The sequence below is a fragment of the Schistocerca nitens genome, chromosome 4 (assembly GCF_023898315.1).
Source record: "Schistocerca nitens isolate TAMUIC-IGC-003100 chromosome 4, iqSchNite1.1, whole genome shotgun sequence".
Taxonomy (NCBI): domain Eukaryota; kingdom Metazoa; phylum Arthropoda; class Insecta; order Orthoptera; family Acrididae; genus Schistocerca; species Schistocerca nitens.
Window position 1 is genome coordinate 666,261,568 of NC_064617.1, and position 72,089 is coordinate 666,333,656.

The window sequence follows — 72,089 nt, forward strand, 5'->3', positions numbered from 1 at the left end:
TCCCTTCTATTCCAGTCTCGTTTTGTTCGTGGAAAGAATGATTGTCGGTATGCTTCTGTGTGGGCTCTAATCTCTCTGATTTTATCCTCATGGTCTCTTCACGAGATATACGTAGGAGGGAGCAATATGCTACTTGACACTTCGGTGAAGGTATGTTCTCGAAACTTCAACAAAAGCCCGTACAGAGCTACTGAGCGTTTCTCCTGCAGAGTCTTCCACAGGAGTTTATCTACCATCTCCGTAACGCTTCCGCGATTACTGAATGATCCTGTAACGAAGCGCGCTGCTCTCCGTTGGATCTTCTCTATCTCTTCTATCAACCCTATCTGGTACGGATCCCACACCGCTGAGCAGTATTCAAGCAGTGGACGAACAAGCGTACTGTAACCTACTTCCTTTGTTTTCGGATTGTATTTCCTTAGGATGCTTCCAATGAATCTCAGTCTGGCATCTGTTTTACCAACGATCAACTTTATATGATCATTCCATTTTAAATCACTCCTAATGCGTACTCCCAGATAATTTATGGAAATAACTGCTTCCAATTGCTGACCTGCTATATTGTAGCTAAATGATAAGGGATCTATCTTTCTATGTATTCGCAGCACATTACACTTGTCTACATTGAGATTGAATTGCCATTCCCTGCACCATGCGTCAATTCGCTGCAGATCCTCCTGCATTTCAGTACAATTTTCCAATGTTACAACCTCTCGATATACCACAGCATCATCCGCAGAAAGCCTCAGAGAACTTCCCATGTCATCCACAAGGTAATTTATGTATATTGTGAATAGCAACGGTCCTACGACACTCCCCTGCGGCACACGTGAAATCACTCTTACTTCGGAAGACTTCTCTCCATTGAGAATGACATGCTGCGTTCCGTTATCTAGGAACTCTTCAACTCAATCACACAATTAATCTGATTGTCCTTATGCTCTTACTTTGTTCATGAAACGACTGTGGGGAACTGTATCGAACGTCTTGCGGAAGTCAAGAAACACGGCATCTACCTGTGAACCCGTGCCTATGGCCCTCTGAGTCTCTTGGACGAATAGCGCGAGCTGGGTTTCACACGACCGTCTTTTTCGAAACCAATGCTGATTCCTACGGAGAAGATTACTAGTCTCCAGAAAAGTCATTATACTCGAACATAATACCTGTTCCAAAATTCTACAACTGATCGACGTTAGAGATATAGGTCTATAGTTCTGCACATCTGTTCGACGTCCCTTCTTGAAAACGGGGATGACCTGTGCCCTTTTCCAATCCTTTGGAACGCTACGCTCTTCTGGAGACCTACGGTTCACCGCTGCAAGAATGGGGGCAAGTTCCTTCGCGAACTCTGTGTAAAATGGAACTGGTGTCCCATCAGGTCCAGCTGCCTTTCCTCTTTTGAGCGATTTTGTTTCTGTATCCCTCTGTCGTCTATTTCGATATCTACCATTTTGTCATCTGTGCGACAATCTAGGGAAGGAACTACAGTGCAGTTTTCCTCTGTGAAACAGCTTTGGAAAATGACATTTAGTATTTCGGCCTTTAGTCTGTCATCCTCTGCTTCAGTACCATTTTGGTCACAGAGTGTCTGGTCATTTTGTTTTGATCCACCTACCGCTTAGACATTTCTTAGGATTTTCTGCCAAGTCAGCACACAGAACTTCATTTTCGAATTAATTGAACGCCTCTCGCATAGCCTTCCTCACATTACATTTCGCTTGCGTGATTTTTGTTTGTCTGCAAGGCTTTGGCTATGTTTATGTTCGCTGTGAAGTTCCCTTTGCTTCCGCAGCAGTTTTATAACTCGTTTGTTGTACCACGGTGGCTCTTTTCCATCTCTTACGATCTTGCTTGGCACATACTCATCTAACGCATATGGTAAGATGGTTTGGAACTTTGTCCACTGATCCTCAACACTATCGATTTCATCACTGTTTACATCTGGTTTCAGCCACATTTCTGTCCCCAGTACTATATGGGCGTTGTGACCGTTCATTAATGAGAGCAATTCTGGGACCTATCTATAGACGCTCCTGCAGTTTACTATTAGCACGTTAATATTGTTATTCCCTGTTGCATTTTGCCTACTCGTACCTTGCCGCGTCTCAGGAGGCGTCTTGTCGGGCCTAGGGAGGGAATTCTCTAACCTAAAAACCCACATGTGCACTCCACACGTACTCCGCTACCCTTGTAGCCGCTTCCTGCGTGTAGTGCACGCCTGACCTATTCAGGAGGACCCTACATTTCTTCACCCGATAGCGGAGGTCGAGAAATTTGCACCCGATGTCTCCGCAGAATCGTCTGAGCCTCTGGTTTAAGCCTTCTACTCGGCTCCAAACAAGAGGACCGCGATCGGTTCTGGGAACGATACCACAAATAGTTAGCTCAGATTCCACCCCGCGAGCGAGGCTTTCCCCCTTAACCAGTTTCGCCAACCGCCTGTACGAACTGTGGATGGCCTCTGAACCCAGACGGCAGGAGTCATTGGTGCCGACATGCGCAACAATTTGCAGTCGGGTGCTACCAGTGCTCTCTATCGCCGCTGGCAGGGCCTCCTCCACATCTCGGATGAGACCCCCCGGCAAGCAGACAAACACTGGCCTTCTTCCCCGACCTCTTCGCTATTTCCCTAGGGGGCTCCATCACCCGCCTAACATTGAAGCTCCCAACAACTAATAAACCCCTCCCCCCGCGTGACTGCTCGGACCTTGCTGAAGGAGCGGCATGATAATGCTGTCTCAGCATGATAATTCACCCTGTCATAGCAGTGTCTATGAGGCAGTTGTTTGTCAACAATAACAACCATGAAAAGTACCTTCCTGCACGTAGCCTCGACCGGAACACCACAGAATGCTTTTGGCGTGAGCTGAGAAGTCGACTTTGCACTAGACCAGGGTTGGCCAACCCTTTCGGCAGACGGGCCAAATTTGTGAGAGGGGACTTCCCCGTGGGCCGCAATAGGAATTTTTGTTTTGTGAACCAAGACAAGCAAAAAACAGTAATTTACTTTTTAAAGAAAATAAAACGAATCTGAGGAAAGAATATTTTATAATTTTATGTAATACCGTGTCGTGGGATGTCTGGCTTTATTAAACTGAAATAAGTGAGTCACGGGTGATGTCAACGAAGGTTGCTGCTACAAGCAAAGAGTTTTCCAGAAGAACATCGGTAATTCGTGTTCTCATTTGCGATTTGATATAATTCATCTGATTTAAAAGCTGTTGACAGATGTGTTTCCAAATAAAGAAACCATTTTAAAGAACGTTTGTACAACGGTGGATATTTCTTCTAGTACAAATATGTTTCATACAACTCTTCCAAACCAACCTGATTAAATTTCTCTTTTAACTCATGTCTTCGGAGAACGGCGTATACAAAAAGAGCAGGCAATGTTTCTTTAAATCGTTTTTCGAATCTGTATTTCAAGTCAGATAGCAAAGAAGCGCATTTAATCAGTGCCGCCTGTGTGACATCCGATTGATCTGACAGTGTAAGATAACGTGTGAAGTTTCTTGTTCGTAACTGTTACCAAAACCCAAGTTTCATTTTGAATGAGGAAATAAGATCATGCATGACACTGATCAGCTGATCTATTCTTTGCAGCCGAATATTAACATCATTTAAGTAGCTAGTTATATCGACCAAGAACGCAAAGTCCGAAAGCCATTCTTTATCTTCGAACTTCGGGAGTCCCTTAGACTTGCTTTCAAGGAATGATTATATTTCCTGCTTCAAATCAAACACTCTTTTCAATATTTTCGCAAGGGTTAGCCATCTTACTTCCGTTTATACGAAATGTTATGCTCTGAATCCCAAAACTTCAGAAATTCTTGGAACTGACGGTGATCAATCTTTTCGTCTTACTAAAAGTTCACTGTTTTGACAACTACTTTCATGACAAGGCCCATTTTGAGGGACTTGGCACATAAATTCTCTTTGTGGATAATGCAGTGAAAGTTTAGCATCGTCGTACTGCCATATTTTCCAGCCTCGTCTTAAATCAACTGAACTAAACCCTCGTGTTTCCCAGCCATTGCTGGAGCACCATCCGTTTTTAGCCCCCCCCCCCCCCCCCCGAGGTTGTTAAATTTTAACGAAGAGCGACAAATCTTGTGTCTTCGTGGTATCCTTTAGTGGACACAATGCCGCTAATTCTTCTGTTTTATTAATGTGGGTATCAAGACCTCTGACATAAATCTCCTCTTTAGTGGTATCCGCCATACATGTGTATTCATCTAAGGCTAGAAAATAAAATATAAACTCAGACTCACGATTTTAAGAATTAACTTCAATTTGGTTTCCAATGTCGTCCACACTTCTAGCAGTAGTAGTTTGCCGAGACAGGCTTATTTTTGATAAATCTTTGTTCTTTTCTGAACACACAATTTCAACGACAGTCACTAAGCATTCCTTAAGCATTTCTGCATCTGAATATGGTTTTGACTTTTGGCCAGTATAAGAACTACTGCATAATTTGCTTTCGCATACCATATTGAATCTGAATTCACCCCTGTAAATATAGTCTTTTCGAAATTGTCCTTTGTACTTATTAAACATAACTGTATGTTTAGTCTTGAGTTCTCAACTCCACCGTAACGTTCCTCTCATTAGGTCCTATTTACTTACTAGTTCACTTCTTACTAGTCCAGAATCACTATCAGTAACCTAAAGTAGTTCGATACAGTTCTCAAAAATTCCCTACAAAATCTACTTTATAGTTCCCGAAGTTGTTTAACACCGTAAAGCAAGTTGACTGTTTTCATGGGTTGTGTATCTCTGTGGTGGGATGCGAGTCTGCCACAAGGGTGACTTCCAATTCCCAGTTGTGGTAAATTTTTAAATAAAGGTGCACGTTCCACAGGCGTTTTCATGAAACGGACGTTACATAAAGATTGCAAAACATTTATTTGAAATGTTTTTCTTTTTTTTAAACAGCCTTCTATATAAAGGATCGGTGATTAGGGATTTATATCTGCAATGAAAACTGGATTTTTGTGTGTGATACGTAATTAGAAATAAGAAGAAGCGCATTTTTCATAAAAATGACAAATGTATGTTAATTAGCATAGATTTATATGACGTAGGTATTCGTACTGAACAGAAAAAAATTAAAAATGTAATGACCGAAACTAGATTCGAACCAGCAATGCAGCAGTTACCAGTCTCGAGCGATGTTATTTTTTTAGTCTTTATGTATTTAGTGTATCACGGACAAGCCTGTAGAGCATGCGACTATGTTTAAAAATATATGTCGACTATTTAAGTTTCTATAAAAATACAAGACACGTGAAAATGGAACCCCGGCCCTCCACATGTTAGGCTAGCATCGTACCACAGAACTACAATGCTCGTCGAGTTGTCTGTTTTTCATTTGAGTATTATACGCACTTGATAAAATTCTTGGTCTGCTCTCTCGAGAATTTTTGAGAGTAGTATTCAACTGCTTTAGGAAACTGATACTTTAGTTCTAAGCATCACATATCATGAATATAAAAAATTACATATTCTTCACTTAACCTAGCAGCCTTGCTTTAATATTTCGACCCCTATATCGACTTCTGTTGTTAAGATTGTTTGTAGAAACTATTCTACATTTTAAGTCGATAACATTGTTAATAGCTGTAAATAAGCGTGAAGTACAAAGAGTGTCCCATTTCTATCTTTGTAAAGCGGAATCCTTATGTGTCACCAGTAAAAAGACCTTTTTACATTTATGTATTTATTTATTTTTTACTACTAAAATTAAAAGAAGTTGCTGAGGCAGAAACCATTGCTAATGTCGATTGGTGTGCCTACTCACCACAGATGAACATACAAAATTACAACAAGCATACTAAAATTAAAGACAAGCATCGCAGATTAATTTTAAATTAGTAAAAGGTAGCTTTACTTAGCCTGAAGTGATGACAGATCTGTCGCCATCGAATGTGCACCACTTACACACGTGATAGGCGGAAACTTTACCGCCCATAGTGTTGTTTGCAGTAAAATTAAATAAGGGATATTCAAGCTATGCCTCGTACTCGTGTTGCTAGCGGAGCGCAAAAATAGTATCCGGTTGCGCAATCCGTACTACTGCTGATTGATGGTTGCATATCACTAAGACGAACTATTTTTCCATCAAGATGGCAAGCGGGCTTCTCAAAATAAATCCAGCATAGTTCTAGTTTTCGAACTGGAATATTAACGAAAAACTAACGAAACTTGTCTCAGTGAACTGAGATATTCCTGTTATAATTGGATATGATACGAATGACGCTTGATGGAATGCTCTTCTGGGAGGTTTTTTTTTTTTTTTTTGGTCATCAGTCTACTGTCTGGTTTCCTGTGCCAACCTCTTCATCTCAGAGTAGCACTTGCAACCTATGTCCTCAATTATTTGCTTGACGTATTCCAGTCTCTGCCTTCCTCTACAGTCTTTGCCCTCTACAGCTCCCTCTAGTACCATGGAAGTCATTCCCTCATGTTTTAGCAGATGTCCTATCATCCTGTCCCTTCTCCTTATCAGTGTTTTCCACATATTCCTTTCCTCTCCAATTCTGCGTAGAACTTCCTCATTCCTTACCTTATCAGTCCACCTAATTTTCAACATTCTCCTGGGAGGTTACGTGAAATAAAAGTTAAACTATTCTTTCATAGGAAACAGCTCTGAGGGTCAAAATCAAGCGCCAGGAGAGCGGCACGCGGCCACCGGACCGCAGGTTGGCGACCCCTGCTCTAGACGATACTATACAACGCCACTACCTTCCATTTTTTCGGCTTTTTTCTTTCTTTTCTGGGACATCGGATTTTCTGACTGGTTTGGTGCAGTCCGCCGCAAATTCCTCTTCATCTCAGAGTAGCACTGGCAACCTGCACCGAAATTATTTGCTGGATGTATTCCAATTTCTGTCTTCCCCTACAATTTTACCCTCTACAGCTCCCTCTAGTACCGTGGAAGTTATTCCCTCATGTTCAATAAAATTCTTCAGGGTATCAGACCGCATCGTCATAATTTAAAATGCGCCAACGTTTCGGCCAGCGTTGCAGCTAGCCTTCATCAGGGCCTTACGTTAACTGCTAAATGAACACACTTGGTTCCTTAAATAGCTGCACGAGAAAACCGTGTCGTTACTTGATTGGCTGTAAAAGGAGGAGGAGGAGGGGTGAAAGGTATGCTTTATTGGTGTTTCCTTTATTATCTGTCATTGGTTGAAATAGCTGTTTTCTATTGGTCTTTATATTAATCCACCCCATTGGAGGAGACGGACGAATAGCGAACAGGTGATAGCTGTGACGTCACACTGTTTCCATGCTGTCCAGAAACCGGCTGCGGCATGCCATTGCTTTGTGTGCTCGCGACCACTACTGCGGCTCTCCGCGTGTCTGCATGGGCCGCCACGGCTCTGCCGCCGCTCCGTAGCCCTGCTATTGCAGGCAGCCAAGACCTCGGAAGCTTGTACCCGTCCTCTCTATTCATGTTTGCGGGTCTTTTGGCTATTTCTATCGCCTCTCTAATCTTTCTTTTGAAAGTGAGAGGCTGTTTCGCCAGGACGCGGGTTTCTTGAAAAAATATTGGTTTCCCGCACTCGTCTCGGTGTTCCGCCACTGCTGACGTAGTGTGTTGTTTCAGGCGGGTATATCTTTTATGTTCCGAGAGCCTTGTGGTAATCGGACGTCCCGTCTCACCTATGTAGACTAATCCACACGCACAACCAATTTCATACACGCCAGCTGTGTGTAGTTTGTCAACTGCATCCTTGGTAGAACCGAGCATGTCTGATATCTTGTTTCTGCTTCGGAAAATTGGTTTGATGTCAGTTTTTCGTAGAATTTTGCCAATACGTTCGGTGACCCCTTGTACATATGGTAACACAGCAATGCTCTGTGCCTCCTTCTCTTCCCTATTAGTCTTCTCCCTTGTCGACATGGTGCTGTCTATCATCTGCTTCCCATAGCCATTAGTTCCGAAGATGGACCTGAGGCGTTCAAGTTCTGTCTTCAGATGTTCTTCGTCGCTTATCCTGTACGCTCTCTTCGTTAGCGTGTGCAGGGCGGACTTCTTCTGCGTGGGGTGATGGTGGGAGGAGGCGTGAAGGTACCTGTCCGTATTGATTGGTTTCCTGTACACTTTGTGGCCAAGTTTACCATCAGGTTTTCGATAAACTTCCACGTCGAGAAAAGGCAGCACCCCATTCTTCTCTGTTTCCATTGTAAACTGAATTTTCCTATGGTGTTGGTTAAGGTGCTTGTGGAAGTTCTGTAACTCCTCTTCTCCGTGGGGCCAGATGACGAAAGTATCATCGACATAGCGAAGCCAACAATTTGGACGTAATGGTGCGGACTGGAGGGCTGTTTCCTCAAATGCCTCCATGAAAATTTCTGCTGCGATAGGCGATAGGGGTGAGCCCATAGCTACACCATCAGTTTGTTCATAAAATTGACCTCTCCACTTGAAATAGGTGGTCGTCAGACAGTGGCGCACAAGCTCACATATATCAGGTGCCACGCGTTCTTCTAGGATGTTCACAGTATCTTACACTAGGACATTCGTGAATAGGGATTTGACGTCGAAACTAACCATCAGATCTTGGTCCGTAACACGCATTTCCTTTAGGAGAGACACGAAGTGAGTGGAATCCTTAACGTAGGACTCGGTTTGATGCACTTGGTGTCGGAGCCTAGGTGCCAGTTCTTTCGCTAGGTAGTAGGTCGGCGAATTTATACTGTTTACTATGGGCCTTAAGGGGAAGATATTCTCGCAGAACCTATCTACAAGAAATTTCAGGGAGATCCGACGGCCAAGGTAATCAAAACGACGCAGGCACTGCTCAAGCACTCTAGAATCAACTTCGACAAGGCCAGAAGATTCATCCCGCAAGTGACACCGGCACCACGGATATATGGTATACCGAAGGTACACAAAACCGACTTCCCCTTAAGCCCCAGAGTAAACAGTATAAATTCGCCGACCTACTACCTAGCGAAAGAACTGGCACCTAGGCTCCGTCACCTAGTGCGTCAAACCGAGTCCTACGTTAAGGATTCCACTCACTTCGTGTCTCTCCTAAAAGAAATGCGTGTTACGGACCAAGATCTGATGGTTAGTTTCGACGTCAAATCCCTATTCACGAATGTCCCAGTGTCAGATACTGTGAACATCCTAGAAGAACGCGTGGCACCTGATATATGTGAGCTTGTGCGCCACTGTCTGACGACCACCTATTTCAAGTGGAGAGGTCAATTTTATGAACAAACTGATGGTGTAGCTATGGGCTCACCCCTATCGCCTATCGCAGCAGAAATTTTCATGGAGGCATTTGAGGAAACAGCCCTCCAGTCCGCACCATTACGTCCAAATTGTTGGCTTCGCTATGTCGATGATACTTTCGTCATCTGGCCCCACGGAGAAGAGGAGTTACAGAACTTCCACAAGCACCTTAACCAACACCATAGGAAAATTCAGTTTACAATGGAAACAGAGAAGAATGGGGTGCTGCCTTTTCTCGACGTGGAAGTTTATCGAAAACCTGATGGTAAACTTGGCAACAAAGTGTACAGGAAACCAACCAATACGGACAGGTACCTTCACGCCTCCTCCCACCATCACCCCACGCAGAAGAAGTCCGCCCTGCACACGCTGACGAAGAGAGCGTACAGGATAAGCGACGAAGAACATCTGAAGACAGAACTTGAACGCCTCAGGTCCATCTTCGGAACTAATGGCTATGGGAAGCAGATGATAGACAGCACCATGCCGACAAGGGAGCAGACTAATAGGGAAGAGGAGAAGGAGGCACAGAGCATTGCTGTGTTACCATATGTACAAGGGGTCACCGAACGTATTGGCAAAATTCTACGAAAAGCCGACATCAAACCAATTTTCCGAAGCAGAAACAAAATATCAGACATGCTCGGTTCTACCAAGGATGCAGTTGACAAACTACACACTGCTGGCGTGTATGAAATTGGTTGTGCGTGTGGATTAGTCTACATTGGTGAGACGGGACGTCCGATTAGCACACGGCTCTCGGAACATGAAAGATATATCCGCCTGAAACAACACACTACGTCAGCAGTGGCGGAACACCGAGACGAGTGCGGGAAACCAATATTTTTTCAAGAAACCCGCGTCCTGGCGAAACAGCCTCTCACTTTCAAAAGAAAGATTAGAGAGGCGATAGAAATAGCCAAAAGACCCGCAAACATGAATAGAGAGGACGGGTACAAGCTTCCGAGGTCTTGGCTGCCTGCAATAGCAGGGCTACGGAGCGGCGGCAGAGCCGTGGCGGCCCATGCAGACACGCGGAGAGCCGCAGTAGTGGTCGCGAGCACACAAAGCAATGGCATGCCGCAGCCGGTTTCTGGACAGCATGGAAACAGTGTGACGTCACAGCTATCACCTGTTCGCTATTCGTCCGTCTCCTCCAATGGGGTGGATTAATATAAAGACCAATAGAAAACAGCTATTTCAACCAATGACAGATAATAAAGGAAACACCAATAAAGCATACCTTTCACCCCTCCTCCTCCTCCTTTTACAGCCAATCAAGTAACGACACGGTTTTCTCGTGCAGCTATTTAAGGAACCAAGTGTGTTCATTTAGCAGTTAACGTAAGGCCCTGATGAAGGCTAGCTGCAACGCTGGCCGAAACGTTGGCGCATTTTAAATTATGACGATGCGGTCTGATACCCTGAAGAATTTTATTGAAGAAGACAACGGCCGCGGAAGCCTACGCTTACACTTATTCCCTCATGTCTTAATAGATGTACTATCATTCCGACCCTACTATTTGTCAGTGTTTCCTACATATTCTTTTCCTCTGCAACTCAGAACCTCCTCCCTTCGTAACTGATCAGTCCAACTAATTTTCAACATTCGCCTATTTCACCACATCTCAAATGCTTCGATTCTCCTATGTTCCGATTTCCCCAAGATCCATGTTCCACTGCCATACATTGCTGTGCTCCAGACGTGCATTATCAGTAACTTCTTCCTCAAATTAAGGCATATGTTGGTACTAGTAGACTTCTCTTGGCCTTTTTGCTAGTACCAGTTATCCTTGCTCCTTCCGCCATTTGTTATTTTACTGCCTAGGTGAAACAATTCCGTAACATTACTAATTCCACACCGTCAATCCTGATCTTATGCTTCTCACTGTTCTCATTTCTTCTACTTCTCATTACTTTCGTCTTTCTTCGATTTATTCTCGGTACGTATTCTGTATTTATTAGTCTATTTATTGCATTCAGCAGATCATGTGATTCTTCTTCACTTTCACTGAGGATAGCAACCTCACTAGAGAATCCTATTTCTGATATCCTTTCACCTTCAATTTTAATACCACTCCTCAATCTTTCTTTTACAACCATCATTGAATCTTCGTTGTACAGATTGAATAGTGGGGAGCAAAGACTACATCTTTGTCTTACGCCGTTTTTAATCCGAGCTCTTCGTTGTCGGGCGTCCACACTTATTATTCCCTCTTGGCTCTTGTACATAATGTATATTATCCGTCTCTCCATACTGCTTACCCCTATTTTTCTCAGTTTTCCGAGCATCTTGTACCATTTTACATTGTCGAATGCATTTTTGAGATCGACAAATCGTAAGAACATGTCTTGATTTGCCTTTAGTCTTGCTTCCATTATCAACGTCAGAATTGGCTCTCTGGTGCTTTTACCTTTTCCAAAGCCAAACTGATCGTCATCTTGCACATCCTCAATTTTGTTTTCCATTCTTCTGTATATTATTGTTGTCAGCAACTTGGATGCACGACATCTTAAGCTGATTGTGCGGTAATTCTCGCACTTGTCAGCTCTTTCAGTCTTCCAAATTGTGTGGAGGATATTTTTTCTGAAAATCAGATGGTATGTCGCTAGACTCGTACAATCTACATACACAATCATGTGAATAGCCATTTAGTTGCAACTTCTCCCAAAGAATTTAGAAATTCTGAGGGAATGTTATCTGCCGGCCGAAGTGGCCGATCGGTTCTAGGCGCTACAGTCGGGAACCGCGCGACCGCTACGGTCGCAGGTTCGAGTCCTGCCTCGGGCATGGATGTGTGTGATGTCCTTAGTTAGGTTTAAGTAATTCTAAGTTCTAGGGGACTGATGACCTCAGATGTTAAGTCCCATAGTGCTCAGAGCCATTTGAACCATTTGAATGTTATCTATTCCTTCTGCCATTTGTGATATTAAGTCCTCCGAAGCCCTCTTAAATACTGATTCTAAAACTGGATACCTTATCAGTTCTAAATCGACTACTGTTTCTTCTTCTATCACATTAGACAAATCTTCCCACTCGTAGAGGCCTTCAATGTACTCATTTAACTGTCCGCTCTCTCATCTGCATTTGTTAGTGGAATTTCCGTTGCACTTTTGATGTTACCATCCTTGATATTTATGTCACCGAGGGTACTAATGACTTGCCTGTATGCTGAATGAGTCCTATCGACAATGATTTCCTTTTCTATTTCTTCGCATTTCCCATTCACCCATTTCGTCTTAGCCTCTCTGAACTTCCTATTCATTTCATTCGACTTGTATTTCCGTATACCTGAATTTCCCTGAACATTTTTTTACATCCTACTTTCATCGATCAACTGAAGTATTTCTTCTGTTATCCATGGTTTATTCGCAGTTATCTTCTTTGTACCTATGTGTTTGTTTCAAACATTCATGATTGCGCCTTTTAGATATGCCCATTCCTCTCCAGCTGTACTGCTACTGAACTATTCCTTATTCCTGTATCAACAGCCTTAGAGAATTTTAAGCATTCCTCGTCATCCATTAGTACGTCTGTATCCCACTTCTTTTAGTACTGATTCTTCCTGTTTAATCTCTTGAATTTCAGCCTGCTCTTCATCACTACTACATTGTAATATGACTCTATATCCACTCCTGAGTTCGCCATAGTATCTAGTATCTGATTTCGGAATCTCAGTCTGACAATTATGTAATCTAAGTGAAATCTTACCATATCACTCAATCTTTTCCAAGTATAACCCTTATTCTTGTGCTTCTTGAAGAGAGTATTCGCTATTACTAGCTGAAATTTATTACAGTACTCAAATAGTTTTTCTCCTCTGTTATTCCTTGTCCCAAGCCCATAACCTCCTGTAACCTTTTCTTCTGTTTCTTCCCCTACAAAGGTATTGGAGTCCCCCATGACTATTAGATTCTCATCTCCCTTTATGTACTGTATTACCTTACATCATCCTCATATACTCTTCATCTTCAGCTTGCGACGTCGGTATGTATACCTGAACTATCGTTGTCGGTGTTGTCACTTCTGATAAAAGCAACCCTATCACTGACCTGTTCACTGTAACGCACTCTCAGCGCCACCTTCCTGTTCATAAGATTCCTGCTCGCGTTATAGCATTTTCTGCTGCTATACTCATCTACCAGAAATCCTTTTCTTCTTTCCATTATACTTCACTGACCCATACTATATTTAGATTCAGCCTTTGCATTACCCTTTTCAGATTTTCGAGATTTCCGACCACATTCAAAGTCCTGACACTTCACTCCCCGACTCATAGAATGTTATCCTTTCGTTGGCCATTCAATCTTCTTCTCATGGTAACTCCTCCCGTAGTAGTCCCCTCCCAGACGTCCGAATGGGGGAATATTTCGGAATCTTTTGCGAATGGAGAAATCATCATGACATTCTTCAGCTTCAGGACCTAGTCCTGTGGATAGATGTTATATGAAAAGACCGTTGGCAGAGTGAGGGTGACTATTTGTGCCGGTAGTCTCTGGCCTCAATGCTGATTATTAATCTAAATGTAAGCGGTGACTGGTGTCAAACCCAGGATCCAGGACGGTTTGATTATTAATCAAAGACGCTGCCCCTAATCCACGGGTCGGCTATTGAGGAAGAATGGGCTGCCATTCCTCCACATTCCTCCACATTCGTACACCTCATTGAAAGTACCACCAACAGAGTTCAAGCCTTCATAATATCCACTAACAGGTATCTCAATGCTTCTGATCAGATAGTGTACTCTATCCTATCAGTCCTTTGCATCTTACCATCACGTCATAAAATGTACTATTTACGATACGAGAACAAGAATTCTGTCAGAATGATTAAAGTGTAAGCTATTTACAAGAGGAAACCTTATTGGAGAGACACTATATTTCTGTATTACCGATCATAACGCTTGGACAGCTATTGTCCAAATATTACAACATCCCTTTTCTCCTAGAGAGAAACACTCAGTGTATGCAAAAGACCATATAGTCAGTGCAACCACAGCTGCGAATATATCTTGGAAGTTAGAAAACAACTTTAGCTGTATGAAAATCCGTTTTACTGGACTCACTAAGAAAAGGATTTTCACATAGCTGAAACGGTTTTCGAATTTTCAAGACACTCAACGTATCGTGGTCGAAAGGCTTCTCAAGGATTGACGTACCTAGTAACCAACAGGCGCTCTACCAGATACCTGTCTATTTGCGATTTTTGGCTGCAAGGAAATTTACTTGTACGCTTTTGCATTAACCATAATTTTCGTCAACCGAAAATGATCGTTTGATCGAAAGCAGTATCGAAAAACGCACATATGCTTGCAGCAGCCCTCTAATGGATATTACTGTCATTTTTCGACGTCATCTTGTCAAGTGCCCCGTCCCCTAATTGTACAATGTATCCTGCACCGTTCACGGTATAGTGGTTCTCGCAGTAGTATATATGTGGAAGTATTTCCTTCGTACATAGCAGTATGTCCGTGTAGTGTCAGTGCAGGCGACGTGACGTCAGGCGCCGCCGGCGACACGTTCGGGGGAGACTGCCACGAGCTCAACTTAATAACATCGGCGGCCTATTAAGGCATCCCCTCCTCATCGAGCGCCTCTCGTAATTTAATAATGGGCGCCCCCGTTCACTCGTCGATTCCCTTTCTTCCTAATGCGCCTCGAGGAGAGCGCTCGACGCTCCTTGCTCTCCGTTGGCTACTGAACTCTAACGGCAGAAGCAAAACTTTTAGCGCAGTGGCTCAAGCACACTCAACCCTTTGAATGGCAGCAATCCACAGGTGTCTCAAGTTTGTATTGACCATGTCTGTTAGCTTCCGACTGAAAGAATACAGTGAGCCATGCTGATGGAATAGTGTGTATCTGCCTGTCGATTATGCTGAAAGAGCGAAGTAAACTAGGTACACGTAACAAAATTGCCGAAAGGAGCTGTTGTTAATGGATGTTCCCATAACCACATCGTAAATGAGGTGGCTCGATTTGTCAGTGTATCGGCGTAGACTGTTTAGAGCATCTGCGAGTAGTGGCAACGTGGCTTAATAGTAGCACTCTTAAAAAAAAAAATATCTTAACTTCCAGGATCCGAAGACAGTTGTCACAACTCATCACTGACGACTGGTTTCCAAACGGACAGGAACTGCTGTTTTCTATGAATGCAGGTCCAATTCAACCAGTCTCCGAGAGAATACTGCGTAGGAAGTAATGGAAAGTCAAGTACTGGTAGGCAGAAAACTATTTACTGTATGGGTATCCAACTTTATAGTACAAATGTGCGGTGCTGGATTTACGTTATTGGTAATGTTAGCCTCATGACTTTCCGTTAGTCACCGGTACTGATACGGTGACTTAGGGGCGATACTCCATGTTAGTTTCATGGTGCTGTGTGAGCCATGGGAACAAGCGAAAGGGGATAGTTGCTCAAGGTAAATCCGGTGGCCGCTTGCAGTAAGGGTTCGCTGGCTTACAGGTAATATCGGTGGCTGAGCCATGCCTTATGAGGTGCTGTGACGACGCTGTCACCATGTGCCATTTACACTCCGTGTCGACTCACACTTTATTAGATTTCATCATTGTGTGAATTACAGTTGCAGACAGACAACATGGCACTGGTCAAGGTGAAATACGAAATTACACTCCTGGAAATTGAAATAAGAACACCGTGAATTCATTGTCCCAGGAAGGGGAAACTTTATTGACACATTCCTGGGGTCAGATACATCACATGATCACACTGACAGAACCACAGGCACATAGACACAAGCAACAGAGCATGCACAATGTCGGCACTAGTACAGTGTATATCCACCTTTCGCAGCAATGCAGGCTGCTATTCTCCCATGGAGACGATCGTAGAGATGCTGGATGTAGTCCTGTGGAACGGCTTGCCATGCCATTTCCACCTGGCGCCTCAGTTGGACCAGCGTTCGTGCTGGACGTGCAGACCGCGTGAGACGACGCTTCATCCAGTCCCAAACATGCTCAATGGGGGACAGATCCGGAGATCTTGCTGGCCAGGGTAGTTGACTTACACCTTATAGAGCACGTTGGGTGGCACGGGATACATGCGGACGTGCATTGTCCTGTTGGAACAGCAAGTTCCCTTGCCGGTCTAGGAATGGTAGAACGATGGGTTCGATGACGGTTTGGATGTACCGTGCACTATTCAGTGCCCCCTCGACGATCACCAGTGGTGTACGGCCAGTGTAGGAGATCGCTCCCCACACCATGATGCCGGGTGTTGGCCCTGTGTGCCTCGGTCGTATGCAGTCCTGATTGTGGCGCTCACCTGCACGGCGCCAAGCACGAATACGACCATCATTGGCACCAAGGCAGAAGCGACTCTCATCGCTGAAGACGACACGTCTCCATTCGTCCCTCCATTCACGCCTGTCGCGACACCACTGCAGGCGGGCTGCACGATGTTGGGGCGTGAGCGGAAGACGGCCTAACGGTGTGCGGGACCGTAGCCCAGCTTCATGGAGACGGTTGCGAATGGTCCTCGCCGATACCCCAGGAGCAACAGTGTCCCTAATTTGCTGGGAAGTGGCGGTGCGGTCCCCTACGGCACTGCGTAGGATCCTACGGTCTTGGCGTGCATCCGTGCGTCGCTGCGGTCCGGTCCCAGGTCGACGGGCACGTGCACCCTCCGCCGACCACTGGCGACAACTTCGATGTACTGTGGAGACCTCACGCCCCACGTGTTGAGCAATTCGGCGGTACGTCCACCCGGCCTCCCGCAAGCCCACTATACGCCCTCGCTCAAAGTCCGTCAACTGCACATACGGTTCACGTCCACGCTGTCGCGGCATGCTACCAGTGTTAAAGACTGCGATGGAGCTCCGTATGCCACGGCAAACTGGCTGACACTGACGGCGGCGGTGCACAAATGCTGCGCAGCTAGCGCCATTCGACGGCCAACACCGCGGTTCCTGGTGTGTCCGCTGTGCCGTGCGTGTGATCATTGCTTGTACAGCCCTCTCGCAGTGTCCGGAGCAAGTATGGTGGGTCTGACACACCGGTGTCAATGTGTTCTTTTTTCCATTTGCAGGAGTGTAATTGTAAGTTCTATGGAACCAAACTGCTGAGGTCATCGGTCCCTAGTCTTACACCCTACTTAATCTAACTTAAACTAACTTACGCTAAGGACAACATACACACCCAAGCCCAATGGAGGACTCGAATCCCCTACAACGGATGAGCAGAGCTTTACTGGTTAGGTTGTAATATCTAAAAAAAAAAAAAAAAATAAATAAAAAAAAAACAGTAATTATGCGGCGGCTGCTCTTCGCGAGTATCAGCGCATTAGAGGAATACGGAGAGGTTCAAAAATTGTTCAGATGGTTCTGAGCACTATGGGACTTAGCATCTGAGGTCATCAATCCCCTAGAACTACTTAAACCTAGCTAACCTAATGATATCACACACATCCATGCCCGAGGCAGGACTCGAACCTGCGACTGTAGCGGTGACGCGGTTCCAGACTGTAGCGCCTAGAACCGCTCGGCAACACCAGCAGGCGACGGAGAGGTTCTCTTTCGGCACCAGGACTGAAGAACAAAATTTTCCAGTTAGAATTCATTGGTGACTTGGGAATCTCTCCTGGAACAGTCCGACGGCCAGTTTTGCCACAATTGTTGAAGTACTTACTATCGCAATGGCTGTGAATACTGGACGCAGTGTGCAACATTCAAGCTATGTTCGAGCTGTGTCACAGCGGCTGAACATTACATGGTTGACCGACTGAAATATGCTGCGAATAATAATTGTGAAATGATATTAGTGCGTTTCTAGGCCGTCGTGGGTGCAGATGGTCGTCACACTGAGCAAGTGACAAATGTTACCCTCTCCTGCGGAAACTGATATGGCTCTCTTTCAATGTTTCACACGTTATTTCTCTTCTGAACTTATCATACAACCATCTCCACCTAGTTTCATTGTCCTACTGTCACTCGTTTTTCATGGGGGCCGTCTTATGTAGACAAAGATTAATTATTACCACCCTGTACTTTAGGAAACGCGAATATAAACAGCGAGAAGTTATCGCCGCGCGTCGGAAGGAGTGGCCGAGCGGTTCTAGGCGCTACAATCCGCGCGACCGCGCTGGTTTGAATCCTGCCTCTGGCATGGATGTGTGTGATGTCCTTAGGTGAGATAGGTTTAAGTAGTTCTAAGTTCTAGGGGACTGATGACCTCAGCAGTTAAGTCCCATAGTGCTCAGAGACATTTGAATTTATCGGCACGCGGTGTGACCGACGGGTTTGAGGCGCCATGTCACGGATTGCACGGCCCCTCCCGCCGGAGGTTCGAGTCATCCCTCAGGCAAGGGTGTGTTTGTTGTTCTTAGCATAAGTTACTTTAAGTAGTGAGTATGTCTAAGGATCGATGACCTCAGCAGTTTGGTCCTTAGGGATTCACACACATCTGAACATTTTTGAGAATCTTTAGCGGACGAAACGAGACTGTACAATATCAAACTGCAGGTTCTTATTGTGATCGGATGAGTAGTGATTTTACGTCAGTTCAGATGATACAAAGGTGTAGGAAAGGAAAGTTCCTACGACGCTTTCAGTCATTAGCTCGCATCAGATGTAGTTCAGATATGAGGTGGTTTTGTGGTACTTTTCGTATGATTATGGTATGAGGGTGGTTCATCCAGGTTACCGTGAGCATGAACCAGGATGTTTATTTTAGCTTTCTCAGTTACGAAGTGGTGGTCTTTCCCCTACATCTTCATATTGAGTATTCTGTGCATTTGTTTTCCACGTTCACCTGGGCGACACGCATGTGATTATCGTTAGTTGTGCACTGAGGCCCATCATCAAACCTCTACTGTTCCGCTAAATCATCCAAGCTAAATAAAACAACAAATGTGTGGCACTATTAGGAATAGATGGCGGTACGTTGCAATAAACATACCTTGCAATTTAGTGAACTACGGGATGCAACTGTCTACTAGTGGCTTCAGATGGACACGGTATACTTGAAGATTTTTGTTGCACACTCACTTCGTCGCCAAATTGAGACGAATATCAAGGTTAGCAGAGGTGTTAGAATTACTGCTTCGATGACTCCTGGAGGATGGCTGATTTTTCTGTCATGTGTGCTTGTTTTAGGGTGTGTTTGTTTTAGAGTGCGATTCAGGAGAGATGATAGGAACTAAAGCAAAATATTGTAGATTGAGATGGAGTTCTAAGCAATAAAAATCAAAATGTATGGAAATTTTATTGTACAGGGAGTATGTTTTAAATGATGAATAAATTTTGTTGGGTAAGTAGTATCAAATCAGTATTAGAAATGGCAGAACCCACATGAAACCAGAAGAACTTCTACAGAGAGACGGGGTTGGCTCCTCTAATTTTTATGCATTTCGTCATGTTGGTACGCTAATTAATTAACTAATTGGATTGTGCCAGTAGGGACAAAATGATTATCGGGGAGCAATAAGTGGTTTCATCTGTTTCCTCTAACTTCTTTTAGTGTCAAGTGCATGTAGTGCATAGTTTTTGGCACAGAAACTACATGCTACTTTCATGGTTCTGTTTGAGCTATGGGAACAAGCGAAAGAGGATAGTTGCTCACGGTAAATCTGGTTGATTCTTAGTGCAGTAAGTGTTCGCTGGCTTACAGTTCATATCGGTGGCTGAGCCCTGCTTCAGCAGGTGCTGTGACGACGCTGTCACCATGTGCCATTTACATTCCGTGTCGACTCACACTTTATTAGATTTCATCAAACACTGTGGAAAGGCACACGCTGCTATATGCCAGCAAGCAGTTAACATCGGTATCAAACCTCATCCTATAAAACGATAGATGGTCACATAGCGTGAGAATGGAGATGAGAGTAGGAGCCAAGTCTTATTGCAGTGTACAGAGAATGCCGTGATTCACCCTTCAAGCAGTTGCATCACTTTGTGTATTAATATTAATTATTTAAATATTCGTGTACGACGCCAACATACGCTGTCGACATAATCCTCACCGACAGCTACTTAACTACACGTATTTTTTTCAGTAACTTCAAAATCAGTTTCACATTGCAGTTAGATCTGTGCATAATACCGTCAGCCAGTGGCTGACTAAACTGAGCAATTAGAATTACACCCTGCTCAGGCAGGCGTGAAACACTGAACACGCAGTTTAGAACGTGCTCTCAAGCAGTGATCTGACAAGGACTCTTCGAGTACTACTCAGGCCGACCAAATGTACTTACTGGAAGTGCGTATTTTATCTCTATGTTCTTTTCTGTTACATGATAATGCGTCACGGATAATGTTTATGTTCGATCTTGCGGCTGTGAGACTTCGAACGGTCATTAAGGCCATGTGCAAATAATTTTATGAGCTTGTAATGATGTTCGATAAGTGAAGAGTAGACTTCGCGAACTTAGATTAAGTTTTTTGTGTTACAGTGGCTCTAATGGCTGTTATTAATCTTAGTTTTATTAATTATTGTTACTATTCCGAGACTTTCATTGAAGTAGCATTGACACTTTTCCCACTTGTCATGCCATCACTCACGATTGAATGTATGTATGTGAGAATATGAAAGCGGTGGAGAAAAAGACTAATTGAGACATCGAGACAACTTTACAAGACACGAGGTAAGCCAATATCTTCTTGGTGAGCTAGGGAACCGAAAATTTGTGAAGCTTCTCTTTTTGAGTTGGTAAACGAAGCCTCCCACATGCAACAACAGGTGAGGAAGAGCTTCCCCTATAATTATGTCCGACAGAAACACTCCTTTTATCTCATCCTAATTAATGTATAAGTTAAGCAGCGATAAAAATTCGAAAGGTGTAGCGACACATGGGATACCTTGAGTGGGGTAGGCGCCATGAAACAGCCGTGAAATTTAAAAAGGATGTTCTACAGTCGGGATGCCCAGGTTGTAAAAAGGAGTCGTACACTTGGATATAGTATTCTTTCAAGAAGCATACAGGAAAACAATGCTTGCGTTTGAGTTGGAGCATAATAATGTTCTCCAGGCAAAGTTCTCTGACCATAGAAACCACAGAAGTAGGTCTTCACTAAAAGGGCACCTTGTGGTGGATGAAAATGTTTCCACCAAGATGGTATGAGGAGCATGAGACGTTCAGTCTAATCTGGGCTGCGCTTTGATTTATACTTTTTGGGGGCAGAAAGTACAAGTTCGGCACAGAGTATGGCAAAATTTGAGCGGTAGTTTCTCAGTAGGTAGTAGTGTAGGCCATTAATTCCTTCAGAAAATTTCCGTAGGTGGCAGACGTAACTTTGTTTTCAAACTTGTCACTGGATAGAAGTTCTAAAGCTTGGCCTCAAAATTTCTGGAGGAAAGTGAACGAAATTATAACACTGAAATCTGCGGTGGAGAGGCAGGAAGATTATGTGGAAGGCACTCCTGGAGTGAAGCTGTCTTGGTTTTCAGTATTCACTCGTAATCCTCGAAAAACGTTTTGCAGTGATGAGCTGCAAAGGTGGAAGGACGACGGAAATGTGGAACGCATGGCCATCCCACAACAGATGCTGGGACTCATGCAGTGTGTAATGAGGCATTACGACGCAGGGAGATAGAATACTTCAAATTCTGCGCTAATGATTGAATTGAGAGGAATGTAGAAAATAATCTCTGTAATCTCCAAATTTTATTCACTTTTGTTTCGTACTCCAAGAAGGCACAAACAACTCTCGCTTGTTACCTTGTATGTGACGGACGCTTTTCTTTTAAACAAGGCAGCCATATTGTCAGTATTAATAATTTGTGCGACGAGCGTATGAAAAGTCTTATTGTCTCGTAAATAAAACAGTGAAAAATTTTCCAGTCTTACGAGAATTATTTCAGTCGACGTAGCATTATAGTACTTTGATCCACCGTCCTCGCTAAAGAAGCCGACGCCGCCTTAGGAAACAAAGACAGGAACATTTATGGCGACCAATGAATTAATATTGTGGCAGATGAACTAATTCCACCTTTAAGGTGAGAATTCTCAATAAATCGACAGCAACGTAAAATTCCAAAACATTGTTAATCGGAAATGTACATTACATTTCAGGCAAAATTCAATCAGCACTGAATCTGCCCGCATTCAAAGCCAGTCATTACAGTCCTTAAGCCTTTAAAAAATTCTAAAGTACCATTTCCATTTTTTTCTTTCATAAAATCAATAAATCTAGTTTTGTTTTATTTATTTCGCCACACTTTCTGCCGCTGACAGGGACACTGCTGGTGGAACAGAGAATAAGAAATTGATTGTTGTACTGCAACTGTACTTGCACTAATTACTGTTCCTCTGTGACATGACGCACATGCAAAATAACGAACAAGGTGAAACAATATTAATTTTATAAACCGATGGCACAACAACCAGAAGAAATAAGAACAACAATTTACAAAACTAACGTAATCGTGAGTGACGCAGCTCAGCCCGAAATACGGTAGGAAAGCGCAAACGCGTACAGCGGCTGCACCTTGGCTTTCCTCCACTTATAAGCAGAACCTTTTCCTTTCCATATTAAAATTCTGGTAGTGTTTGTGGCAGCGCACAACACACAATTGAACTTTGATAATTACGTGTTTGGTTCAATAAACACAGAGTTTAGTTTTGTTTTATTTATTTCGCCACACTTTCTGCCGCTGACAGGGGCACTGCTGGTGGAACAAAGAATAAGTACTTGATTGTTGTACTGCAACTGTACTTGTACTAATTACTGTTCCTCTGTGACATGACGCACATGCAAAATAACGAACAAGGTGAAACAATATTAATTTTATAAACCGATGGCACAACAACCAGAAGAAATAAGAACAACAATTTACAAAACTAACGTAATCGTGAGTGACGCAGCTCAGCCCGAAATACGGTAGGAAAGCGCAAACGCGTACAGCGGCTGCACCTTGGCTTTCCTCCACTTAAAAGCAGAACCTTTTCCTTACCATATTAAAATTCTGGTAGTGTTTGTGGCAGCGCACAACACACAATTGAACTTTGATAATTACATGTTTGGTTCAATAAACACAGAGTTTAGTTTTGTTTTATTTATTTCGCCACACTTTCTGCCGCTGACAGGGACACTGCTGGTGGAACAAAGAATAAGTACAGGGTGGCGCAGATGGATCGGGTGGTTTTGAAGTGGACTGTACGTCTGGAGGGGGGGAGCCAGGTGTTCGGCGACTTCGTCCTGTGGTGGGGGGGGGACGGGAAGTTTCAGTTGCAGGCTGGCAGTCAGTCGCGATGGCTACGTGGTCCGTTGAGCATCGTGTTTTCGCAGTGGAAGAGTTCATACGCAATAACGAGTCAATTGTTGCTGTGACGCGTGCCTTTCGCCGGCGTTTCAACATCCCACCTCGCGGTAGTGTTCCTAAGCGAGATACGATATTGAGTTGGGTGCATAATTTCCGCACTACTGGTTCATGTGCTCCAAAATGGACGCCTAGACCGCCAACAATAACAACGCCTGAGAACGTGGAGCGTGTGAGACGCGATGTCACTGCGAGCCCACGTCGATCAACGAGACGTCGTGCTCAAGCTCTTGGAATGTCACGTCGGAGCCTTCAAAGGATTCTTAACGAAGAACTGAAATTCCACCCCTATAAAATCCTGTTGGTACAGAAGATTCTCCCAACAGACCATCTTCAAAGGCTTCAGTTTAGCCAACAGATGTTGGAGTTATTGGAAGATGTAAACCTGATTATCATGATGTCTGACGAGGCTCACTTTCACATTAACGGATACGTAAACAAGCAAAATTGCCGTTACTGGGCCGACACTAACCCAAGAGATCTACACCAACGGCCTCTCCATAGTGACAAAGTGACGGTTTGGTGTGGGGTTTCTAAGGTAGGGATAATTGGTCCTTACTTTTTTGAAAATGAAAGGGAGCAGGCGGTTACTGTTAATTCGCAGCGTTATGTGAACATGATTGAAGATTTTCTTCTCCCACAACTTGAAGAGAACAATTACGACATGGGCAATATGTGGTTCCAACAAGACGGGGCAACTGCACATACCGCTAGGATATCAATGCAAGCTGTACGCGCTCTGTTCCCTGGCCGTTTGATTTCCCGTAATGGAGATGTCCATTGGCCCCCTCGCTCGCCGGACCTCACGGTATGTGACTTTTTCTTATGGGGCTATTTAAAAGCAAGGGTCTACATGAACAAACCCCGGACCATTCAGGAGTTGAAGGCAGCAATTCACACCGAAATCACATCAATTCCTGGTGATGTGCTTGAGCGGGCAATGCGGAACGTTAAGGACCGACTCCAAGAATGCGTCGCTCGAGAAGGAGGGCATTTGATGGATGTAATTTTTAAAAACTAACATTACTATTTTTTTGTTAATAAACTTCCATTGTAACTACACGTTTTGCACTTTATTTCAATCCAATACCTTTACAATTGACAGTTTGACAAGTATTTTAAAACCACCCAATCCATCTGCGCCACCCTGTACTTGATTGTTGTACTGCAACTGTACTTGTACTAATTACTGTTCCTCTGTGACATGACGCACATGCAAAATAACGAACAAGGTGAAACAATATTAATTTTATAAACCGATGGCACAACAACCAGAAGAAATAAGAACAACAATTTACAAAACTAACGTAATCGTGAGTGACGCAGCTCAGCCCGAAATACGGTAGGAAAGCGCAAACGCGTACAGCGGCTGCACCTTGGCTTTGCTCCACTTAAAAGCAGAACCTTTTCCTTTCCATATTAAAATTCTGGTAGTGTTTGTGGCAGCGCACAACACACAATTGAACTTTGATAATTACATGTTTGGTTCAATAAACACAGAGTTTAGTTTTGTTTTATTTATTTCGCCACACTTTCTGCCGCTGACAGGGACACTGCTGGTGGAACAAAGAATAAGTACTTGATTGTTGTACTGCAACTGTACTTGTACTAATTACTGTTCCTCTGTGACATGACGCACATGCAAAATAACGAACAAGGTGAAACAATATTAATTTTATAAACCGATGGCACAACAACCAGAAGAAATAAGAACAACAATTTACAAAACTAACGTAATCGTGAGTGACGCAGCTCAGCCCGAAATACGGTAGGAAAGCACAAACGCGTACAGCGGCTGCACCTTGGCTTTGCTCCATTTAAAAGCAGAACCTTTTCCTTTCCATCTTAAAATTCTGGTAGTGTTTGTGGCAGCGCACAACACACAATTGAACTTTGATAATTACATGTTTGGTTCAATAAACACAGAGTTTAGTTTTGTTTTATTTATTTCGCCACACTTTCTGCCGCTGACAGGGACACTGCTGGTGGAACAAAGAATAAGTACTTGATTGTTGTACTGCAACTGTACTTGTACTAATTACTGTTCCTCTGTGACATGACGCACATGCAAAATAACGAACAAGGTGAAACAATATTAATTTTATAAACCGATGGCACAACAACCAGAAGAAATAAGAACAACAATTTACAAAACTAACGTAATCGTGAGTGACGCAGCTCAGCCCGAAATACGGTAGGAAAGCGCAAACGCATACAGCGGCTGCACCTTGGCTTTCCTCCACTTAAAAGCAGAACCTTTTCCTTTCCATATTAAAATTCTGGTAGTGTTTGTGGCAGCGCACAACACACAATTGAACTTTGATAATTACATGTTTGGTTCAATAAACACAGAGTTTAGTTTTGTTTTATTTATTTCGCCACACTTTCTGCCGCTGACAGGGACACTGCTGGTGGAACAAAGAATAAGTACTTGATTGTTGTACTGCAACTGTACTTGTACTAATTACTGTTCCTCTGTGACATGACGCACATGCAAAATAACGAACAAGGTGAAACAATATTAATTTTATAAACCGATGGCACAACAACCAGAAGGAATAAGAACAACAATTTACAAAACTAACGTAATCGTGAGTGACGCAGCTCAGCCCGAAATACGGTAGGAAAGCACAAACGCGTACAGCGGCTGCACCTTGGCTTTGCTCCATTTAAAAGCAGAACCTTTTCCTTTCCATATTAAAATTCTGGTAGTGTTTGTGGCAGCGCACAACACACAATTGAACTTTGATAATTACATGTTTGGTTCAATAAACACAGAGTTTAGTTTTGTTTTATTTATTTCGCCACACTTTCTGCCGCTGACAGGGACACTGCTGGTGGAACAAAGAATAAGTACTTGATTGTTGTACTGCAATTGTACTTGTACTAATTACTGTTCCTCTGTTACATGACGCACATGCAAAATAACGAACAAGGTGAAACAATATTAATTTTATAAACCGATGGCACAACAACCAGAAGAAATAAGAACAACAATTTACAAAACTAACGTAATCGTGAGTGACGCAGCTCAGCCCGAAATACGGTAGGAAAGCGCAAACGCGTACAGCGGCTGCACCTTGGCTTTCCTCCACTTAAAAGCAGAACCTTTTCCTTTCCATATTAAAATTCTGGTAGTGTTTGTGGCAGCGCACAACACACAATTGAACTTTGATAGTTACGTGTTTGGTTCAATAAACACAGAGTTTAGTTTTGTTTTATTTATTTCGCCACACTTTCTGCCGCTGACAGGGACACTGCTGGTGGAACAAAGAATAAGTACAGGGTGGCGCAGATGGATCGGGTGGTTTTGAAGTGGACTGTACGTCTGGAGGGGGGGAGCCAGGTGTTCGGCGACTTCGTCCTGTGGTGGGGGGGGGACGGGAAGTTTCAGTTGCAGGCTGGCAGTCAGTCGCGATGGCTACGTGGTCCGTTGAGCATCGTGTTTTCGCAGTGGAAGAGTTCATACGCAATAACGAGTCAATTGTTGCTGTGACGCGTGCCTTTCGCCGGCGTTTCAACATCCCACCTCGCGGTAGTGTTCCTAAGCGAGATACGATATTGAGTTGGGTGCATAATTTCCGCACTACTGGTTCATGTGCTCCAAAATGGATGCCTAGACCGCCAACAATAACAACGCCTGAGAACGTGGAGCGTGTGAGACGCGATGTCACTGCGAGCCCACGTCGATCAACGAGACGTCGTGCTCAAGCTCTTGGAATGTCACGTCGGAGCCTTCAAAGGATTCTTAACGAAGAACTGAAATTCCACCCCTATAAAATCCTGTTGGTACAGAAGATTCTCCCAACAGACCATCTTCAAAGGCTTCAGTTTAGCCAACAGATGTTGGAGTTATTGGAAGATGTAAACCTGATTATCATGATGTCTGACGAGGCTCACTTTCACATTAACGGATACGTAAACAAGCAAAATTGCCGTTACTGGGCCGACACTAACCCAAGAGATCTACACCAACGGCCTCTCCATAGTGACAAAGTGACGGTTTGGTGTGGGGTTTCTAAGGTAGGGATAATTGGTCCTTACTTTTTTGAAAATGAAAGGGAGCAGGCGGTTACTGTTAATTCGCAGCGTTATGTGAACATGATTGAAGATTTTCTTCTCCCACAACTTGAAGAGAACAATTACGACATGGGCAATATGTGGTTCCAACAAGACGGGGCAACTGCACATACCGCTAGGATATCAATGCAAGCTGTACGCGCTCTGTTCCCTGGCCGTTTGATTTCCCGTAATGGAGATGTCCATTGGCCCCCTCGCTCGCCGGACCTCACGGTATGTGACTTTTTCTTATGGGGCTATTTAAAAGCAAGGGTCTACATGAACAAACCCCGGACCATTCAGGAGTTGAAGGCAGCAATTCACACCGAAATCACATCAATTCCTGGTGATGTGCTTGAGCGGGCAATGCGGAACGTTAAGGACCGACTCCAAGAATGCGTCGCTCGAGAAGGAGGGCATTTGATGGATGTAATTTTTAAAAACTAACATTACTATTTTTTTGTTAATAAACTTCCATTGTAACTACACGTTTTGCACTTTATTTCAATCCAATACCTTTACAATTGACAGTTTGACAAGTATTTTAAAACCACCCAATCCATCTGCGCCACCCTGTACTTGATTGTTGTACTGCAACTGTACTTGTACTAATTACTGTTCCTCTGTGACATGACGCACATGCAAAATAACGAACAAGGTGAAACAATATTAATTTTATAAACCGATGGCACAACAACCAGAAGAAATAAGAACAACAATTTACAAAACTAACGTAATCGTGAGTGACGCAGCTCAGCCCGAAATACGGTAGGAAAGCGCAAACGCGTACAGCGGCTGCACCTTGGCTTTGCTCCACTTAAAAGCAGAACCTTTTCCTTTCCATATTAAAATTCTGGTAGTGTTTGTGGCAGCGCACAACACACAATTGAACTTTGATAATTACATGTTTGGTTCAATAAACACAGAGTTTAGTTTTGTTTTATTTATTTCGCCACACTTTCTGCCGCTGACAGGGACACTGCTGGTGGAACAAAGAATAAGTACTTGATTGTTGTACTGCAACTGTACTTGTACTAATTACTGTTCCTCTGTGACATGACGCACATGCAAAATAACGAACAAGGTGAAACAATATTAATTTTATAAACCGATGGCACAACAACCAGAAGAAATAAGAACAACAATTTACAAAACTAACGTAATCGTGAGTGACGCAGCTCAGCCCGAAATACGGTAGGAAAGCACAAACGCGTACAGCGGCTGCACCTTGGCTTTGCTCCATTTAAAAGCAGAACCTTTTCCTTTCCATATTAAAATTCTGGTAGTGTTTGTGGCAGCGCACAACACACAATTGAACTTTGATAATTACATGTTTGGTTCAATAAACACAGAGTTTAGTTTTGTTTTATTTATTTCGCCACACTTTCTGCCGCTGACAGGGACACTGCTGGTGGAACAAAGAATAAGTACTTGATTGTTGTACTGCAACTGTACTTGTACTAATTACTGTTCCTCTGTGACATGACGCACATGCAAAATAACGAACAAGGTGAAACAATATTAATTTTATAAACCGATGGCACAACAACCAGAAGAAATAAGAACAACAATTTACAAAACTAACGTAATCGTGAGTGACGCAGCTCAGCCCGAAATACGGTAGGAAAGCGCAAACGCGTACAGCGGCTGCACCTTGGCTTTCCTCCACTTAAAAGCAGAACCTTTTCCTTTCCATATTAAAATTCTGGTAGTGTTTGTGGCAGCGCACAACACACAATTGAACTTTGATAATTACATGTTTGGTTCAATAAACACAGAGTTTAGTTTTGTTTTATTTATTTCGCCACACTTTCTGCCGCTGACAGGGACACTGCTGGTGGAACAAAGAATAAGTACTTGATTGTTGTACTGCAACTGTACTTGTACTAATTACTGTTCCTCTGTGACATGACGCACATGCAAAATAACGAACAAGGTGAAACAATATTAATTTTATAAACCGATGGCACAACAACCAGAAGAAATAAGAACAACAATTTACAAAACTAACGTAATCGTGAGTGACGCAGCTCAGCCCGAAATACGGTAGGAAAGCACAAACGCGTACAGCGGCTGCACCTTGGCTTTGCTCCATTTAAAAGCAGAACCTTTTCCTTTCCATATTAAAATTCTGGTAGTGTTTGTGGCAGCGCACAACACACAATTGAACTTTGATAATTACATGTTTGGTTCAATAAACACAGAGTTTAGTTTTGTTTTATTTATTTCGCCACACTTTCTGCCGCTGACAGGGACACTGCTGGTGGAACAAAGAATAAGTACTTGATTGTTGTACTGCAATTGTACTTGTACTAATTACTGTTCCTCTGTTACATGACGCACATGCAAAATAACGAACAAGGTGAAACAATATTAATTTTATAAACCGATGGCACAACAACCAGAAGAAATAAGAACAACAATTTACAAAACTAACGTAATCGTGAGTGACGCAGCTCAGCCCGAAATACGGTAGGAAAGCGCAAACGCGTACAGCGGCTGCACCTTGGCTTTCCTCCACTTAAAAGCAGAACCTTTTCCTTTCCATATTAAAATTCTGGTAGTGTTTGTGGCAGCGCACAACACACAATTGAACTTTGATAGTTACGTGTTTGGTTCAATAAACACAGAGTTTAGTTTTGTTTTATTTATTTCGCCACACTTTCTGCCGCTGACAGGGACACTGCTGGTGGAACAAAGAATAAGTACTTGATTGTTGTACTGCAACTGTACTTGTACTAATTACTGTTCCTCTGTGACATGACGCACATGCAAAATAACGAACAAGGTGAAACAATATTAATTTTATAAACCGATGGCACAACAACCAGAAGAAATAAGAACAACAATTTACAAAACTAACGTAATCGTGAGTGACGCAGCTCAGCCCGAAATACGGTAGGAAAGCGCAAACGCGTACAGCGGCTGCACCTTGGCTTTCCTCCACTTAAAAGCAGAACCTTTTCCTTTCCATATTAAAATTCTGGTAGTGTTTGTGGCAGCGCACAACACACAATTGAACTTTGATAATTACATGTTTGTTTCAATAAACACAGAGTTTAGTTTTGTTTTATTTATTTCGCCACACTTTCTGCCGCTGACAGGGACACTGCTGGTGGAACAAAGAATAAGTACTTGATTGTTGTACTGCAACTGTACTTGTACTAATTACTGTTCCTCTGTGACATGACGCACATGCAAAATAACGAACAAGGTGAAACAATATTAATTTTATAAACCGATGGCACAACAACCAGAAGAAATAAGAACAACAATTTACAAAACTAACGTAATCGTTAGTGACGCAGCTCAGCCCGAAATACGGTAGGAAAGCACAAACGCGTACAGCGGCTGCACCTTGGCTTTGCTCCATTTAAAAGCAGAACCTTTTCCTTTCCATATTAAAATTCTGGTAGTGTTTGTGGCAGCGCACAACACACAATTGAACTTTGATAATTACATGTTTGGTTCAATAAACACAGAGTTTAGTTTTGTTTTATTTATTTCGCCACACTTTCTGCCGCTGACAGGGACACTGCTGGTGGAACAAAGAATAAGTACTTGATTGTTGTACTGCAACTGTACTTGTACTAATTACTGTTCCTCTGTGACATGACGCACATGCAAAATAACGAACAAGGTGAAACAATATTAATTTTATAAACCGATGGCACAACAACCAGAAGAAATAAGAACAACAATTTACAAAACTAACGTAATCGTGAGTGACGCAGCTCAGCCCGAAATACGGTAGGAAAGCGCAAACGCGTACAGCGGCTGCACCTTGGCTTTGCTCCACTTAAAAGCAGAACCTTTTCCTTTCCATATTAAAATTCTGGTAGTGTTTGTGGCAGCGCACAACACACAATTGAACTTTGATAATTACATGTTTGGTTCAATAAACACAGAGTTTAGTTTTGTTTTATTTATTTCGCCACACTTTCTGCCGCTGACAGGGACACTGCTGGTGGAACAAAGAATAAGTACTTGATTGTTGTACTGCAATTGTACTTGTACTAATTACTGTTCCTCTGTTACATGACGCACATGCAAAATAACGAACAAGGTGAAACAATATTAATTTTATAAACGGATGGCACAACAACCAGAAGAAATAAGAACAACAATTTACAAAACTAACGTAATCGTGAGTGACGCAGCTCAGCCCGAAATGCGGTAGGAAAGCGGCTGCACCTTGGCTTTGCTTCACTTAAAAGCAGAACCTTTTCCTTTCCATATTAAAATTCTGGTAGTGTTTGTGGCAGCGCACAACACACAATTGAACTTTGGTAATTACATGTTTGGTTCAATAAACACACAGTTAGAAGACGTAGTGCGCCATCCTGTAAACTTACGATGCGCACCATATAACTATAGCGAGATATTTTTATTAATTCACCTGCGATAGATTTTAATGATTTAGATTAACAGTAAAGTCCATGTAAAAATGAAATCTTCATAACGGAAACAGAGAATTTTAATTTGACAATTGTTCATAGACACGTCACCGATTCTGACAATAGGGACCTAAATGATGACGCACAACATAATTTAGAAGTAAATACAATTCAGTTGCACTCCACAATTATTAACAGTAACGAACCACTTGCAAATGAAACCCTGTACACAATCGATGAAGCATCGATTACCAGATCAGATGAAAATATTTCGCGTGAAATCAGTGAACCTAGCCCGGTAGTAATTCAATCAGACCGTGGTAGAGAAACAATGGTTACAAATAATGGCATAAATACCAACACACACGCTTCGACAGTTAGGGGGCTTGACACATTATATAGTCTGATGTCAAATGTGAGCACGCAATTATCAGATTTAAAGGTTAGTCACAACACGACGAACACAAAGAGAACTGTCGAATCTAGAAATCAGTCACAACAAGACGAACACAAAACTGTCGAATCTAGAAATCTGCCACAACACGACAAACACAAAATTGTCAAGCATGGAACCTGCGTTCCAACAGCAGTGTAAACATGCGATTTGGAAATATGCACAAACATTTCGATCAACGCTTAAATAAACTCACCAACGAAAGCGATCGAAAGATCGAAGACAAAGTCATCAAACAGCCAATAGTGTATATAATGTATTGGCAAATGATTTAGAAAAGAATTTTTCAGATCCTACAAACAAGCAAGAACAGGAACTGTCATCAATCGTAGAAACACACAATCAAACACAAACAGTACAAAAAGAAGTACAAGAAAACTTAGAGGTTACTCGATTAAATTTAACAAAAGTACAGTCCGTATGTAAGGAAATATCTGACCAAGTTAATAAAGTTAACGAAGAAGTCGGTCTTCTGAAACAGGAGACTCGACGTATTAACGAGGACATTATCAAAATAAATGAAACTTTAGAAACCGGTAATGTAAAAGAATCAATAACTCACGGAAACAAAACTTTTTGAAAAATTTGGTAATGAAATCAAAGTAGCCGAGGACAGAATACGTAAGGAAGTTGTGGGTAGAATAAGTGTTTCAAACGATTTGCGTACGTCAAGCAACAGGCAGCGCGACACTTATTCGCCCGTGCCAGACTACGATGTCAATCACGCAGAACATCACGCGCCCAGTGCGGCGTACGTGCACGCACCGGCGCTGCAACATGCAGTAGGCGTGCCGCCTTGCATGAACAATTCTATTAGATGAGAGCCTGTTAAAAAAAAGACAGTTTCCAGTTTTCTCCACGGAATCCAGAAAAACTCATCCAGTCGTATTCTAGGAGCATTTAAAAATGTCTTACCAAGAAACCGGACTGTGACACAGAAGATGTTGTAGGCTTCACACAAGGCGACGCACTTTTGTGGACTACAGACGTGGCAGAACAGTGCGTCACCTACGAACAATTTGAACGGGCTTTCTTGGAGAAATATTGGTCTACTGGGGTCCAAGAAAGACTGCGACGTGAGGTATTCACCCCACAACCGTTCAAATTGAAATACGGCGGGTTGAAAAAGTATTTGAAAAGTATTTGAAAGTATTTGAATAAGACGCGCTATTGTAACGATCCGATACCGCAGGTGGATGAAAAACAGACTACCCGCGAACTTACGCGAAAAAATTGTAACCGTAAGGGAGAAAGACCTTGAATACTTTCTTTCCTTGCTTGACTCAATTGGCCTAATATATGAAGAAGAGCCGAGCACAAGTAATCAAAATGCGCACACCGGAACCAATCAAAACAACGGTACCGGTAATCCTTTTAATGGCAGTGGACAAAACCAACACAGTTGGCATCTGTATGTGACCAGGCCAAATAATGGAAACCGAAATTACGGAAATCGAAGGAATTCGGCGCCACAGAGACGTGATGATCTAAGATATGATGTAGACTACGGTACACGCCGGTGTGGAAATGATAGAAAACACGTGAATTATCGGTCAGGCCCACGCGATGAAAGGTGGCCCGACAACGAAAATTAAAATAGTTACAGTAATAGGAATAAACGACCAAGGAGAAATAGCGACGGCCGGCCACAAGGAAATGTTGCACGTAGCGGTCAGGAAACTAACTGGCTGCAGAATAACCACTCAGTATGTTTGATACCGTTGGCCTGACAGAAGTCGTGGAAGGAGGACGCCGTGAATTGGGGACCATTAACAGAGACCAACGTGTGTGACAGGCCCTCAATGGCGAGAACCTGGGCCAGGGCCGTGAGTGTAGTCTCCGTGGTGGTGGATGCCATGTGGACAACATATGGGCATTTGGAGTAGGCATCAATGATGAGTAACCAAATAGACCCCAAAAACGGCCCCCCAAAATCGATATGGGTGTGGTCCTAGGGCCGGCGAGGCACAGGCCAGGGTGCAAATGACTGAGGGGGGGCTTGCCTGGTGACGCTCACAAAATGGCTGTGATCACTATGGGACTTAACTTCCGAGGTCATCAGTGCCATAGGTCTTAGCACTACTTAAACCTAACTAACCTAAAGACATCACACACATCCATGCCCGTGGCAGGATTCGGACCTGCGACCTTAGCGGTCGCGCGGTTCCAGACTGTAGCGCCTAGAACCGCTCGACCACCCCAGCTGGCGGTGACGCTCACAGACAGTGCACCCACAGACAAGGCACTCAATATCGCCATCGATGCCGGACCAATACACGTACCAGCGAGCCAAAACTTTCTTACAGGACATACCCCAGTGCCTGCGGTGAAACAAACTGAACACCCGAAGATTCAATTCCGGAGGGATGACCATGTGGTGGGCATCCGACTCCATAGCCACCCTTTCCACCCTTCGTCCAATGGCTTGGCGGAGAGGCCTGTCCGCACTTTTAAACACCAGTTTACTAAGGCAGTCGACACATCTCCAACCACCCTATTTTTGAGCACCTATCGCACTTCGCCCATGGACTGACACAGTCCAGCAGAGCTCCTTCATGGGCGACAGCCGCGAACCCAGCTCCATTTGCTGATTCCATCCCCCTCCCGCTCCCACTCCCGGCCCTCGCAGCGGTATGCCCCTGCACGGCCGTGTGGGCCCGCGAGTACGGGCGCAAGGAGGGTTCGACTCCCGCCACAGTTGTCGCGGCCAATGGGCTGCGTGTGACGTCGGTGCAGACGTCAAAATGGCTGGAACGCCGCCATCATAATCAACTCTGCTCTCATGCTGCCACAGGACTCGCGCTGCCGCCTCTTTCCCTACCTCCTTCAGGTACAGACGTGGTCCTAAGTCACCGTCCCTGCCCCCGGTTGCCGTCTCGCCGCGGGCCTGCCGCCAGCCCTCTCCGCCTCCGGTTGGATCGGAGGCTCCCTCCCCTGTCCTGGATTCTGGGTCAGCTGTCATGGATACCTCGGGTGTCCCTTCCTCCCCGCTAATTGCAGTTGATGCACCCAGTTCCTGTTCCCACTGCTGCCAACCTCAGCACTGTCTGCAGCGTTTCCGTCCCTATGTGCAAGTTACAGGAGGGAATTTCAATTTGCGCCAGATGTCATGGACTAGGAAGACCCCTAGAGGTCTCTGCACCATCGCACCATAAGTTGTGGCGGCGCGCGCCTGCTGACCCACTTTTAGTGTGAGGGCGTATAAGTCGTGGCGGCGCGCCCCTCCTGACCCACTTTTAGTGTGAGGGTGCCACAGTGGAACACGTGGTTCCAGAGGCCAATAGCAATGCCCCCGATAGAATACTTAAGCACCTGCCTCTCGCTCAGCCAGCCAGGTAGATCTGGTTCCCCTTCCCCAGCCCAACCGACCCGAATCCAACACCAATCTCGATGTGGTCCTTGCCTCTCCCAACCTCCTTGGGTGCATCACCGCAGATGTCCTTGACCTCATTGGCAAACCATGCTCCTCTTCTCCTCACTATCTCTAGTGGTCGCCATGCCCGCAACGCTCCTCGCCCCTACATTCCTCCTAAACTTGTCCATGATAACTCCCGTGCCAACTGTGATGCCTACTGGGACTCCATCCACACCCAGGTTGAAGGCCACGACGTTACCCTCCAATCTCCTAATGACATCTCTCGCACTGCTGCCTTCCTGCACCAGACCTTGTCTGACGCCGTCGCCACCCATATCCCCACCAAAGGCATCCACTCTCACTGCCCCACCCAGCCTCCACAGGCCGTCCTTCTCCTTTGAGTCCCGCCGCCTCTACCGCTCTTTACTCCGCACTCGTGACCAGGATACAGTTACCCGCCACCAGCAATTACAAGAACACATCCGCAACCTGTTTACTGCAAACAAACGCCATGCCTGGCGCCAGAAATGAACTCAATCCCACGCTCCCAATAAACTCTTCCAAGTATTGGTCTGCTTGCCACCGCCTTACTGGGAACCACCCCACCCCCCAGTACCCTCTCATCCTTGATGACCGTTCCTTTCCTGACAACCTCAGTAAGGCCAACCACTTTGCCTCTCAACTCTCCAATGTTTTTCCCAACCCAGATGATCCCCACTTTGATTATTCCCTCTTCCCTGATGTCATGGACCGTACGAATACCTCTGTTCGTCCCCTTGCTCCTAGCTTCTAGTACTTCGGCCACACACCACCATCTGAACTTAACACTCCCATCACTACACAGGACATCAGCCTCACACTCCGCACTAAACGCAACTTTGCTCCCAGCCACGACCGTATTACCCACTGCCACCTCAAACAATGCCCTCCCTCCTTCCTTTCAGTCCTTGCCACCCTCTACAATGTCATCCTTGCCACTGGCTTCTACCCCGACCTGTGGAATACCTCCCACATCCTGATGTTCGCCAAACCCAACAGGCCTCTATCTGATGCCTCTTCCTATCGTCCTATCTGTCACACATTGGTGTTCAGCAAGCTCTTGGAATCCATCTCTATCCGGCGCACCCACCACCACCTCCACCACAACCACATCCTTCCTGACACCCAATGTGGCTTTCGACCTACCATCTTTGCCAATTACGAACTCCTCCACCTCACTCATCTCCTCTCTGTCCAGCTTAACTCCCGTCACTCCGCCAGTTTTACCTCCCTTGACATCGATAAGGCCTATGACCATGTCTGGCATCCCGGTCTCCTGTTCAAACTCCAAACATATGCCCTTCCTGTCAACTACATCCGTCTGATGGCATCCTTCCTTTCCCACCACCCCTCCTATTTTACCATCCATAATGTCAATTCCCTCACCATCTACCCCTCTGCAGGTGTGCCCCAGGGCTCTGTCCTCTCCCATCTCTTCTACCTCCTGTACATGGTAGATATGCCCGAACCCCCCCCCCCCTCCAGTACACCTCTTGCAATATGCCAATGACATCCCATTACTCGACCTCGCTCCTACCCTGTAATGGTTCCAACACCTTCTCCAGAATCACCTTGAACTTTTTGCCGCTTGGTGTAACCATGGTTCCTGAAAATTAATCCATCCAAGACCCAGGCAATCATCGTAGGTTGTACCACTCGCTCCTTCCAGCACCTGGATTTCTGCCTTAATGTCTGCGCCCATCCTGTCCGCTTCACCCACACCCTCACCTACCTTGGCCTCACCTGGATCCCTCCGCTCCATCCAGTCCAAAGCCCACAACTGTCTCCGACTCCTCAAACTCCTCTCTGTCCAAACATGGGGGTTGCACCCCTCTACCATCCTCCACACCTACAAATTCTTAATCCGTCCCATCCTCTGTCATGCCAGTCCCACCTGGATATCTGCTCCCCCCCTCTCCCCCAAATTCCATGTCCCTCCAGATCCTTGAGCGCCATGCACTCTGCATCGCCTTCCGTATACGCCTCCCATCCCCCAGACGGATCCTCTATTACCTCATTTCTTTCCCCCATCTGCTCCTATTCGTCAAACATATCCACATACTCTACACCTCCCTCTGCCATGATCCACCGCGACCCCCCCCCCTAGTTGCTCCTCTCCTCTCCTGTCCCAGCCCCATGCCCCCCGTGCCATGCCTTCACTGCTGTGACCCCCCTACCCTCCATCTCTACACCCTTCATCTCCTTTCCCAAGGTGGCTTCCATCAACTCCCCCTACCGGATGATGCCCTCTCTCCCTCAATTTATCCCTCCTACCAACTCTGATCCTCACCCCCCCACTCCTTTCCTCTGTCCTTTCCCTGGGTTCCCTCTTCCCCCCTTCCATCCTTTGTTTCTCTACACCTCTCCCTACCTCCATTCTCCCCCCAGAGTCCTTTTGTCTTCCCATCCTCTGCCTTCCCCACTCCCTGCCACATCTGCCCAGCACCATCCACCCCTCTTATGGGTCCTCATCCTCCTTTGGCTCCTTTCCCACCTCCCCCCTTCGTTTTTCTTCACCTTCCCCCCTTTTTTATTTTCCCATCCTCTGACCAGTTTCCCCCCCACTTGCTCTCGGCTGTGGTATGTCATATTTTACTGCAGTGGTCCAGTGACTGTTCAGTGTTGTTTCGTCTTTTCCCGTGTTGCGAACAGAAACCATGCTGTCGCTGGGTGTGCATTTTATGTCTTTTGCGAACAGAAACCAGACTGTCGCCGTGTTTTTTAATTGTCTGTCTATTATTTTACCTGTCTGCTTCATATGTATTTTATTAGCATCATAATCCCTTTGTTCTCTAAGTTCCAAGATTTTATCGCCATGTAACCCCTTTTCTCCGTTTTCGTCGCCTGTCTTTTATTATATATTGTCTTCTCCTTTTCTAAAACAAAGTCTGTAGGCTGAAGAGCGGCATACTAAGCTGCTGCCAGCCCGCCCCCTACGGGGAGAATCGAAATTCAATAAAGAAAAAAAAGAACAGCTCAGCCAGCCAGTCTAATCTCGCGTACGTCTGTGGACACATCGCCTCGCGTTAGACAGCTTACTTACTTTCTTGTTCTGTGTACGAGTGGACGTGTTTGTTAGGCTTCCTTGTGACTCCGTTGTTCGATCTGGTTGTTGTTCGTTCTGTCCTTCGTTGGTCGTGTCCGTCCTCTGCTGGAGTGTTGTTCGCGGGCCACTCCGCGGGTACCGCCCCGCTTTCCGTCATTTCAACCCCGCGACGTCCAGATCGCAGTTACAACACAGTATACATCGTAGAGGTAACGGACAGGAATCAAGCAACGCCATTGCCTCCCTCGGTAAACAACAATCGGTCGAAATGAACCCCCATCGGCCGACCGATTTGACAACAGGGGACACAGACATACACACGTTACGTCTTAAACAATTATTTTTAAGATATGATCAGGATGCTACCGTAGAAGAAGATCTATGTGAAGAAGATATGAAAGCACCGAACAAGGTAAGTGACCTCGTGCATGCTGTAATAATAGCAAAGATAGGGACTATAATTCACAAACGTAATTTTAGATACAGGCGAATCTACGAACATTATTTCCAACTGTTTATTTAAAAAAGTTTCGAATACATTAAAAGTACCAGTGTTTCCAACGGAAAATTGTAAAAACATGACAGTATTAAGTGGCAGACGCAAATACCTGTTATCATTAGCGATGTCACAATAAATTGTACGTTCTTAATCGTTGACAAGTCAATTGCATTTTACGTATGGAAGTTTTCCGGCAGTATAAAGTAAACACCGACATAGGCAGTGGACTTTACTATTTCCGAGTGGGCAGTCGTAGTGTGAAGGTCAATCTTGTAAAATCAACTATAGAGCGTAATGGCCAATTACAGGAACAAGCTGAAGTAAAATTAATGTACCTACATGTGTTATTGATAGACATTCGTTTCCTCGAACTATTAGACACAAAAATAATTAACGAACAGGCTGCAAACAAGATGGGAGGAAAATCCACTTGTCTTCCAGAAACTCAACAAAACAAATTAGCACATCTTATTTATGAATACCAAGACATTTTTAGAAAACAGCCGACAGTAATTAAATATAATTAATGCATAATGGAAGTCTAGCCCCATAAAACATATGCGATTCCATGGCTAAAGAAGGAAGCGGTTCGCAATGAAATAGATTTGAAGGGTTCTGTGGAAAGTGATAGAACCTTTGCATTCACCCTACTGCACTTCCATCCTAGCTGTCTGCAGACCTGACGGATCAGTGAGATTAGTACTTGATTAATTAGATCATCGTACCCATATGCAGTAGGCCATAAAACTTAGATGAGCAATTGCTTAAATGCCATCGAATGAAGTATTTGACATTAGTCGATCTGAAAGCTTCGTATTGGCAGATAGCCCTGCATAGTGACAGTAGAAAATATACCGTGTTCATTCATGCGGGCAGGAGCTATCAGTTCCAACTACTGCCATTAGGGATTAATGTGAGTGCCGGTGTGTTTATAGAGGCTTTAGAAAGAGTTTTGAGTCCAGAACCATCAGAATAGTGACGTTATATGTAGACGATCTGTTGATAGCAACGGAGACTTGGCAAGAAATGTAGAATTGTTGCACAAAGTGTTCAATAAGTTCCGAGAATATGACGTAACAGCAAATATTAAGAAGTCCGAAATCTGAAGAGACCGAATAAAACTTTTAGGCCACATATTTCACCAGACGGAATTTTACCGTATCCAAACAAGCTCGATGCCATAAAAAATCTTCCCTCGCCACAAACACGTGAATAATTGAAGGTTTTTCTAGAGGTCACGTCATTTTTTCGAAAATTCGTGCCCAAACACTTACTGTATAGTGATACCATATTCAACCGCTTAAGAGAAAAAAAACACACAGGGTTGTGGACAGAAACATATGGGGAAGATTTCGAAAAAAAGAAACATGCAGTCATAAACGCACCCATTTTGAAGCATCAGGACATGAACAACTTTAGTTTTAGCCTCATGTCAGGGATTAGTCTCTTGTCTGTTCCAGTTAGTAAATGACAATGGAGAACAGAAGATAAACGTAATTAGCTTTGCCAGTAGGACTTCAATGGAATGCGAGAGGACCAATTCGGCAACTGAACTTGAAGCGTTAGCTGTAGTGTGGGCATTCCGGAAGTTCCAGTACTGTCTGTGGGGAAGGCATACACGAGTGTTTTGTGACCATCAAGCATTATCGTTTATACTCACATGTAAATTGCTGCACAAACGGATTGCGCGTTGGTGTTTATTCCTCTAGGAATTTGATTTCGAGGTAGTTTACATCAAGGTTGAAGAGAATGTAATTGCCTATGCGTTATCGCGCTTGCCACAAGGCTTGAGCGAGCTCAATTAATTCATCGAGCAGACTTCCGATTTTAGAGTTTTTCTGATGCATGATGGCACATTTCAGCTATATTACAGGAATATGTGTAAAGAGATGCGCAAACTACAAAAGGAGGACAATAGATGGAGACAAATTATACAGAAAGTGTAGTCAGATGACAACAGTACATTGAAATTATATTACACATTTTCAAACGATATTCTTATCTACAGGCGCAATCCACAATCCAACACCCGGTGTGTGTGCATCCCGGAAGAATACATAGACAATTTGATAAGACACACATAGAGTATGGGACGCTATGGGGTATCAAAATGTTCAACGAAAATATCGACGTATTGCTACTTCCCGAATCTCAGACGCAGGATTGAACAAATATTTTAAAAAGTGTACAATATGTCAGAAGGTTAAACATCTTAATAGATCTTGTTTGGACGTATTACACCTCATCATTCCAACTGGACCAAGAAAACTAGTTTCCGTGGACGCAACAAGACCATATCCTCGAGCTAGGGGAGGAGTTAGATTCGTGATCGCATTTTATGATGTCTTTACAAAACACTTAAAAATGTATGCTGTAAAAACAGTCATGTCTGGACTAATAATCAGAAGCATGATGGAAGATTACATACCACGAGTAGGTAAACCTAAAATCATATTAACTGATAAAGAAACAAAATTCACTAGTAATAAATTTAAAAGATTTCTCGAATCTCTAAACATAAAACATATATTAGTATCCAGATTTCAATCAGAATCGAGCCCGATTGAGAGAAAATTTAAGGTATTTCATCGCTTTATAAGAACTTATATACCAAATAAGCAGACAATATGGGTAGAAAACCTAGCCCCATTTCAGCATATTGTAAATAATTTAATTCATATTTCAACATGGTATACACCTAAAGAGTTAATGTTTCAAGGCACAGAACTTGACAAATGGGCTAAATCTTCACGTAAATTAGGCTCAAAAAACAACACTAGACGAAAAGGTACGTCAAGCATTATTACAGATGGAAGAACAAGCAGAAATAAGGAGGAAACAGTTCAACAAAAAGACAAAAAAGGTTAAAGAATTTAACATTTGGCAGGAAACACTTTTACGTACCCACTCAAAGTCCTCTAAAATTAAGGAATTAAACAAAAATTGGGAGTTATTGTATGCCGGTCCTTTCATTAGAACAGACAAGCCTTACCCAGGATGTTTTCTGTTAGGTACCACACGCACTGGTTATACCCTCACAAATATATCAGGGAATTTTTCCATTAAATGTCATATGTTGTATTATTAAAACAGAAAATATACAACATTTTATCACATAGTAAAAATATTGTCAAGGGCATAAGAAAATTGCGAACAAGAAAGAAATATTCTAAGACTTGTGTTCCTAGTTTAAAAATTACATTGAAAAAGACAGTCAGTTAGTGAAAAACATGCGTTAAACCAGAAAACGTAACTGAAGTTTCTATTACACATGGGAACTGGTAACGAACTGGGGCATATGCCAGCGTTAAAACGCATAGTTAACCACACCTAATTAAACATGTGTTACTATGAGTCTCAACACTACAAAATGAACCAAAGGGTACTTTTGTAGTCTAACTCAGTTACTCAAGAGAGAGGAACAATGATAAATTAGCGCGAGGGTTAGAGTTTGTTCGCTTGAGCCAGGCAACAAACCGCGCGTCAAAGTTGTGGGAGGAAATCTTCCCCCCTCCCCTGTCCGGTCAGCTGAGGGCATGCAAAGCACGAAGGTGCATGCACGGTCGAGTCAAGACGACACGTGACCCACGTTGCACGCTGGCGGCCATCACGATTTATATGCGCTCAGCCATGGGACACAAGGGCGCATGCGCAGTATATTTAAAAGTTTTGCCACTACACCTACTATGAGCTACAGTGATGGAACGTCATTTAAAAGCAAGAAAATACAACAGGACATAAGCATTGCAAATGGTAGCTTAGAAAGTTTAGTTTATAAGCTTGTACTCTGTAGAATTAGGTGGACATGAAGGTACAGTCGTGGACAAAACGAGCGAGACCCCTCACCTTTTCGTTATGCTGATCCGCACAGCTTTAGAGTCTGCTACACAGCATAACAGGCAAGGCGACGAAGTGCTACCAACATACTATGCACAAGCGTGAAACTGAAAAACTTTCCGAACTTTGTCAGACTGTTTTCAATCATGAGTAAGACTATATTAATGCTGATTAGTGTGTTAAACACAATAGGTAAATATAAGATATAAATGAAAGAAGAAACGCTAATGAGTATGAACTGTATTGATAAAAATGAATTTCAGCTTATCGAGATAACAGCAATGTTTTAGGAAGACAAAGTACCCCAGATCGTTACGGATTAGCAAAATATTATGTGCATTCGCGCGCGAAACGGTCTGTGTCAACATTCATACCAGTCATACTGGATTACCGTTGCCGACCTACCATGAAAGTGTGCAAATTTAGCAATGTGTGAAGATTCATAAAAAAATCAGTTAAAAATCATTCAGTGCCACACTTAAGTCAATTCAATTATTGACAGAAGCGGAAAAAGTAGGCAGTAACAAGTATAAAATTCTACAAGAGTTTCACATTGACATCCACAGGTCGCCGATACAGAAAAAAGGTAGCAATAAAAAGTACTGGGACGCGAGAATTCTTAAAATTTCTTTACTGACAGCCTATCTGCCTCCATCGAGATTAAAACCGAAAACAAACCAGACCTCCCTTGCAGTAGCAAACACCTTTCACTACGCTAGCAGACAACCAAGGCAAACAGCCCTCTACTATTACCCGAGACAGGAATAATCCGGCAATTTCGCAATGAAACTGGCACAATGATCTGCAGTTTATGTTACTTAGAGCTTTGTGGACTCGAAAACCTGAATTTTCTACCTTTATGTGACCGCTTATGTGACAATCATTCGGGATGTTTATCGAAATAACCCCCCCCCCCCCCCCATGAACCATGAACCTTGCCGTTGGTGGTGTAACAACTATAACGGCTTCTGATACCAAATGTAACAGTTGTGATACTAAATGTGGCACTTCTGTCACTAAATGTAACTGGGTTTTCTCTTTTGATGCAAGTCAATTGTCAGGATGAGCATTCTAAAGCATTCTGTCAGGGTGAAAATATTAAATAAATTAACTTTTCTCTCTTAACAACATGTGGGCAGGGTGGGTTCTTCCTTGGCTCGGGTATGAGGTCGAATGAAACATCATTTTTACATAAGATAACTTTTATTGAAGATTTGTACAACTGTATCTTACGGGATGTTCTGGTTCGGAGAGCGGCAGCTGTGTCGTTTGTGAAGTCTCCTGCTGCGGCAGCGGCGGCGGCGGCGGCGGCGGCGTCTGATTACGCGTAGCGGTGTGTATCTCGTGTCGCTGTCTCGCTCAGTTGACTGGAGAAGCGCAGCGCGAGGTGGCCCGTTTAATTATTGCGAGCGAAATCGTGCATCGGATGATATCTTGGGTGTCGCGTCCCAGTGTTTCTCTTCTCTATGCGGCCGCGTGTGTTGTGCGTCGACCAGCGGAGCGGCGCGGCGGGGGAAGGCCAGTGTCCCGGACTCGAACCACGGACTTCCGCTTGCCAGTCTTCGGCTGTCAGGTCTTCATCCCAGCTCACAGGTGACTACTGATGTGAGGCCGTCTCCTTCCCGTCCTCACGAGTCACCCGGGTATGTAAAAACCAGACTTCAAATACCTTTTAACTTCTGTCTTCTGGCGCAGCGACTGCTGTTTGCTATTCCATTACAGCGGCGGACTTGGTTCGTCTGTGCATGATGCAGACTCTTCTTGCATGACGGTCTTCAGCACCGAAACTGACTGAAAACTACTGCTACTCTTCTTTTCTTCCTTCGTCTCTCGTCTTCGTCTCCGTCTCCGTCTCCGTCTTCATCTGACTTCATCTGTCTGACCCACTGCGTCTCGCGTATTTATTCACTTCAGTTTACTGGAGGTGAACGACTTCACGGTCATTGCCTCGTCTGTCACGTTGAAAAGCTTCTCGAAGAATCTTCTTAACGTCGGTCGTTGGCTCTTGGAATGTAGGTGAGGGCCTTTGATCACATGTGACGACTGAGAAACACGTGAGCCGGTCATTGCCTCTTCTGTCACGTTGAAAAGCTTCTCGAAGAATCTTCTTAACGTCGGTCATTGGCTCTTGGGATGTAGGCGAGGGCCTTTGCTCACATACGACAACTGAGAAACACGTGAGCCGGTCGGGCGATGCCCTGACGGCTGAATCGACAGCGCCCGCTTATGTGGAAGTTGCTGACTTCATGGTCATTGTCTCTTCTGTTCTGCTGTTCGGCCCGCTGCTTGCGAGTATGTAACTCTCAAAACTAAACCAAGTTTTTCATTTATATTCTAATTTCTAGTTCACTTTGATTTCACTAATTTATTTACTTAAGTAGCACTCAACATTCCTCCACCCTTCGGAGAAATTCGCCCTCGAATTTACCACTCAACATTCCTCCACTCTTCACACGGCAAAAGCACTAACATAAGCAATGAAAACTCTCGACTTAGAAGATTACACACGCTTCACATTAAGTATGTTGAAAATACTTTATCACTTTACTAAAGCACTGTACGCTCATGAATCACATAGTTCACACATAAATGGTTATAATAAGTGTAACAAATCTTGATGACTATGAATAAACAAAAAATAGATTATTCACTTTGAAAGTTACCTAGCAACACCTGTTTAATCTACCCTATATGAATGCAAAAATATTTATTCTACAGTATTGTTTACTTTAACATAAGACTGTTTAGTAAAGAGTGAATTACAATAAACAAAATTAATACACTAATGCTCAAAAGTAACCACTGAAGTACACCAGTTAAGAGTGTGGTTTCCAGGTAACAGGGATTTGATGAAGTGGTATATTATTATTTGGCTTCTTTTTTCGTCTTAGATAAAAGAAAACTGTACAAAGTAGAAACACCAACACAAAGGTTCCAGATATACCCGTTCCTAGCATTATAATTTTAGTTTTGTGTTCACCTTTTAATTTTAAAACATGTTGCATCATAACATTGGCATCAATTTTGCCTTGTGTGAGTTTATGAACATATCTAATGGCTTCAGAAGGGAACTGTCAAGGGAGTCATGGACGTAGGATAGGTTTTATGTAGGAAATGCTTGCATGGCGTTTTCTGAAAAAAGCAAACAACATGGTTATGAACCTACCAATCTCGTAAAAACAAAAACAAAGAAAAGAAGGAATACATTGTTAACTACAAGATCTACATGTTTCTACGTTCAACTTTTCTTTCTTAGAAAATAAACCATTATCATGTATTAATTATTTACATTTGTATATTATCCACAGTCTACTAAGATTCCACTAGGACATTCGTACTCTTGGTCGAAGATTGTATGGTGCCATGTCTGTATGTTGTGCTGGCGTGGCCACTCTTTTTCCTTTACGGGAACTTCCTCCACCCTTCGGAAAAGCAGACACTATTGTTGAAGGAATTACATCTGGGGCGCCCTTAAAAGGTTTTAAACGACTTGCATGGACAATGGTAGTTCGGGTGGGCAGTTGCAATTTAACGTTGACTGGTGACGTGATCTCAATAATTTGATAAGGACCTCTGTAGTTTGTTACAAATTTCTTCGTTTTTCCTTTAGCAATATAAGGAGTTGAAACCATAACCCACTGACCTATTTTGTAATTTGGATATTTAGCTTGGGTATTACCTAATCTTTCCTGTCGTTCCAAAGCCTTTGTATTAGATTTTTGAACCTTTTTCCATACATCCTTCATCATTCGACTGAAATCTCTTACTGTTTCTCCGACTTTTCCGTTTTTCTGCCTGATTACATCAAAAGGGGACGGCATTTTTCTGCCATAGACCACTTCATAAGGTGACATGCCAGTTGCTTCATGCGTTTTGGCGTTGTATACCGACACGATTATTGGTAAATACGTATCCCAATTAGAATGTTGTTCGTTAATATAATAACTAAGCATCTTGCCAATTGTCCGATGAACTCTTTCTGTGCGCCCGTTGCACTGAGGGTGTAACGGAGTTGTGCGTAATTTACGTATTTTTAGTAAGTGGCAAAGCTGTTTCATTAGTTCAGACATAAAATTAGATCCCTGATCTGTGATAATAGCTTCAGGTACGCCAAATTTAAGTATCCAGTTGTTAACTAAAGCTTGGGCAACTGTATTTGCTTGCTGATCTGGGAGACTCACCATAGCTAGATAGCGTGAAAAGTGATCTATAATTGTAAGAACATATTTATTACCAGCAGGTGTTTTATGAAATGGCCCGTAGAGATCGACTCCGCAGATTTGAAATGGACATGAAGCCTCGGGGAGCCTCTGTAAGGGTATTTTTGAACGAGAAAGTTCCGCTCGTTGTGCGCACGCAATGCAATTACGAACGTACTGCGCAACATCCTGCTTTCTGGTTTGCCACCAAAATCGCTCTGCTACACGTCTTTCGGTTGTCCGCTGTCCACCGTGTCCTGCAAGGATATGATCATGGGCCTCTGCCATTATTTCTTGTCTAAGGTGTAGGGGAACAACAATTCGCGGTCCAAGTTTTGTTTTACGGCATAATACACCATCTTCAAAGCAAAATTGTTTTTGAGTTGCGTATTTTTTGCATTCTGTATCCTCATCTTGTGCCTTTCTCCAGTCCTCAGTATCTCGGCCTGTTGCTTCCAAAAGTGCTATTTTCCGACTTAGACAATCTGCATTTGTGTGTTTTTTGCCTGGTTTATGGATAACTTCGAAATCCATTTCGGAAAGACATAGGGCCCAACGCGTGAGACGACTAGATGGATCCTTTAATCCAAGCAACCATTTTAAAGCTGCGTGGTCTGTAATGACCTTGAATTTCCTACCGTACAAGTAGCATTTAAAGTATTTGATACCATAAATAACACTTAACAATTCTTTCTCCGTTGTGGAATAATTTCTTTCTGCTGTTGTTAGTTGTCTCGAAGCGTAGGCTATGGGGTGTTCCGCGCCATTAATATTCTGACTCAAAACAACTCCTACTTAATGACCACTTGCGTCACAAGATAAAATAAATTCTTTATTATAATCTGGATAGGCTAATACTGGACTGTGTGTTAACTTATCTTTAAGGGTTTGAAATGCTAATTCACAATCTTCAGACCAATGAAATTTTGCACCCTTTTTCAATAATTGGGTTAAGGGTCGGGCAATTTCAGCGAAATTTTGAACATATTTCCGGTAGTACGATGCGAGACCAATGAAACTTTGTACTTCCTTAACGCGTTGTGGTGTTGGGAAGTCCTTAACCGCCGAAATTAATCGAGGATCTGTTTTAATTCCTTTTTCACTAATGACGTGCCCTAGGTATGTAACCTCTGTCAATGCAAAAGTACATTTTTCCATATTTAATGTTAATTTAGCTTTTCTAAGTCTCTGAAAAACATTACGCAGACGCACAGCATGTTCATTAATGTCTTTGGAGAATACAATAATATCGTCTAAATACACACAACATTGTTGAGTTTTGAGTCCTCGCAATACTCCATCGAGTAGTCTTTGAAAAGTTGCTGGTGCATTTTTCAAACCGAACGGCATTCTTTTAAATTGCCAATGGCCTCCAGGGGTAGAAAATGCTGTTTTATGCCTATCTTCAGGAGCAACTTCCAATTGATGATATCCACTACGTAGATCGATTGTTGAAAAGTATTTACTGTTACCCAAACTGTCAATGATATCTGTAATGTTTGGAAGAGGATAAACATCTGAGATAGTTTGTTTGTTAAGGTGTCTGTAGTCACAACAAAATCTATATCGTTTCGTACCGTCGGGAGACTTCTTTGGAATAATTACGATATTTGAATTATAAGGCGAATCAGAATATTCTATAATTCCATCTTTTAGATGCTGTTCTAAAAATTCATCCAGTACTGGCTGTAAGTGATGCGCAACTCTATAAGGCTTCCTATAAACTGGGGGGCTATTTCCTGTTGGGATCCTATGCTGTGTGATATCTGTTGCTGGCAGTGGACCTTCTGCATTAAATAAATCTTGAAACTCAACTAAAACTGCTTCTATCGTGTCTCTATCATTTCCTTTCAAATGCTCAATCTTCTGGCGTAATGCGGTTTTATAGGCGTCTGGTTTCTGACCATCGTTAATATCTAACCAAATGAAATCTTCTTCTTCAAAAGTACTGACTGTAGCTACTAATATTCCCTTATGCAACTCTTTGTCCTCCACTCCGAAATTGTCAATATGTACCGGTACTTTTCTTTCTCCCTAACCTCTTGAACCCGTACAACACTCCTACGTACAAAACAATGTGATACATCTAATTCCTCATTTTCCTCTAAAGGCTCTATTAGACATACTGTATCTGTAGGTACTTCGGGGTCAACGGTCATCCAGACAAGTTTTCCTGAGCCAGATGGTATCTGATCCCGCGAATCAACCTTCAAGGACGTTGCACGCAGTATAGTTGATTTCGCCTTCCGGTTAGGGAAATCTTGCGGCAGCGGGCCCTTTGCAGCGGTGTCACCTAGCTAAAACACTATTCCGCTAAGTTCTACAGTTTGCTGTCTGAGGTCGATTTTAGCGTGATGTTTATTCAGGAAATCCAGTCCTAGGATCACGTCGTACCCGTCAGTTACTTTTGTTACCACTTCTACATCTTCTTGAAATTGTACACCGTGAATATAGAAAATCAATGATGTACATCCTAATGACTTCACTGTACCTCCTCCTACTCCACTCAATCTATACCTTGGAGGGTCATATTTCTTTTCTCCAATACATTCATTACTTACTATTGATACGTTTGCGCCTGTATCCACTAGTATCCTTGCCTCTTTATCCTGTATGGTAGCAGATAACCAGCATTCCGCCTTCACATTAGCCTTAATGGCATGAAATTTTATTGGGAACGCCTGGCGGCGGTTCCGACATTCCCGTTGGAGTTTAACTGATTTCTATTTCCAAAAACTTTCTTAGACCTGCATTCCTTGAATGTGTGACCTATTCTTTGACAATTAGTGCATTGAGGTTGTCTGCAGTTTTTTGCTATATGTCCCTGTCGATCGCACCTAAAACATCGTACTTCTGCTGAAAATACATTTCGCTTCTCCTTGTATCTGGTGGCAATGTCTATTTCTTCGAAAGCTGTCGCCACAGATACAGCTTCCGCTAAATTTTTAGGAAACTCTGCCCTGACACGACGGGAAGTTTCAGGAGGTAACCCACGTAAAAATGTATCCAGAGCTCTATCTTCTGCCTCTTGTAAAATAACTTTATTTGCTTCATCACTAGTTGTCAACTGATAGGTGTTAATATTAACTTTTCTAATCCTATCTACAAAGCTTTCTAACGACTCGTTTTGCCTCTGAGTGATAGTGTTTAATTGTTCCCTATAAAATCTACAGCTGTTCTGTTTTTGAAAACGTTTAAGCAATCCTTTCTTCAATTCCTCAAATGTTGGAGCATTCCGTAATTCTTCATGGTATAAGACGTGTGCTTTAGCCTCTCCTGTCAATCTTAACTTTGTCATTTGTAAGAGCTGTTCATCTGACCATGATCCTAACTTTGCAGCTGCTACTAAATCATCAAAAAAGGCTGTTATGTCCTCGCCGGGTTTACCTGAAAAAGGAGTTACTAAGGCTGCTGCTGAGGAATCTAGGGTGGGAGGGATTGAACTGGTTTGCCTAACCTCACTCAACTGTTTAAATAATGCATTATTATCACTTTTAAGCTGTGCTATTTGATTAACTAAGATCTGAATAGCTTCATCAGTAGAAACCGCTTGTGGTGCTGACTCTGACTTTGTACGATTTCGTGTCATCATTTTACAAACTATTAGTTACACAATATTACCATACTGAATTCAAAAGATGTTTAAATATTTTCGACAAGCCCTTAAAATCATGAGAGAAAATACACTTCTAAATAAAGAAAATATTACGACTGCTGTGCAAACCTCTATCCTTTCACACATTAAACAATACTAACTGTGAACCTTTAGTGACTGTCATTCACACCTCATATTGAGCCAAGGGTTTTTTCTCTGACACCAAATGTAACAACTATAACGGCTTCTGATACCAAATGTAACAGTTGTGATACTAAATGTGGCACTTCTGTCACTAAATGTAACTGGGTTTTCTCTTTTGATGCAAGTCAATTGTCAGGATGAGCAATCTAAAGCATTCTGTCAGGGTGAAAATATTAAATAAATTAACTTTTCTCTCTTAACAACATGTGGGCAGGGTGGGTTCTTCCTTGGCTCGGGTATGAGGTCGAATGAAACATCATTTTTACATAAGATAACTTTTATTGAAGATTTGTACAACTGTATCTTACGGGATGTTCTGGTTCGGAGAGCGGCAGCTGTGTCGTTTGTGAAGTCTTCTGCTGCGGCAGCGGCGGCGGCGGCGGCGGCGGCGTCTGATTACGCGTAGCGGTGTGTATCTCGTGTCGCTGTCTCGCTCAGTTGACTGGAGAAGCGCAGCGCGAGGTGGCCCGTTTAATTATTGCGAGCGAAATCGTGCATCGGATGATATCTTGGGTGTCGCGTCCCAGTGTTTCTCTTCTCTATGCGGCCGCGTGTGTTGTGCGTCGACCAGCGGAGCGGCGCGGCGGGGGAAGGCCAGTGTCCCGGACTCGAACCACGGACCTCCGCTTGCCAGTCTTCGGCTGTCAGGTCTTCATCCCAGCTCACAGGTGACTACTGATGTGAGGCCGTCTCCTTCCCGTCCTCACGAGTCACCCGGGTATGTAAAAACCAGACTTCAAATACCTTTTAACTTCTGTCTTCTGGCGCAGCGACTGCTGTTTGCTATTCCATTACAGCGGCGGACTTGGTTCGTCTGTGCATGATGCAGACTCTTCTTGCATGACGGTCTTCAGCACCGAAACTGACTGAAAACTACTGCTACTCTTCTTTTCTTCCTTCGTCTCTCGTCTTCGTCTCCGTCTCCGTCTCCGTCTTCATCTGACTTCATCTGTCTGACCCACTGCGTCTCGCGTATTTATTCACTTCAGTTTACTGGAGGTGAACGACTTCACGGTCATTGCCTCGTCTGTCACGTTGAAAAGCTTCTCGAAGAATCTTCTTAACGTCGGTCGTTGGCTCTTGGAATGTAGGTGAGGGCCTTTGATCACATGTGACGACTGAGAAACACGTGAGCCGGTCATTGCCTCTTCTGTCACGTTGAAAAGCTTCTCGAAGAATCTTCTTAACGTCGGTCATTGGCTCTTGGGATGTAGGCGAGGGCCTTTGCTCACATACGACAACTGAGAAACACGTGAGCCGGTCGGGCGATGCCCTGACGGCTGAATCGACAGCGCCCGCTTATGTGGAAGTTGCTGACTTCATGGTCATTGTCTCTTCTGTTCTGCTGTTCGGCCCGCTGCTTGCGAGTATGTAACTCTCAAAACTAAACCAAGTTTTTCATTTATATTCTAATTTCTAGTTCACTTTGATTTCACTAATTTATTTACTTAAGTAGCACTCAACATTCCTAAAACTTCTTCGTCTCTTCTCTCCGTCTCCGTCTTCATCTGACTTCATCTGTCTGACCCACTGCGTCTCGCGTATTTATTCACTTCAGTTTACTGGAGGTGAACGACTTCACGGTCATTGCCTCGTCTGTCACGTTGAAAAGCTTCTCGAAGAATCTTCTTAACGTCGGTCGTTGGCTCTTGGAATGTAGGTGAGGGCCTTTGATCACATGTGACGACTGAGAAACACGTGAGCCGGTCATTGCCTCTTCTGTCACGTTGAAAAGCTTCTCGAAGAATCTTCTTAACGTCGGTCATTGGCTCTTGGGATGTAGGCGAGGGCCTTTGCTCACATACGACAACTGAGAAACACGTGAGCCGGTCGGGCGATGCCCTGACGGCTGAATCGACAGCGCCCGCTTATGTGGAAGTTGCTGACTTCATGGTCATTGTCTCTTCTGTTCTGCTGTTCGGCCCGCTGCTTGCGAGTATGTAACTCTCAAAACTAAACCAAGTTTTTCATTTATATTCTAATTTCTAGTTCACTTTGATTTCACTAATTTATTTACTTAAGTAGCACTCAACAGTGGGAAGGCTTGCGTGCCTCAGCGATACAGATAGCCGTACCGTAGGTACAACCACAACGGAGGGGTATCTCTTGAGAGGCCAGACAAACGTGTGGTTTCTGAAGAGGGGCAGCAGCCTTTTCAGTAGTTGCAAGGGCAACAGTCTGGATGATTGACTGATCTGGCCTTGTAACAATAACCAAAACGGCCTTGCTGTGCTGGTACTGCGAACGGCTAAATGCAAGGGGAAACTACGGCTGTAATTTTTCCCGAGGGCATGCAGCTTTACTGTATGATTAAATGATGATGGCGTCCTCTTGGGTAAAATATTCCTGAGGTAAAATAATCCCCCATTCGGATCTCCGGGCGGGAACTACTCAAGAGGATGTCGTTATCAGGAGAAAGAAAACTGGCGTTCTACGGATCGGAGGGTGGAATGTCAGGTCCCATAATCGGGCAGGTTGGTTAGAAAATTTTAAAGGGAAATGGATAGGTTAAAGTTCGATATAGTGGGAATTAGTAAAGTTCGGTGGCAGGAGGAACAAGACTTCTGGTCAGGTGACTACAGGGTTATAAACACAAAGTCAAATAGGGGTAATGCAGGAGTAGGTTTAATAATGAATAGGAAAATAGGAACGCGGATAAGCTACTACAAGCAGCTTAGTGAACGCATTATTGTGGCCAAGATAGATACGAAGCCCACAACTACTACAGTAGTACAAGTTCATATGCCAACTAGCTTTGCAGATGATGAAGAAATTGATGAAATGTATGATGAAATAAAAGAAATTATTCAGATAGTGAAGAGAAACGAAAATTTAATAGTCATGGGTGACTGGAATTCGAGTGTAGGAAAAGGGAGAGAAGGAAACGTAGTAGGTGAATATGGATTGGGGCTAAGAAATGAAAGAGGAAGCCGCCTGGTAGAATTTTGCACAGAGCACAACTTAATCATAGCTAACACTTGGTTTAAGAATCATGATAGAAGGTTGTATACATGGAAGAACCCTGCAGATACTAAAAGGTATCAGATACATTATATAATGGTAAGACAGAGATTTAGGAACCAGGTTTTAAATTGTAAGTCATTTCCAGGTGCAGATGTGGACTCTGACCACAATCTATTGGTTATGACCTGTAGATTAAAACTGAAGAAACTGCAAAAAGGTGGGAATTTAAGGAGATGGAACCTGGATAAACTGAAAGAACCAGAGGTTGTACAGAGTTTCAGGGAGAGCATAAGGGAACAATTGACAGGAATGGGGGAAAGAAATACAGTAGAAGAAGAATGGGTAGCTTTCAGGGATGAAGTAGTGAAGGCAGCAGAGGATCAAGTAGGTAAAAAGACGAAGGCTAGTAGAAATCCTTGGGTAACAGATGAAATATTGAATTTAATTAATGAAAGGAGAAAATATAAAAATGCAGTAAATGAAGCAGGCAAAAAGGAATACAAACGTCTCAAAAATGAGATCGACAGGAAGTGCAAAATGGCTAAGCAGGGATGGCTAGAGGACAAATATAAGGATGTAGAGGCTTATCTCACTAGGGGTAAGATACTGCCTACAGGAAAATTAAAAATCCTTTGGAGATAAGAGAACCACTTGTATGAACAACAAGAGCTCAGATGGAAACCCAGTTCTAAGCAAAGAAGGGAAAGCAGAAAGGTGGAAGGAGTATATAGAGGGTCTATACAAGCCCGATGTACTTGAGGACAATATTATGGAAATGGAAGAGGATGTTGATGAAGATGAAATGAGACATACGATACTGCGTGAAGAGTTTGACAGAGCACTGAAAGACCTGAGTCGAAACAAGGCCCCCGGAGTAGACAACATTCCATTGGAACTACTGACGGCCTTGGGAGAGCCAGTCCTGACAAAATTCTACCATCTGGTGAGCAAGATGTATGAAACAGGTGAAATACCCTCAGACTTCAAGAAGAATATAATAATTCCAATCCCAAAGAAAGCAGGTGTTAGATGTGAGAATTACCGAACAATCAGTCTAGTAAGCCACAGCTGCAAAATACTAACACGAATTCTTTACAGACGAATGGAAAAGCTAGTAGAAGCCGACCTCGGGGAAGATCAGTTTGGATTCCGTAGAAATACTGGAACACGTGAGGCAATACTGACCTTACGACTTATCTTAGAAGAAAGGTTAAGGAAAGGCAAACCTACGTTTCTAGCATTTGTAGACTAAGAGAAAGCTTTTGACAATGTTGACTGGAATACTCTCTTTCAAATTCTAAAGGTGGCAGGGGTACAATACAGGGAGCGAAAGGCTATATGCAATTTGTACAGAAACCAGATGGCAGTTATAAGAGCCGAAGAGCATGAAAGGGAAGCAGCGGTTGGGAAGGGAGTAAGACAGGGTTGTAGCCTCTCCCCGATGTTATTCAATCTGTATATTGAGCAAGCAATAAAGGAAACAAAAGAAAAATTCGGAGTAGGTATTAAAATCCATGGAGAAGAAATAAAAACCTTGAGGTTCGCCGATGACATTGTAATTCTGTCAGAGACAGCAAAGGACTTGGAAGAGCAGTTGAACGGAATTGATGGTGTCTTAAAGGGAGGATATAAGATGAACATCAACAAAAGCAAAACGAGGATAATGGAATGTAGCCGAATTAAGTCGGGTGATGTTGAGGGTATTAGATTAGGAAATGAGACACTTAAAGTAGTAAAGGAGTTTTGCTATTTGGGGAGCAAAATAACTGATGATGGTCGAAGTAGAGAGGATATAAAATGTAGACTGGCAATGGCAAGGAAAGCGTTTCTGAAGAAGAGAAATTTGTTAACATCGAGTATAGATTTAAGTGTCAGGAAGTCATTTCTGAAAGTATTTGTATGGAGTGTAGCCATGTATGGAAGTGAAACATGGACGGTAAATAGTTTGGACAAGAAGAGAATAGAAGCTTTCGAAATGTGGTGCTACAGAAGAATGCTGAAGATTAGATGGGTAGATCACATAACTAATGGGGAGGTACTGAATAGGATTGGGGAGAAGAGGAGTTTGTGGCACAGCTTAGGCAGAAGAAGGGATCGGTTGGTAGGACATGTTCTGAGGCATCAAGGGATCACCAATTTAGTATTGGAGGGCAGCGTGGAGGGTAAAAATCGTAGAGGGAGACCAAGAGATGAATACACTAAGCAGATTCAGAAGGATGTAGGTTGCAGTAGGTACTGGGAGATGAAGAAGCTTGCACAGGATAGAGAAGCATGGAGAGCTGCATCAAACCAGTCTCAGGACTGAAGACCACAACAACAACACATCGAAATAACAAAATACCGTTATTAGCGAGTAAATTTAGTACAATAATTCAGCACCTCGCCAGAAAATAAAGGGCTACATAGCTGCTACAATGTTTAGAATTCTCCATTAGACTCGCCACAGCCAGAAAACGTTCATTAGCCTAAGTGTTTCTTAAGCTAGCTAGCACTGGGAATGCTCGCACTTCTAAAAAGCGGTGGCATTAATACTGGGATCTGAATTATCACGTGTATAGGCAAATCGAATTTATTTGCTTTCCTTTAAGCGTGATTTGGATCGAAAGCTTAGCTACGATTAATATGCTGATGTATCGACAGCAACTAGAACATTTCTAATAAAGAGTAGGGGGAATTATTTATGAGGCCCTCATCTTCAGTAATTGTGGTAGCTGTTTTCGTTGTTAGGATTTCGTCACCTAAATCGGTAAAAAAGGAACCCTACTAGTCTCACATTCTTGACCGTCTATCTGTCTACCCATCCTTTAAAACCTCTTTATCTCGAGTACGGGTAGACATAATAAGCGGAAATGTTTTGCACTTCCTGCGGTTTACGGTCCCTTGGTGGTGTAAAAAAGTGAGCTTCTTTAATTTATATCTTACATTTACGTGTTGTGTTTAACATACTAATCAGTATTAATATACTCTTACACATGATTGAAAACAGTCTGACAAAGTTCGGATAGTTTTTCAATTTCACGCCTGTGCATAGTATGTTGGTAGCACTTCGTCGCCTTGCCTGTTATGCTGTGTAGCAGCTTTTAAAGCTGTGCGGATCAGCATAACTAAAAGGCGAGTTGTCTCGCTCGTTTTGTCTACGACTGTACGTATTGGTCATTGACGGTATTTTATGCAGAGGAGGCAAGGAAGTACGCTACTCTGCTGCACTGAAAACCAATATTACATAGTATTTAGTGAAATCCTAGAGATAAGGAAGGAGAAAGAAAATAGCACAGTACCAAAAGAATTTATACAGATTCATGAACGGGAAAAAAGGCTATGTACACGAAAACAACACACAGTTACATATAGAAGGAATCTAGCAGCAAATAGTAAGGAAAAGAGATAACACATAAATTTACATTACACAGTAGCGAGCGATTTTCAGAATAACCAACAAGGTAAATACTTGAATTTTGTGATTAAAGAAGCGAATGACAGAAGCTTTGAAATAGGGAAATAAATAAACAGTTCTATGCAACGTGAGTAATCACCATGAACAGCTCTCAAAACAAATACCTACACTTTATCGAGAGAGAAACAAATTGACATTAGTAAGCACATAAAACACTCAGTAAATACGAATATGTAGAATGTATAAGCTATACACCGAGGGTACGTGTAAGAGAGTGAAAACTAAGGAGTATAGGAATAAAATGTGGTATAATCGTGGATTAACTGACCACGAGGCAGTTATGTATGTATGACGAAATATTTAGTTGTAAGTATTATTTGTATGAGGCGACGCTGCTCATCACACTCAAAATTATATTGGAGAATTGAAGGAATGATGCAGGGTACCTAGAGAGGGCCCCCATCAGCTAAGTTTATATTATAGTGGTATATATTTTTTATGTGTGCATGAATGTCAGCGCATATGAATATGTGAGAAGTGAAAAAGGCACTGTACATGTACGGAACAGCTATCCAAGTAAAAGTGGATAGAGGAAAATTAAATTAAAAGACAACATCTTACAAACATGTATACCTAACGCCAAGAAACAACGTAATTAAAGCCGTAAGACGCTACGAGTTTAATAGAAAATACTAAAAAACGGATACACGGTGCAACACTAGCGATACTTTACTCACGTATGCAGAAGGAAGTTGTGAAATACTTTACACACTTGAAACATGAAATTATGAACTGTTTCAAAAATATATCTTTCGAACATATCACTATTTATTTTTACGAAATATCGCCGCTATACGAGAAACAGGTAAATAGTGCGATCGACGACCTGTAAGCAAAAGGAATCGCTTATAAAATAATCTATATACAAAAACGTCATACTGAATTCTATGCTGCACTGAAGCTACGAAAGCAGGATTATTCTTGTACATAGGTTTTAATCACAACCGATGCATTAAAATGTTTATATTTTTTCTCATAATAACACAAGACGCCTTTAAGGGCACTTTAATTGAAGATGATACACGCACTCAAGGGCACGCCGCTATTATGAAACAGCAATAGTAGTTACACAGTGAACTTCAAGATTATGTATTTATAAGTCCATGTTAGCGTAGGATGTTTCATTAGGTAGAATGATTTACAAGCACACCTGAACGTGCTCAAGCACGAAACACTGTACATATTATTTCATGCATTTTTCAGATTTTATACGTAGTAACCGTAGAATACACGTAATCGTTGCCATTACCCTAAGTAGAAGGTAGAAGATTCCCTTCCCATGCTTCAGTGAAGCGGCTACAAGTGTATTCTCTGCACGCTGATTCATGTCGTTGCGTATGAAAAACACGTAACGTACGGTAAACCTTGAAATTACACACGATTTTAAGAATGAAAACACAGGACTCGTTCCTTCTAACTGGTTAATGAAAAAATGTGTGTGTGTCAGGAAAATCCAAGACAAAGAAGCCACAAATTTAGAATTTTGCGTCGATAATTCTACTTGTAATGAACGTAAACAATGTATTGTATGTATTATATTTTATTCCATTGCAGGTAATGTATTTTATATTTTTATGCAAAGTCAAGTGACATACAAGTTTGTAAGTATTTGTGTGCAGTGACCAGACTATCGAGTGGAATGAATCTCGGTACAATATGTAAAAATGGTTAACGTGAAGAAGAAACGTGTAGTGCAAAAGAAAGTTTCGATAGCAATACTCGCGATTAAAGTGGTCTGTTTAGAAATTAAAACAGTGCAAAGTAGCGCTACGTTGCAAGTGTCAGTGAGCCTAAACAAGTGCAAACCAAAAGTGAAGCTTGTATCATCGAACAACCCCGGCCACACAATAATAGAAGAGAATGCCAAGTAAGTTTGACATGGTATGCTTCTTATCTGGAACTGCATCGACGGGATCGTCCTCCACCTCGCACATAGTGTGGTGTGTTCCTCGGGGCACATATTCTTCCGCAGCTCGTGGTCGTGCAGTAGCGTTCTCGCTTCCCATGCCCGGGTTCGCGGGTTCGATTCCCGACGGGGTCAGGGATTTCCTCTGCCTCGTGATGACTGGGTGTTGTGTGCTGTCCTTAGGTTAGTTAGGTTTAAGTAGTTCTAAGTTCTAGGGGACTGATGACCATAGATGTTAAGTCCCATAGTGCTCAGAGCCATTTGAACCATTTTTTGGCACGTATTCAAATGTACCTCTTTGTATCCGGTCTAAGTACTGGAAGGAACTACAAAAAGCCCACGCATACTGAAGCATACGGAAGCCTAGACGGTATCTGCATGCTGGTGCATATTTACTGCACTGACGCTAGCAATCAGCCAACGTTGCCTGCTAACGAACAACTAAACAACCCGGCGCGCGTCCCGCCCCCCCTTCTCCCCCCCCCCCCCCTCACAGAATAAACACAGAAAGCAAGACAAGGACTTAATTTTTACCTCTGATGAGGAAGGAAAAATTCTTAAATAACGTTGTATTCTTTGTGTATTTTATTGTATAAACTTTACTATATGATGTTGTTTTCTCAGTATAAATCAAAAGTTTGTATATTAGGATTAAGGTTTGTAAATACTATCATAAGTACGCCAAAAAACTGACACAAACTCAGTGATACGAAATAATTCACACTGCCATGTAAATGAGACAGTAAAAATGAGATTTGTAAATAAAAGACCCCCAAACCTATCAATTTCCAGGTCGACTAGTGTATCCTGTAAACCAAATAAAATTTTCTAGTTGCAGTATACAGTAGGGGAGGGGGGCAGTTGTAATGACACATTACGACGCAGAGAGATACAGTACTTTAAATTCCGCGGCAAAGATTAAAGTGAGAGAAATATAGAAAATAAACTCTGCAATGTCTATATTTGAATCACTTTTGTTTAGTACTCCAAGAAGTAGCGAAACAGTCTCACTTGTTACCTTGAATATCACGGACGCGTTTTTCTTTTATGTGTGCTGCAGGGCAGCCATATTGTCAGCATTAATGATTTGTGCGACGAGCGTAAGAAAAGTCTTATTGTCTCGTGAATAAAATAGTGAAATATATTCCAGTCATACGAGAATTATTTTAATCGATGTAGCATTCTAGTACTTTGTTCCACCGTCTTTTCTAAAGAAGCCGACGCCGCCTTAGGATGATTCACGATGAACAAAGAGAGGGACATGTATGGCGACCAATGAATTAATTTTGTGGCAGAAAAATTCCACGTTTAAGTTGAGAACTCTGAATAAATTGACAACAACCTAAAACTCCAAATGTTAATTGTAGATGTACATTATATTTCAGGCAAAATTCAATCAGCACTGAATTTGTCCTCATTCAAGGCCAATCATTACAGCCCTTAAAGGCCTTTCAAAAATTCTAAAGTTAAATTTCCATATTCATATTTTTTCCCTTTCAAAAAATCAGCAAATTTAAATTTTTTTATTTATTTCGCCACAAGTGGCAGCAATGCATGTCTCGTCTCTCAAATCTGTGGCACACTATTGGTAAGAGATGTATGGGGAGTGGGTTTTGTAAAGTTTTATCAATTTTACGGTCGATTGCAATATGGATTGTATTCAATCTTTAATCATCAATATATACATGTAAAATATCGAGTGGTCCGCCATTGATTTATTGTGAAAATTACTGTGCCTTCTACTACACATAATCTTGCTCCCAGATTCGCACAACAACTCACTAAATAAGCAAGTAATTGTAGATCCTGCATCTGTCTTTAAAATTCCGTATGACATTATGTATTTGGTCCGCTATTATCAGAATTTACTATTATTATTCTGCATCAACGATATATCTGTTGTAATGTCATTACTAATACATTTCGTGATATCAAATTATTGCATCTAGTTGACCTTACGTGAATGCATACAGAAATAATAAGCCTTGTAATTTCACTGAACCGTGAATTTAATTGAAGTATACAGAAATCCCATCCTATTTCTTGTTAGGAACTGTAAATGTAGTCTAACCGACACCAAAATGTTGTTACTTGGGTCAATTTTGATATCAGCTAAGTAATTAAATTTCATTAAAATGATTAGAATTTCCATTGAACAAGAATGTTAATCAGCAGTTGGAGACATTGGGGCTCTCTTTCTGATGCAGATCCAAGCGGAGCACAGTATTTTTATCAAACTTGGGTTAGGGGCTCATTAGGAATCTCGCATTTAATGGTTTTCCCATGCCAGGATTTATATGCAGAAATCAGCAGTCAGAATTCGCGTTATTTAAAAGCGGAAATTCTGAATATTAAAGTAAAATTTTACTGGCCTTATCTTGAATAATTCATCGCATCGGCACTGAAATAGTTACAGAGACGTTTATAAGTTCACATTTAACATGAAATAATAAAGCAGAAAGGATTAAGCTGAAGTTCTGGCGCAGCTACTAATAAGGATATTTTCAGCTTTCGTACAGTATGTTTGTGCGTGTTGTTCCAGTCAGTCACGACTTGTAGCATTGGTTTGTTAGAATCAGAACTTTGGAGAACTTTTCATTGAGCTTTGTAGTGTTACAAGTTGGACGTGACGAAAACTTGGGATCAGACTTGTGAGAATTAATTTCTCTGGCGAATAAGTTTAGGTGAAAGAAGATGAGGTGCCAGAGTATGACTAGAAGAGAGATGGAAGGGTCTTTTTCAATGAGGAACGTGGCAGTAGGCTACAGTATTCAGGAAATGACCCCAGTGGAAGAATCAGATGGAGTGTTTGCCTGGTGAAATGAAATTACTTAATGTCAGATATCAACATATATTAGCGGATAACGAGTATGTCGAATTCACATTTCCAGTCCAAGGCACAGAATGTAATTGGGGTATAATTGCATATGGAAGACGATGCGAGGAGAGAGTATTTTTCGCTCAGTAATACTGAATGGAGTTAGCGTAGCATGTCAGCAATGTACCCTACTTGTAAAGAGAGTGAACTAGATATCCTTCTTGGCATCATCGTAAAAATGCCCAAGGAATTGAAAGAAAGATATCAGAATCAGGATCAGGTATTGAAAGACGCACAAGAAAGTCAATGAGATATCCAAACACAGCAAACGGTTTTCCGAAAGCTCATTTATGAAACTAAAGAGTTGCTAGGTAGACAATAGGCTCTAATTAGAGAAGTTCTCAATAACACAGCAGCAGAATAGCTAGGTGCTGCGTCGATAGGAGAGTAATATGAGGAGTTTAGAGAAAAGAGGTCACGGGTTCAATATAATAATAATGAACTAACTCAAGAACAAGTTGTGCAGATCCAAGAAGCATCTCAAGATTAACAACTGCGAACTCTTGACTGAAACCACAGTGAATGCGCACAAGGGATCAGATGCAAGGAGCCGTTTATCTGTAATCAGAACGGCCTGGGTACAGAAATTACTTGCGTTCGAGCAGTACCAGGAAAATATTAACAAAAGACAGCGCCATCAGGATACCATGATGGCAGAACATTATGAAAATATTAAAGTGCAAGTAACAGAGGTATTAGACCTGAAGGGAAAGGTGCAAGTGAATTTTAATGCAGTGTGCATTCAACAAATGAAGCAGGGCAAACAAGTCCTTTGTGCAACCATTAGTGGAAGCACGTTCTCACGTCTTGTGGATTAGAAACAGTTCTTCACCCAGTATTCAGTAGGAGAAAGAAGCCATTGGAGGATGAGCAATTTAACTACATTTCAAACATTTAGAGAAAATGGTAGTTCATTTTAAGGCATGGTCACTGTGTTTGCTCATTCATACCTAAATGCTCATTGCGCAACTATTCAGAATATGCTTCCAGATGCCTCAAGGGTGAATCCGCAACAGTAGTTCGTTTGATGCCTTTTCGTTGCAATACCTACAAGCTATGAAGAGACGTCTTTCTGGTCAATCATTTATCATGAGATGCTCAGGGCAGAGTAAAGGAGAGTATTATGATAGAGACGACCTAAAAAGCTCCGACTTCCGTAGGGCAATAAAATACATCGAAGGTACATTACTAAAGTCAGTTTCTGGAGTCTCCATTGATCTCGACCAAATTAATCCAACTTTGCTACACGAAGTCGCCAGTTAACTACCAACAAACACTTTCAGGGAGATGAAAAGAGGATACTGAGGTATTTAAATCTTTGTTCCAAGAATTGCAAAATGAACATGGAAGAAAAAAGGTTGGCTATCGACGGAGGGAGCCAGAATGAAATTCGAGAGTACCTCAGTGACTTCGTAATGAGTGGGAGAACGAGCACCTCCGATCTCATGGTCAAGGGCTCTATGAACCTTATAAACAGAACTAGCATAACTACACTCCTGGAAATTCAAATAAGAACACCGTAAATTCATTGTCCCAGGAAGGGGAAACTTTATTCACACATTCCTGGGGTCAGATACATCACATGATCACACTGACAGAACCACAGGCACATAGACACAGGCAACAGAGCATGCACAATGTCGGCACTAGTACAGTGTATATCCACCTTTCGCAGCAATGCAGGCTGCTATTCTCCCATGGAGACGATCGTAGAGATGCTGGATGTAGTCCTGTGGAACGGCTTGCCATGCCATTTCCACCTGGCGCCTCAGTTGGACCAGCGTTCGTGCTGGACGTGCAGACCGCGTGAGACGACGGTTCATCCAGTCCCAAACATGCTCAATGGGGGACAGATCCGGAGATCTTGCTGGCCAGGGTAGTTGACTTACACCTTCTAGAGCACGTTGGGTGGCATGGGATACATGCGGACGTGCATTGTCCTGTTGGAACAGCAAGTTCCCTTACCGGTCTAGGAATGGTAGAACGATGGGTTCGATGACGGTTTGGATGTACCGTGCACTATTCAGTGTCCCCTCGACGATCACCAGTGGTGTACGGCCAGTGTAGGAGATCGCTCCCCACACCATGATGCCGGGTGTTGGCCCTGTGTGCCTCGGTCGTATGCAGTCCTCATTGTGGCGCTCACCTGCACGGCGCCAAACACGCATACGACCATCATTGGCACCAAGGCAGAAGCGACTCTCATCGCTGAAGACGACACGTCTCCATTCGTCCCTCCATTCACGCCTGTCGCGACACCACTGGAGGCGGGCTGCACGATGTTGGGGCGTGAGCGGAAGACGGCCTAACGGTGTGCGGGACCGTAGCCCAGCTTCATGGAGACGGTTGCGAATGGTCCTCGCCGATACCCCAGGAGCAACAGTGTCCCTAATTTGCTGGGAAGTGGCGGTGCGGTCCCCTACGGCACTGCGTAGGATCCTACGGTCTTGGCGTGCATCCGTGCGTCGCTGCGGTCCGGTCCCAGGTCGACGGGCACGTGCACCTTCCGCCGACCACTGGCGACAACATCGATGTACTGTGGAGACCTCACACCCCACGTGTTGAGCAATTCGGCGGTACGTCCACCCGGCCTCCCGCATGCCCACTATACGCCCTCGCTCAAAGTCCGTCAACTGCACATACGGTTCACGTCCACGCTGTCGCGGCATGCTACCAGTGTTAAAGACTGCGATGGAGCTCCGTATGTCACGGCAAACTGGCTGACACTGACGGCGGCGGTGCACAAATGCTGCGCAGCTAGCGCCATTCGACGCCAACACCGCGGTTCCTGGTGTGTCCGCTGTGCCGTGCGTGTGATCATTGCTTGTACAGCCCTCTCGCAGTGTCCGGAGCAAGTATGGTGGGTCTGACACACCGGTGTCAATGTGTTCTTTTTTCCATTTCCAGGAGTGTACATTATCGTACTAAGAATGGATACGGGTTCAGACTAGAAGCTGATGGTCTACAAGAATCCAGGTTATTAGCTAAAGTTGTAGATATTCGGTTTCTCGACCTGAGGAGGGACAAGAATTCTAGTAAGCCACCAATGCACTGATGGGATAATTTCACAGGTGTAATTGAGCCATCTGTACACATGGATTGCCTTGGAATGATCGCATTCGGGAGGACGACGGTTCAATCCCGTCTCCGGCCATCCTGATTTAGGTTTTCCGTGATTTCCCTAAATCGCTTCAGGCAAATGCCGGGATGGTTCCTTTGAAAGGGCACGGCCGATTTCCTTCCCCATCCTTCCCTCACCCGAGCTTGCGCTCCGTCTCTAATGACCTCGTTGTCGACGGGACGTTAAACACTAATGTCCTCCTCCTCCTCCTCCTCCTTGGAATGAACAATGTAAATTGCTTTTCATGATATATGAGTGGCCTGGTTAAAGGAAAAGCAGAGTGAGGGCACCAGGAATATACATTTGACAGTTAGTGGGCCGGCCGAAGTGGCAGTGCGGTTAAAGGCGCTGCAGTCTGGAACCTCAAGACCGCTACGGTCGCAGGTTCGAGTCCTGCCTCGGGCATGGATGTTTGTGATGTCCTTAGGTTAGTTAGGTTTAACTAGTTCTAAGTTCTAGGGGACTAATGACCTCAGCAGTTGAGTCCCATAGTGCTCAGAGCCATTTGAACCATTTGACAGTTAGTGTTTCTGTAGTTTGGACCAATCAAGAGGTGAACTTGGATAGCGGTAGCCACATTACGACCACATCTGACAGTTTTTCGGAAGTGTTGTGAGAACAACGAATAGCCAATGCTGAGTTTGCAAAGGATGAAGTTAAAGTAGCAATAGCAGGGAAAACTACCGATGTAGGTATGCCTAGAAGTGAATGTGCCAACGACATAAATTAGAATGGAACTGTTTAACGATATCAAAGTCATTTAATAGTTTAAAATTTAGTGTGAATTATATACGGATATTAAGCCTTTTAGAACCAGGGGAGCAGTGTCATAGTTTTCAGGAAAGTTACGCCAGTGCACAGCATATAATTGTGTGGAAATCCCACCAAGTTGTCCATAAACCTGTGTCTGCTCTACGGGGGTCGTCTCTAAGGATACTTAAGTGATACTTAGTGCAGCAGTAGTTCACAGGGCTAGATTCAACACCGGTGGGTGACCACGACAATAGCAGTTGCCGGGATACCATCGTCAGAGTGATAGTGGGACACCCTGCTTGTGCAAGGAAGTAGAGCCTGTAGATGCGAGGATCTCACAGGAAATGTGGAGATGGGCAGTATTTGTGTCTCAGCCAGGACATACGTTTTCATAGGACGCTCTCAGGCTGTAGAAAACACATAAGGAATTTTTGGTTACAATGACACCTTCCTGGAGTGCTGGAGGAATTTGTTTTCACCTAAATAGCATCTCTACAAGTAGAGTGAGAAACAGATACCACGTTGAGAGATGCTTTGTTTTCCGTTTTGTGCGAGCGGAAAGTGCGACTCAGATACGGAGCCTAGAAAAAGATTTTTGAACTCGTTCCTCTAGACCTTGGTTTCATTCAGAAAATTTGCGTAGGTGGCGGATGTATCTTTGTTTTTAAACTGTCCGTTGGGAAGAAACTTGGAGTCAGGTCTCCGATTGGCGGAGTAAAGAGCGCGAAATTATAAAACCAACCTCTCAGGACGTAAGACATTTCACACGGATGAGTTGTGGCTGCGAAAAGACTTCAGAAATGAGGGAAAGCTACTGGTAAGATGTATCTGCAGAGTGGGGTTTCGAGACTCTGATGTAGTTCGGGCGTATTTGGACTATGTGTACTATTCAGTCTTTAATCGTCAATCCACACATGTAAATGTTCAAGCGGATTACCAGTGGTTTATTGGGCAGAGTTTAGTGTCTGTGATTATGTGTAATATTGCAACCAGATTCGTGTAATCACTTACACTACAAAAAGATTAAGATAGATTCTGCAGCTGTATAAATCCAGTACGACATTATCCACGTGCTCTCTCATTATAAGAACAGTCTTAGCAGTCTTATATTGTATACTAATGTTTCATTATTTCGTCCGATTTGTGTTATCAAATTGTTTGTACCTTGTTCATCTTATTTGAATACCTAAAGAGATAATAAACACTGTAATTTTACTTTAGCTTGAAGTTAATTTAAGTATGAAAAACATCCATCCCACTTCATGTTACTTTTCCAAATGTGGACGTACCGATATCATAAACCGGTTCTTTTTCCCATTTTGATATCACTTAAATAATTAAATGTCATAAAAATCCATAATATTTCCACCGCATAACAACTTTAGTACGTAATTGGATTGAGGGGAGCTGTATGTCACACGCTAGTTCAGGTACAATGGACACTTTCAGCGATATTTTTTTCTTAGTTGATCGATATCGTGCATCCTTTCACCTTTCTGTTCATCCTGCTAACGGTGCCTGAGAGAACAATGGCCGGTGAACCTCCATATGAATACATGAATAACTTCTTCCTTTCTCTCTTCCTAGTTATTTCGGAAGTTTTATGTGGGAGGAAGTTACATTGTGTATCACATGAGGTCCCTCTAATCACCTTTACCTACAAACTGAGAGTGAAGCAATTCTCAATAGGAGGAGCCTAAAGTTCTACGCCAGAGATTGGAGGGTCCAACGGCGAACGCAGTACGTGTTTTATTGCAAGAATGTACATTTATACATGATAAAGCTGATACAAGAAGACAAAGGAAAACCGACAGTATGACAGTAAACAGAACTAATAGATATGAGAGATACGAAATGAAATGGAGAATTGGTGCACAGAGGAACTCTGTTAGCGTCCCATATGTACCAATGCACAGTTCTGGTAAACTGGTAGACAATCGTAAGGCGCTTTAGTGTTCTCAGTGAGAAATTTATTGCCTTTGACTTCGTTTTCTGACAGTCACCGAGTGACGGAGGACATGTGGAATTTTGAGGAACGGCATTACGTCGAATATCCTGATATTAACGTAAATAATGAGCAAGATATGAAAAACGTGGGTGAAGAAACCTAGACGGTTATTTAATAAAGACGAGGGATTTCAATCACCATTTGTTGACGTTAATAATCGCACGAGAGTAATAAGATATTATAGTGGCTATATAGTACATTACTGGCCATTAAAATTGCTACACCACGAAGATGACGTGCTACAGACGCGAAATTTAACCAACAGGAAGAAGATGCTGTGACATTCAAATGATTAGCTTTTCAGAGCATTCACACAAGGTTGGCGCCGGTGGCGACACCTACAACGTGCTGAAATGAGGAAAGTTTCCAACCGATTTCTCATTAACAAACAGCAGGTGACCGACGTTGCCTGGTGAAACGTTGTTGTGATGCCTCGTGTAAGGAGGAGAAATGCGTACAATCACGTTTCCGACTTTGATAAAGGTCGGATTGTTGCCTACCGCGATTGCGGTTTATCGTATCGCGACATTGCTGCTCGCGTTGGTCGAGATCTAATGACTGTTAGCAGAATATGAAATCGGTGGGTACAGGAGGGTAATACGGAACCCCGTGCTGGATCCCAACGGCCTCGTATCACTAGCAGTCGAGATGGCAGGCATCTTATCGGCATGGCTGTAACGGATCGTGCAGTCACGTATCGATCCATGAGTCAAGAGATGGGCACGTTTGCAAGACAACAACCATCTGCACGCACAGTTCGACGACGTTTTGCAGCAGCATGGACTGTCAGCTCGGAGACCATGGCTGCGGCTACCCTTGACGCTGCATCACAGACAGGAGCACCTACGATGGTGTACTCAACGACGAACCTGGTTGCACGAATGGCAAAACATCATTTTTTCGGATGAATCCAGGTTCTCTTTACAGCATCATGATGGTCGCATCCGTGTTTGGCGACATCACGGTTAACGCACATTGGAAACGTGTATTCGTCATCACCATACTGGCGTATCATCCTGCATGATGGTATGGGTTCCATTGGTTACACGTCTCGGTCACCTCTTGTTCGCATTGACGGCACTTTGAACAGTGGACATTACATTTCAGATGTGTTACGACCCATGGCTCTACCCTTCATTCGATCCCTGCGAAACCCTACATTTCAGCAGGATAATGCACGATCGCATGTTGCAGGTCCTGTACGGGCCTTTCTGGATAGAGAAAATGTTCGACTTCTGCCCTGGCCAGCACATTCTCCAAATCTCTCACCAATTGAAAACGTGTGGTCAATGGTGGCCGAGCAACTGGCTCGTCACAATACGCCAGCCACTACTGTTGATGAACTGTGGTATCGTGTTGAAGTTGCATGGGAAGCTGTACCTGTACACGGCATCCAAGCTCTGTTTGACTCAATGCTCAGGCGTGTCAACGCCGTTATTACGGCCAGAGGTGGTTGTTCTGGGTACTGATTTCTCAGGATCTATGCACCCAAATTGCGTGAAAATGTAATCACATTTCAGCTCTAGTATAATATATTTGTCCAATGAATACCCGTTTATCATCTTCATTTCTTCTTGGTGTAGCAATTTTAATGGCCAGTAGTGTACAATGTTTTGATCTGTATTTGCGTGGTTTCGTTATGAACAGACGTGATTCACAATAACCTTACGCTAATGGTTTGGTGAGAAGAGAGCAGTGTGAGGGTGAAATCTAATACAAAGACTGCTTATCGAATAAACAATGACAAAGGTTACATATTTCTGTCATCCTGAACTATCGGATTTCAACTGCACACATATCATTTTCTATTCCAAATGAAATAAGTAACTGTCCAATAAAACTTACACTGCTCTGTAGAACTGAAGGATGAAGCATTAGCCACTCGGTGAAAACGATTGTAAGTGTGGGACCATGTTGCCAAGGAGCCTCCGTCACGCACAGAAGCCTAGGCCTCACATACCTGGAGGCAGTGTGAGTTCAGCGCGAAATGGGGCTGGCCCAGCAACACGAGGCGGCTGAAAAAGTACGGGAAAGGACAATGTGTGTGCAACCAATGAGCAGTTACAGTGCACTATGGTGGTGTTCTTCATTAAAACATAACACAGAGATATTTTGATGATTTTACAAGGGCTACAGGTATCGGGTAAATGGGTGAAGTGTGACGAGCGTGATCCCTGTGTTTTGGTACTGCTCACTGCATTGTTTCACATGCATGGAGCGTTCCGAAGCACAGGCACTGCTGCCCGAAGGAGATGAGGTAGTTGATCACGATCAACGACAGCAACAGAAAACTGCTACATTATGGAACAGCGAGAAGGGACGCAGATGAATCAGCAGGTGCAATTGTAATCACATTTAACAGAACTGAAAGGGAGGAGAACTCACTTTCCACCGTGACATGGCGACAGCGTGGGGATAATCTCTTTGCCCATCGATTGATACGCTATGTTCCATTGACTCCCGCAAATCAGTGTCACCGTTTGTAACAACAAAGTACAGGAACTGGACTAACGAGGAGTGGAGTTACGTGCTCTTCTCGCACGATAACAGATTCGTATGATTAGCAAAACAATGGTTCAAATGGCTCTGAGCACTTTGGGACTTAACATCTTAGGTCATCAGTCCCCTAGAACTTAGAACTACTTAAACCTAACTAACCTAAGGACATCACACACATCCATGCCCAAAGCAGGATTCGAGCCTGCGACCGTAGCCGTCGCGCGGTTCCAGACTGAAGCGCCTAAAACCGCTCGGCCACTCCGGCCGGCCAATGATAAGCAGTTCCGGACTTACACTCGTCGGAAGAGGCGTAGGAACACATAATGTGCCCAGGTACATGATGTATTGGTAGTGACATCTTCAGTGTTATCAAGAAGTAATATAGTACTCCTTACTCGTCACAGGATTCCGGACTTTTCGAAACTCAGATCGTTTTTTCTCTGGAGGATTCATAACCGTGCTATTTGTCGCCAGCAATGGCCAAGTGACCGAGCGTGGTGGCACAGTGGTTAGCACCAAGGACTCGGATTTTAGAGGACAACGGTTTAAACCACGTCCGGCCATTCTGATTTATGTTTTCCATGATTTCCTTAAATCGCTTCAGGCAAATGCCTGAATGGTTCCTTTGAAAGTACACGGCCATCGTTGGTTCCTAGAGTAAAAGAATTTCTGTGATTCAGATTATTCGCAGAAAGGCGAACGGAAATATTTATATAAGTTATAGATGAGAGAGCATCGCGTTGTCAGTCAGGAAATATGGTAGCTGAACATATTGCTATTAGTACGTAATTGACGAACGGTTTCTATAACAGTGATTACCTGTTAAATTAAAGCGGAGGTGGAACGTAGCAATGGCCTCTTCAGTACGAATTTAGAAAAGAGCTAAGCTGTTAACCCGAGAGTGGATGAGTTTAGGCATTGTTATGGAACCTGTTAGTGCCAAATCAAAAATAAAACGAAGCGATGATGGTTTGTACTGTTATGATTTGACAGAGACATTTTCCATATCATGACTGAATATTTGAAAAGCGTAAGAGACTGGTATCCGAATTAGGTGCAACGTTCGAACTATTTAATAACGAAATGTATTCTCCTAGTAAAGCTACCAAAGTCGAGTCCGATGGGGACAAAAATACCTCAACATACCATCGTTACAAGGGACTTTTTCTTTATGATAGGCGGACTATGCATGAACAATAGTTTTTTCGCTGAAAAATAGATATTTAGTACGCAGTAATGAGAAATAACTATGAATAACTGAATAAAGAGCCTGTATGAGGTCGGAGGAAAAAACTGTGTCA